General features: G+C 36.0%; 4 protein-coding genes across 6 annotated transcripts; 1 reads left to right on the forward strand and 3 right to left on the reverse strand.

Annotated features, from left to right (window-relative positions):
* Window positions 1–15,299: 15,299 nt before the first annotated feature.
* LOC127445116 (interferon-induced GTP-binding protein MxA-like) lies at window positions 15,300–27,431 on the forward strand. 2 transcript variants are annotated; one of them, XM_051704920.1, is made up of 12 exons: window positions 15,300–15,672; window positions 17,632–17,772; window positions 17,868–18,022; window positions 19,249–19,387; window positions 19,502–19,700; window positions 20,341–20,419; window positions 20,509–20,631; window positions 20,996–21,137; window positions 21,485–21,643; window positions 23,513–23,589; window positions 23,680–23,940; window positions 26,002–27,431. In XM_051704920.1, exons 1-12 carry the CDS (start codon window positions 15,483–15,485, stop codon window positions 26,224–26,226), a joined length of 1,890 nt encoding a protein of 629 aa, XP_051560880.1. In that variant the 5' UTR covers window positions 15,300–15,482; the 3' UTR covers window positions 26,227–27,431. The 2 variants fall into 2 exon arrangements, with proteins under 2 accessions (XP_051560880.1, XP_051560881.1); XM_051704921.1 differs by lacking the exon at window positions 15,300–15,672 and having other exon boundaries at window positions 19,221–19,387.
* A 142-nt stretch (window positions 27,432–27,573) lies between these two features.
* Window positions 27,574–30,383, reverse strand: LOC127445124 (PEST proteolytic signal-containing nuclear protein-like). Of its 2 annotated transcripts, none has more exons than XM_051704933.1 (5): window positions 30,264–30,383; window positions 29,069–29,280; window positions 28,852–28,926; window positions 28,599–28,654; window positions 27,574–28,114 (listed from the first exon to the last, which is right to left on the reverse strand). In XM_051704933.1, the coding sequence occupies exons 1-5, from the start codon at window positions 30,307–30,309 to the stop codon at window positions 28,006–28,008; spliced, it is 498 nt and encodes a 165-aa protein (XP_051560893.1). In that variant the 5' UTR covers window positions 30,310–30,383; the 3' UTR covers window positions 27,574–28,005. The 2 variants fall into 2 exon arrangements, with proteins under 2 accessions (XP_051560893.1, XP_051560894.1); XM_051704934.1 differs by having other exon boundaries at window positions 29,069–29,277; window positions 30,264–30,364.
* A 2,596-nt stretch (window positions 30,384–32,979) lies between these two features.
* On the reverse strand, window positions 32,980–38,098 carry LOC127445125 (myosin light chain 3, skeletal muscle isoform-like). Its single transcript, XM_051704936.1, has 6 exons — window positions 38,028–38,098; window positions 37,679–37,709; window positions 35,305–35,448; window positions 34,519–34,689; window positions 33,702–33,779; window positions 32,980–33,453 (listed from the first exon to the last, which is right to left on the reverse strand). Exons 1-6 carry the CDS (start codon window positions 38,028–38,030, stop codon window positions 33,425–33,427), a joined length of 456 nt encoding a protein of 151 aa, XP_051560896.1. The 5' UTR covers window positions 38,031–38,098; the 3' UTR covers window positions 32,980–33,424.
* Window positions 38,099–41,987: 3,889 nt separating this feature from the next.
* LOC127445120 (glutathione S-transferase LANCL1) lies at window positions 41,988–57,781 on the reverse strand. The gene is made up of 11 exons (XM_051704925.1): window positions 57,710–57,781; window positions 55,359–55,459; window positions 55,129–55,246; window positions 52,339–52,546; window positions 50,869–51,016; window positions 49,006–49,152; window positions 46,875–47,057; window positions 45,761–45,937; window positions 44,763–44,835; window positions 43,728–43,806; window positions 41,988–43,644 (listed from the first exon to the last, which is right to left on the reverse strand). The coding sequence occupies exons 2-10, from the start codon at window positions 55,443–55,445 to the stop codon at window positions 43,730–43,732; spliced, it is 1,218 nt and encodes a 405-aa protein (XP_051560885.1). The 5' UTR covers window positions 55,446–55,459; window positions 57,710–57,781; the 3' UTR covers window positions 41,988–43,644; window positions 43,728–43,729.
* Window positions 57,782–60,948: the final 3,167 nt, after the last annotated feature.

Genomic DNA, 60,948 nt, shown 5'->3' on the forward strand with positions numbered 1-60,948 from the left:
TGCTGATTCAGAAATTAAAGGATTTTCTGTGGCTTCCCACTTTTTCTTTTCATCATTGGTTCTAGATCTTTTTCCTGACTTCCCTTACTCACGTATAAGGTAATTGGGAGGTGGTCTCTCTGTTTTTTCACTGTCATCATCTACTGGTCTTTTTGCCTCTCTCTCAGCTTTTATTAATTTTATTCCATGATTTTTAAACAACTGCAATACTTCTTATTTTTCTTTTTTATCTTCCCTTTTTTGCTCTTGTTTTTGGCTTTGTGATTTTTGATCAATGCTTCCATTTCTCTACACATAGCCACATCAAATGCTCCCTCTGCTTGCCATTTTGTGTTTAAGCTCTTTGTACTTTTTTCCCATTTTTTAGACAGCTCCCTTATTGTGTCTTTACATATTGGATACATTGAGCACATCTGCTCTACTGGTGTTGATGTCACTGTTGCTTAACTTTTATTATCACAGTGTACATTATATTTAAATGTACCTCTCTAACCCCAGCTCGTATCTATCCTTAACTAGTCTTCACCAGGCTGCTCAGACGAGGATCACTAAAAGTATCCGACCCCTGACTTCCCCTGGGCTTTTGCTGAGTTGAGGACTTGTCTCAGTTCCTAAAGTATTTTATTGGTCTTTGTCAGATATTTCAGAATAGCATTTATTTGTTTTCTGTTTAACGGTTTTACAGGCACTTCCTCTGCTCCTAACCAATGTGAATTGTTCTGCATCCAGATAATGTCTCCTCCTGTTTCCCAAGGTCTCTCACTGTCTGTATCACATCAACTAATTTTACCTTGACACAGAAAGGCCTTACACAGAGAGAAACTACAAGCTAAGCTGTTTTCCATAGTTTCAGACTGCATCAGAGTAAATCAGAGTATCAAATCAATAACAGAATGATTAAATATGTAACACATCATTCATCTCCTCATACAAATCTTCATTGGAGGAATCAATTTCCTCCCAATTTGGTCTTTCTGTCCATCCAGGGTAACTGTCATTATATTGCATTAGACCACTCACATTGATCATTGTCATTTGTTTCGTTATAGCTCGGATCAAGAATGATTTCAATGATAACACACAACAGAATATTATTCCTCCCACAAGAATTGTTGTTTCAATCATTATACCAATTTTAGCCAACCATGCACCCCTATTTCTTAAACAATTCCATATAGATTGTTATAAACAAACAAGACAAGCAATCTTAATCTTTAGTCACCACCATGTTTTTTTTTTTTTTCGTTTTTTTTTTTCATTCTTCAGTACTACTGAAATGTACATGAGTTCAATAAAAGCATAAGTAAAAGTAATAAATCATCTTCCAATCTAAATTAATTATCATACAAACATTCCCAGGTTTGTTTCATACTAATTTAATAAGTCAGGAACTCCCTTGTCTGCAATGGCTCTCAAAACTTTACCCCAAAAACCCAATCTATAAATAATCTTCTAGACCTCCCTTTTGATGCTTCTGACCTAAGAGCATTCATCCACTTCCTTAAACCCATATCAAACCTTTTTGGGCAGGTTTCCAGGGCGGTGATGCCCTGCCTTAGTTTGCCCCCATTTTGTGCCATTGGAGAGTCTTACCCGTCATTGGGTCATCACCTCTTGCCACTGGTCTCGATACCGCTCAGTCCTATTGGCCAATCCTTAATAATCTGGTATCAGTAAACAGATATTTTCTTTTCAGAGAGTATCACCTGAGAACAGTCAAAGCCAGTGGAACCATCTACCACTGCTTAAATATGGAGACAGTTCAAAGCATGGTTAAATTCACAAAGCATTATTCACAATTCAACAATCTATTAAAATTGTCCAAATTAAAAGTAAAATAACAATGCTAAAATTGAACTCATTTACAGATCACTAATTTCCATTCTGGTTGTATTTCTGCTACTTTAGCAAACGTCACAAAAGATGGTGGGGTCATGGTGGTCATAGTGGGGACTAACATAAGAACAAAACAAAAGGTAGCCTCTGTCAAACTTTTAGGAAGCTTAATTTAAAAACATCAACTTAAGTCAACAATAGTCTCTAGATTCTTCTGAACCTACAGTAAGTGTGTCAGATCAACTTTGAACTGAATCTCGTCTTTAGTATAAACCCTTAACTTTAGATTGCCTTCTGAATATATAAATTCTTTAATCATAATAAGGAAAGCTGTTTGAACCTCTCCTTCATATCACTGTATCTAACATTATTGTCAAATCACATCATTTTCCATTTAAAATAAAATAAAAATCAAAATAAAATAAAACAACTTAGAGATGTGCCTTCAAACTCTGCTCTTGTGTTTCCGTTTCAAGCAGACACTTATCAAACTTAGACCGAGAGTGAGAGATCGGTGGGGGAGAAATTAGGAGGGGGAACATTCCACTCCCTCACGCTGTTTCTAATCTCATTACAGCTATTCCTTCTTTTCTCATTTTAGTATCTCACAATAATATATTTGTTATTCTTCAACAGTGAAAATAGTAATAACTCTCTTATGTTTACTTTCTCCCTTTCCTTACTCTCTCAGAAGGAACTTCCATTCTATCTCATAAAATAACATAAATCAAGTTTTTAAACTAACAGAAAAGTAAGTAAAATTTAAACAGAATAAAGTAGTAGAGAGGCACAATGGAAATTCAAACAAATCTCTTTTCTTGTGCTTTGAAATAATTACTCATTACACTACATCCTTTTAATTTCTTATGACTTTTTTTAAAATATACATATATTTCAGCATCATTTAACAATAAGATTTTTCAGTTATTATTCTCTTATACTTATCAGCATTTCTTAACAACTTATTCAGTTAAATAGCAGAACCAAAATTCACAATGCAGAAACTGCATGCCTCTAAAATGATACTTTCATGGATTAACTATGGCAAATTAAAATAGTAGTAATAGAAAAAGACACTCATTCCTTCTTTGTAGCACCCACTAACCTTTATTTATTTTTTTAAAGTGAAGGTACGCTTTGGAAAATTTGGGGGAGTAACCAATCCAATAGGTGACTCTAACTTTGCCATCAAATTTGTAATATTTACTCTTCAACTCAATAAATCAGTGGTTAGATTCTGGATTTAAATTTAGACCCAAAGAACAATTTAGACATGGGTTTTGAACCCATTGATGGCAGTCTGGTTAGTCATATAAGACTGAAAACAACTTATCCAGAGAAATTTTTATCCACATTAGAAATGGCAAATCAGCAATGATTACCAGCAGTAATGAGAGCAGGAGGACCAATCAGATAATAGCCCACATCATTTTCAGTCTTCTTTTTCTCCGGATTTTCACCTGCAATATTAGTAACTTCAATAAATCATCTGGCCCAGCCATCTGCAATGGTGAGAGACTAGTTCCAGAATGAGTTAGTGAAACAACATACACTTGATGACAAAAGAAAGGGTAAAACATTTAGTACCAAAAACACACACAGAATAGACTCATGAATATGAAATTATTAACATTAATAATTGAGGAAGTTATGATGTTCAATTTAATCTTAATGTTTCTCCATGGGTTTCACCTGCCTCCAATGACCAATTTTTATCAATAATGTTTTACAATCATATACATCAGAGATATTTCTTAATTCTTAAAATCAGAACTTCTAGCATGAATAACATTTTCCATTATATGCACTTTCAAAAGAAGAATCTATTTTATTAGATATTAGAGCATCTGAACAAAACTGTTTACAACGTTTGCTTGGTTCCTCCTTATTGGAGGTTGGAACTTATTTTCCATTTTATCTGGCATGATTGGTCACAGATCAAACCCAAGGAAAAAGCATCACAATGTTGGCAAGACTGCCACACATAAACATCAGAAAACCAGGTATTAAGAGCACAACTTCAGATGGTTGGAACTGCAGAGAACATGAAATGATCCAAATCATTTTAAAATTTATTTTCCTTTCATTTTAGTCTCAAAGGCAGCTTCTCAGTGTACCCATGACCAACCAATGCCTACACTGTGCATATAAAACAAGAAAATAAAAGAAAAAATATCTAATCTTAACTAAAAGAATCTGCTATCTATCTTTTCTAAATTCGGGGCGGCCCTGTCCGAGTGGAGACATCAAGAGAGAGGAGCTCTCCTATTCAAAGTCTGCAAACAATCATTTGCAGTACGGAGTATAACCCCTCCCGCTCAGTCTGCCTACAGAGCAGCGTCTCACTCAATCTCTCCATCAGACAGTCCCTAACAAAATAATAAACTCTACCTATCTTACTTTTGTTGGTTGATCAAGTTTACACCGACAAAGCTGCAACTCACATATAAATTTGCTCTCCAGACATACTCAAAAAAAAATAATAATAAAATAAAATATAATATATATATATATATATATATATATATATATATATATATATATATATATATATATATATATATTATCATGGGTTCCTACATTTAAATATTAAGACTTTACAGTGTTTAACCCTCTGGGGTCGACGGACTCACCGGCGCGTCCTGCTGGATTTTTTCCACATAACAGCGGAAACTACTTAAAATACTCCATCATTTTTGGGCATACAGATAAGTGTAAGACATCATTAGAGACTATAAAGGGTCTACTTTTAATTGTGTACACTCACAATAACAACAAAACTTTGTGCTTTTGTAAAATAAAGAAAATAAACAGGGTGTGCTTTCAGCCGTCTCTGTCTCAGCATCTTTCTGAAACACGTCACAAAAATGAAGTGAAACTCTGCGAATACTTATCACACAAACATTAAACATATGTCTAAAGAAAGCTTAAAATGTCTACTTTAGATAAAACAACTCAAATTTAAAACAAACATTCTCCTGCAATGTAATCTGTATGAAACAAAGCGATGTACAGTTTCTCCTGGCTCAACTCATTATCGCTAATGTGATCATACCCACCAGCAGAGCGCGCTATTCATACGGTAATGTGCTGAGGCGATCAACACAAATGGTAAACGCCCCAAACAATGCCTTAAAAAACATCAAGTTCATCATAAGATTCATTCACTTTCCTGCGCGTTTGGAAGATGGCACGCTACACAGGTGAGGAAGCTCTACAGATGGTCCTGGATAGTGATGAAGAGTTTACATTTTCCTCCGAAGAAGAGCGGGAATCCGACGATGAATGTTTACATTTTGAAGAGCGATTTGATCCAGCCAGGGATACAATTCTGAATGAGTAAGTCATTTAGTTTTACATACATTAGTTGACATGCTATTTTATATAAACATGTACATATTTTACTAGCTGGACTATTTCCAGACTTGCCAGCCAGGATTCAGAGTATGTCCTAACAGGCAAGTTTTAGTTACATTTAAATGTTGTTTCAGCTAAAGCAGGTATTTAAATTTTATGCTGTATAATATAAATATAATATGATTGTTTAGATTATATTTTAACTAGAGTTTATGCTGCCTCATTATCATCAATAAAGCTTGTGCAAATATCTGTTCGGGTGTAAAATGTGCTGTAAATATTTCTGAAGATCATGTGACACTGAAGACTGCAGTAATGATGCTGAAAATTCAGCTTTGATCTCAGGAATAAATTGCACATGACAATATATTCAAATAGAAAACAGTTATTTTAAATTGTAAAATATTTCATAATATCACTGTTTTTGCTGTATTTTGGATCAAATAAATGCAGCCTTGCTTAGCAGAAGAGACTTCTTTTAAAAACATTTAAAAATCTTACAGATCTATAAACTTTTAAACGGTAGTGTAGGTCTAAAGTTTTTAAGTAAAGTCTTTATGTAAAGAAAATGTATAGTCAGATAATACATTCAATCATTAAGTCTCCTCACATTCATTCTCTCTCAGGGGAGGGGTCTTTGTCTCAGGTGTGAATCACATCAGTATTCATGATCATCCACGCCTCCTCGCATATGGCCTTTCTAACACTAAAAGTGTCTTACAAAAGTTAAATGACTATATTGTTTTGTATGAATGAGTGATCAGGTTGGTTTCACATCATTTTTGTATCAAAAACTCTAGGCTACAAGATCCAGTTCTCAAAAGTCTTGTGAACAAATGTTTAGTATGTGATATATGGCCTTATTTCAGTGACTTACAATTTGTGTTTTTTCAAAAACCACGCATAAACGTTATTTTCTCAAAAATACAAACATGTACATACATGTTGTTCACATATTATTGTAGCCCAGTTTGTGCTGAATACAGTGTTATCAGACTTTAGCCATTAATATGTTTTTAAGCAACTGAAAAAAGCACAAATGTCAAGGCATGTCAAAACTTCTCCAGGGCCTAAAACACCCTCAGACCCCAGAGGGTTAATTTAATATTGTTCAAAATTGTATTCTCTCAAAAACTGGACCAGACAGAATGTAAAACAGACACATGAATGTGAAGTTTTCTCATTTAAGGTTTACTTTTCATACTCAAGTTTAAAAAAAAATAAATAAATAAAAATCACCTTTTTTCCTCTTTCCCATTTATTTAAGATTTTATTAATACATTTTTTACACAGTGGATTTCTAGATATTAGTATTTCCACTGGAGTGTTTGCCATAATTATACCTTATTGTAATGTGAGTACACTTATCTTCTTTTGTTTAAAATCCAATAATTTAGTTGACTTTAAAGTAATACACTGGACTCAAAACTTTAGTCCAGATATTGTGATACAAACTTTAACTCTAAACACAGATATACCACTTGCTCTTTCTCAGTTTAGTTAATCTTATATTACGCTGTCTTCATGGCATGAAAAGAACAGCCCATGGCTGAATCTTATCCAGCCAGCTAAGAGTTAACTTTTCGCTTTCACCCACACTTTTACAAACAGTTGCACTTCACACACACTTTCAGACACAGATACAAACATTTCCACAAACACAGAAACTTTCACACTCTTTACAAACATAAGGCCTTTGTAAACACAGAACTCTCAAAAATACAATAAAATCCTAAAACAAAACTATGACTTCGTTCAGCCCCTCCTTTCGTTCTCCTTCTCTCAGTCACATACTCTCAATCCTGTTCTCATTTACTCCCACTGTGGAAGAGAAAAACAGGTGCTTTTTCTTAACTTTATTTTAGTTTTTTTATTAATAATTGTGTTTCTTTATCTGGAGCATGCCAACTACAGTTTGGATGATGTCCAAATAGTCGGCAAAGCCCATATCTTGGAACGTTTGTAGTTCTTGGAATGTTTTATTTAACTAATTTTTATTTCACAAGTTTTCTCATTCATTTTGTAACTATCAAATACTAGGCCTAATATCTCTGTTTCTCTACAGCACATTTCTCATGAGAAAAACAATTACATGGACACATATCAGTGCATTCAACCATACATGCACAGCCTGATCTCACACACACACATACAGATGCATCTCAATAAATTAGAATGTCGTGGAAAAGTTAATTTATTTCAGTAATTCAACTCAAATTGTGAAACTCGTGTATTAAATAAATTCAATGCACACAGACTGAAGTAGTTTAAGTCTTTGGTTCTTTTAATTGTGATGATTTTGGCTCACATTTAACAAAAACCCACCAATTCACTATCTCAAAAAATTAGAATACATCATAAGACCAATAAAAAAAACATTTTTAGTGAATTGTTGGCCTTCTGGAAAGCATGTTCATTTACTGTATATGTACTCAATACTTCGTAGGGGCTCCTTTTGCTTTAATTACTGCCTCAATTTGGCGTGGAATGGAGGTGATCAGTTTGTGGCACTGCCGAGGTGGTATGGAAGCCCAGGTTTCTTTGACAGTGGCCTTCAGCTCATCTGCATTTTTTGGTCTCTTGTTTCTCATTTTCCTCTTGACAATACCCCATAGATTCTCTATGGGGTTCAGGTCTGGTGAGTTTGCTGGCCAGTCAAGCACACCAACACCATGGTCATTTAACCAACTTTTGGTGCTTTTGGCAGTGTGGGCAGGTGCCAAATCCTGCTGGAAAATGAAATCAGCATCTTTAAAAAGCTGGTCAGCAGAAGGAAGCTCCAAAATTTCTTGGTAAACGGGTGCAGTGACTTTGGTTTTCAAAAAGCACAATGGACCAACACCAGCAGATGACATTGCACCCCAAATCATCACAGACTGTGGAAACTTAACACTGGACTTCAAGCAACTTGGGCTATGAGCTTCTCCACCCTTCCTCCAGACTCTAGGACCTTGGTTTCCAAATGAAATACAAAACTTGCTCTCATCTGAAAAGAGGACTTTGGACCACTGGGCAACAGTCCAGTTCTTCTTCTCCTTAGCCCAGGTAAGACGCCTCTGACGTTGTCTGTGGTTCAGGAGTGGCTTAACAAGAGGAATACGACAACTGTAGCCAAATTCCTTGACATGTCTGTGTGTGGTGGCTCTTGATGCCTTGACCCCAGCCTCAGTCCATTCCTTGTGAAGTTCACCCAAATTCTTGAATCGATTTTGCTTGACAATCCTCATAAGGCTGCGGTTCTCTCGGTTGGTTGTGCATCTTTTTCTTCCACACTTTTTCCTTCCACTCAACTTTCTGTTAACATACTTGGATACAGCACTCTGTGAACAGCCAGCTTCTTTGGCAATGAATGTTTGTGGCTTACCCTCCTTGTGAAGGGTGTCAATTATTGTCTTCTGGACAACTGTCAGATCAGCAGTCTTCCCCATGATTGTGTAGCCTAGTGAACCAAACTGAGAGACCATTTTGAAGGCTCAGGAAAACTTTGCAGGTGTTTTGAGTTGATTATCTGATTGGTATGTCACCATATTCTAATTTTTTGAGATAGTGAATTGGTGGGTTTTTGTTAAATGTGAGCCAAAATCATCAAAATTAAAAGAACCAAAGACTTAAACTACTTCAGTCTGTGTGCACTGAATTTATTTAATACACGAGTTTCACAATTTGAGTTGAATTACTGAAATAAATGAACTTTTCCACGACATTCTAATTTATTGAGATGCACCTGTACAGCATAACACATGGCAGCCAGCATAAGCACATCACAAATAATATAGACACAGCAGAGTCAACACCACCAACACATATAGATTAATTCCACAGATAACACAGAACAGACAAGACGAACAACACAAAACAAACAGACCCCTCTTGGGTTTTCATGCGTGAACACGCCTCTTGTGTGTTTTCTCTGCACTTCTTTGGGGAATCAAATTTAATGGCTGGCCTCAGTCATTATTTTCTTGGAGCCAATTAAATTATGTAGAAAGAAACCATAATATAAATGTTAATTGAAAACAATGTGCCATTAGTTGTTAAATCTTATTTGTGTGACATATACCTTTTAAAGTAAATAAAATGTAATGAACTGATACAATTGTATATATCTAACAAAGGTTTTTTTAGTTATGCTGACATAAAAGGAACAAAACTTATAAAAGGGTAATGCACGCTATGCTACATTTATATTTAAATGCAACACAGTGTGTCTCACTGTAGCCTTGATTTTTGCTTTTTTTAAAGAAAAGTTGGGATGAGTCAAAATAATTTTTTTGTGGTAATGAACATTATGCCTCAAATGCTGTCGAATGAGCTTAACTATGTATTGAACCCAGAATATTCCTTTAGGAAAAATGTGTATTTACAGATAAATTATTACATTTAGATGAGTTTAGCATGTACAGGTGCATCTCAATAAATTAGAATGTCGTGGAAAAGTTCATTTATTTCAGTAATTCAACTCAAATTGTGAAACTCGTGTATTAAATAAATTCAATGCACACAGACTAAAGTAGTTTAAGTCTTTGGTTCTTTTAATTGTGATGATTTTGGCTCACATTTAACAAAAACCCACCAATTCACTATCTCAAAAAATTAGAATACATCATAAGACCAATAAAAAAAACATTTTTAGTGAATTGTTGGCCTTCTGGAAAGTATGTTCATTTACTGTATATGTACTCAATACTTGGTAGGGGCTCATTTTGCTTTAATTACTGCCTCAATTCGGCATGACATGGAGGTGATCAGTTTGTGGCACTGCTGAGGTGGTATGGAAGCCCAGGTTTCTTTGACAGTGGCCTTCAGCTCATCTGAATTTTTTGGTCTCATGTTTCTCATTTTCCTCTTGACAATATCCCATAGATTCTCTATGGGGTTCAGGTCTGGTGAGTTTGCTGGCCAGTCAAGCACACCAACACCATGGTCATTTAACCAACTTTTGGTGCTTTTGGCAGTGTGGGCAGGTGCCAAATCCTGCTGGAAAATGAAATCAGCATCTTTAAAAAGCTGGTCAGCAGAAGGAAGCATGAAGTGCTCCAAAATTTATTGGTAAACGGGTGCAGTGACTTTGGTTTTCAAAAAACATGAATGTTTGTGGCTTACCCTCCTTGTGAAGGGTGTCAATGATTGTCTTCTGGACAACTGTCAGGTCAGCAGTCTTCCCCATGATTGTGTAGCCTAGTGAACCAAACTGAGAGACCATTTTGAAGGCTCAGGAAACCTTTGCAGGTGTTTTGAGTTGATTAGCTGATTGGCATGTCACCATATTCTAATTTTTTGAGATAGTGAATTGGTGGGTTTTTGTTAAATGTGAGCCAAAATCATCACAATTAAAAGAACCAAAGACTTAAACTACTTCAGTCTGTGTGCATTGAATTTATTTAATACACGAGTTTCACAATTTGAGTTGAATTACTGAAATAAATGAACTTTTCCACGACATTCTAATTTATTGAGATGCACCTGTACAGGATGGTGATACATCTTCCAATTTATTATTTGTTGAAATATATGGAAACATTTGCCTACATAGTTGTTAATCATGTTTTCTAGAAGTATAAAAGATTAGGCTTCAACCTACAAAAATAGTAGTATACACATGTAAAGTTTAATGTATTTATTTAGCCTACTGTACATACATTAGTTTCAAGTTTTTGACAAGTATTTTTTTATTTGTATAGCGCTTTTCACAACAGACGTCGTTTCAAAGCAGCTGCACAGGAAATTATGTTATAATGGAAAATAAAGCTAATGTCTTATTCATCATTGTGCTGTATGATAAATTTGTGATTGTAGATTGTGCTTTAATAAGTAAATAATATCTGTTTTTATACCTCCAAGTGAGCAAGCCAAAGGCGACCATCACAAAGAACAAAAAACTCCGTAAGATGTTGGTTAACGGAGAAAAACAACCCTGGGAGAATTAAGGCTCACTTTGGGGGCCAGTACCCTTCTGGCAAAACAGCATGAAAATAATGGCAATATTAGTTGCCAAAAATATTGGCACCCTTGGTAAATATGCACAAAGAAGTCTGTGAAAAAAAAAATCTGCATTGTTTAGCCTTTTGATCTTTCAAAAATTTAAAATTCATAAAAATTTAACCTTTAATTGAATTAAAACAATTGAAGAACACCTGGAAAGTGATCTGAGAACATTCATCCATACAGAATCTACAGATCCTTCAAATTCAGAGGTCTATGTTGGTGGACTCTCCTCTTCAGTTCACCCCACAAATTTTCTATGGGGTTCAGGTCAGGGGACTGGGATGGCCATGGCAAAACCTTGATTTTGTGGTCAGTGAACCATTTTTGTGTTGATTTTGATGATTGTTTTGGATCATTGTCCAGCTGGAAGATCCAACCAGGGCCCATTGTAAGCTTTCTGGCAGAGGCAGTCAGGTTTTGATTTTTTATCTGTTGGCATTTGATAGAGTCCATGATGCCATGTATCTGAACAAGATGTCCAGGACCGCTGTCAGAAAAACAGCCCCACAACATTCAAGATGCAGCACCACATTTAACCGTGGGCATTGGGTACTACTTCATCTCTGTGTACACCAAACCCATCTCTGGTGTTTGCTGCCAAAAAGCTCTTGTTTTGTTTTTGTTTCATCTAACCTTAGAACCCGGTCGCATTTGAAGTTCCAGTAGTGTCTGGCAAACTGAAGATGCTTGAGTTTGTTGTTGGATAAGAGCAGAGGCTTTTTTCTTGAAACCCTCCCAAACAACTCTTTCTTTTTTTTTTTAGATTTCCTGACCCAAAGACCCAACTAATTTCTGCAGTTCTTCAGCTGTGATCCTTGGAGATTCTTTGGCTACTTGAACCATCCTCCGCGCTGTGTGTGGAGACAATATAGACACACATCCTTCTCCAGGCCAATTCTTAACATCTCCAGTTGACTGGAACTTGATAATTATTGCCCTGATGGAGGAAATGGGTATTTTTCAATGCTTTGGCTATTTTCTATAGCCACTTCCCATTTTGTGAAGCTCAACAACCTTTTGCCGCATATCAGAACTACAGGTGCATCTCAATAAATTAGAATGTCGTGGAAAAGTTCATTTATTTCAGTAATTCAACTCAAAATTGTGAAACTCGTGTATTAAATAAATTCAATGCACACAGACTGAAGTAGTTTAAGTCTTTGGTTCTTTTAATTGTGATGATTTTGGCTCACATTTAACAAAAACCCACCAATTCACTCTCTCAAAAAATTAGAATACATCATAAGACCAATAAAAAAAACATTTTTAGTGAATTGTTGGCCTTCTGGAAAGTATGTTCATTTACTGTATATGTGCTCAATGCTTGGTAGGGGCTCCTTTTGCTTTAATTACTGCCTCAATTCGGCGTGGCATGGAGGTGATCAGTTTGTGGCACTGCTGAGGTGGTATGGAAGCCCAGGTTTCTTTGACAGTGGCCTTCAGCTCATCTGCATTTTTTGGTCTCTTGTTTCTCATTTTCCTCTTGACAATACCCCATAGATTCTCTATGGGGTTCAGGTCTGGTGAGTTTGCTGGCCAGTCAAACACACCAACACCATGGTCATTTAACCAGCTTTTGGCAGTGTGGACAGGTGCCAAATCCTGCTGGAAAATGAAATCAGCATCTTTAAAAAGCTGGTCAGCAGAAGGAAGCATGAAGTGCTCCAAAATTTATTGGTAAACGGGTGCAGTGACTTTGGTTTTCAAAAAACACAATGGACCAACACCAGCAGATGACATTGCACCCCAAATCATCACAGACTGTGGAAACTTAACACTGGACTTCAAGCAACTTGGGCTATGAGCTTCTCCACCCTTCCTCCAGACTCTAGGACCTTGTTTCCAAATGAAATACAAAACTTGCTCTCATCTGAAAAGAGGACTTTGGAGCACTGGGCAACAGTCCAGTTCTTCTTCTCCTTAGCCCAGGTAAGACGCCTCTGACATTGTCTGTGGTTCAGGAGTGGCTTAACAAGAGGAATACGACAACTGTAGCCAAATTCCTTGACACGTCTGTGTGTGGTGGCTCTTGATGCCTTGACCCCAGCCTCAGTCCATTCCTTGTGAAGTTCACCCAAATTCTTGAATCGATTTTGCTTGACAATCCTCATAAGGCTGCGGTTCTCTCGGTTGGTTGTGCATCTTTTTCTTCCACACTTTTTCCTTCCACTCAACTTTCTGTTAACATGCTTGGATACAGCACTCTGTGAACAGCCAGCTTCTTTGGCAATGAATGTTTGTGGCTTACCCTCCTTGTGAAGGGTGTCAATGATTGTCTTCTGGACCACTGTCAGATCAGCAGTCTTCCCCATGATTGTGTGGCCTAGTGAACCAAACTGAGAGACCATTTTGAAGGCTCAGGAAACCTTTGCAGGTGTTTTGAGTTGATTAGCTGATTGGCATGTCACCATATTCTAATTTTTTGAGATAGTGAATTGGTGGGTTTTTGTTAAATGTGAGCCAAAGTCATCACAATTAAAAGAACCAAAGACTTAAACTACTTCAGTCTGTGTACACTGAATTTATTTAATACACGAGTTTCACAATTTGAGTTGAATTACTGAAATAAATTAACTTTTCCATGACATTCTAATTTATTGAGATGCACCTGTATATTCTTTAGTCTAACCCACTGTGATTGATGATTAAGGGAATTTGGCCTGTGTGTTACCTCATATTTATACTCCTGTGAAACAGGAAGTCATGGCTGAACAATTTCATGTTCCTAGTCACCCAGGTGTACTACAAAATGTAAAATATGAATGTGAATATATTTCTGATATATTTTACTCAAGAATTTCTAGGGGTGCCATTAATTGTGGCCAACGTGTTTTGGAGAAAAATATTTATTTAATAATGAGATATTTCCCCCTTTTCAATTGTTTTACTTCAATTAAAGGTTTGATTTTTGTGAATGTTTTGAATGAAAGATCAAAAGGATAAACAATGCAGCCATTTTCACAGCCTTCTTCGCTCATTGTTGTGTAGGTGAATCAGGATTGTGTTCTGAGGAGGTTCTAATGTCTCTAGCCTTTCTCTTGGTGTGTCGATTTAAACACAGGAGCGGATCAGGTTCAAAGCAGAAGGAGTTATTGCCCTGAAGAGTCCTACATGAAGGCAATTAGGGTATACAGAGTGTGGTTCTGACAATAAAAAAGAAATAAAGAAATAATCAGACTTGACTGCTATATCAAAATAACCACATTAATCTACACAATATTAAGGTTCACTGAAATAAATCAACTCTCAATAATGCAATACACAATGCAATGCAGCGCTGTCATACTTATGTAAACGTTGTACGTTGAAAACGAAAGTGATAAGTAGCGCACAGTACACTACTCAAATATAAACTTAACATAAAGTAATCATCAGCATCGCAGCATAATGGCAGGAATAAAAATATACAGAAAGGATGAGGATGAAAACAATGATATTAGTAAACATGCACCGAACACGCTAACTTAACATTAACGCTATAAGTTCCAACGATCTCAATAACAGCGGCCAGACACCATTTTAACTTATAAAACAAACGCTATGACTAACAAGGATTGTCTACAGTATAAACTGGTACTTACAATCACTCATAGACGCACACTATTATACACAGACTTAAGTTATTACTCCCGGTCCCGGGGTAATTCTCTCTCAATTCATTCCGCTGAGTCATGGTGGTGACTGACAGGTGTGCTAAGCCCCGCCTTTCCAACACTCATACTTACCAAGGATACCACTACTATATGTGTAGAACAAGTCATGGTTAAAATGAGTAAACTAAGTAAATGTTATGGGCCAATGTTTAAACAAAATTACGTTGTATGAACTGTAAGATTAGTGATTAAGTCTTGTATTAACTTTGGAAGCCTACATTGTATTGAACCCGGAGTATATATTTTACTTGTGGGGTCTGGGACATGCAAACAAATGAAAAACAAAAAAAAAACAAACCTATTCTATTCTCTTCTCTTTTCCCCGCCCTGTTATTTGACCACACTGTATAGGCTACTGTTCTAATGATTTGTTTAACAATGAAGCCGTGCCACCAGGAAGAAACGAAACCTTATAGTAATTTTCAGGAAATGAAACTTACAGCAACGTTAGGTTCACAAATGCACTAGGCTTCTGTTCTAGTAAACGCACGCTGCACTTAACAGCATCACTCTAAAAGCAAACCGGGAGGTGTTTTACAAATCGAAAAGTTTAAGATTCAAGATACGAATCGATAGAGTCAATACATCTGATACAGGCGGAGGAGATTATTTATTTTCGCTATTTAGAAATTTTGTCGTTTTATCGAGAGGATGAGTTACACATTCAGTCAGCAATATGAGGAAAAAATCCGCCCTTGCATCGATACAATCGACAAATTACGTTCTTTGGGAGTCGAAAAGGATTTGGCGCTACCTGCCATAGCCGTTATTGGGGACCAAAGCTCAGGAAAAAGTTCTGTTCTAGAGGCACTGTCAGGAATCGCGTTGCCCAGGGGTAGTGGTAAGTATTCTCCCTTGCCATCAATAAGCAGGCGGAGCAGCACATATTATATAAAAGGGTGCTTTGTTTTTTTTTCTTTAACTTTGAACACTTTTGGCTCTGTAGACTTCTGATTTATGTCTTCCGATTTCCCTATTTGTTTACATTTCCACAGTATAAAAAAAAAAAAAAAAAAAAAAAAAAAAGTGAAACTATACGCATTCATATTGTTAGTGATGAAATTTTGCCATAGCTGAGCACTATAAATGACTAATTATACTACATTTAAAAATGTGCTGTGCAAATGGTAATACCATGGTACATAAATACAGTATTGTACTAGAATACCATAGTCGTATGAAATATCAAGGAATTGTCCAAGGTATTTTAACCTTTTGGCACCTGAGTTTCTCTTGACAGACCCCCCAGCGTGAGTTCTTTAATGCGCGCTGTAAAAAATGAAAAAATAAATAAATAAATAAATAAAAAATCTTACATTACACTTCACAGCAGATGCACTGGAGTACAGATTATATATTATCGAGCATATAATGTGTTTTTTAGATGTTTATAACGATTGATTATAATAGATAAAATGCGATCGCGAATGCGCTTGCCAGCTATGTGTGCCATGTTGTTTACATGCAATGCAACATGGGACTTTGAGTTCATGTAAAGCATGGAAGCAGGTTCCAAAAACATAACACTTCCACTTTCCCAGTACCTGAAGTGGTTAGAATGAGTGATGGATGGAATGGGAGAAGGCTCGAGTGAACTGACTAGTTTGTATATTCTTTGATGTTAGAAAACATGGCCACAGCCAGAGGTGTAGACTATTCCAGGGGGGATGGGGGTAGGCAACTCAATAGAAAAAAACAAGCAAGTACAACACCCTGCACCCCAATGTTCAAGCCAAATCTATGCCCTTGGTTGAAGTGCTGCATCAAAACAGTGTGCTCCGACGGTAACGGCTTTAAACTTTTATTTAGTGATTGTTTGAATGTTTGTAACATATAAAAAAATTAATATATTGTGAAGTTGAAAAGACTATTTGAGCAGCTGGTTCATTATGACAACCGCTTCAGTCCCACTTTTGCTGGTAAACAGCAGCACGAATGCAGATCACAACGGTTTGATCGTACCATCCGAGTCCAATCAGCGTAATCACACCGGTTTGATTATACATGCGAAAGGGTTTTAAAGTCAAGTCATTTTTATGTGTATAGCACCTTTCATAACACACATCATTTCAAAGCAGCTTTATAGAAAATCATGCATTAACAGAAAATTAAACTGTAATATCTATAATGTCTTAGAGTCATCATTGTGTAGTTTGATAAAATACGATTGTGAACTGTGTTTCAAAATAATTAATTAAAAAATAATTGTATTTAGAGACTCAGTGAGCAAGCCGAAGGCGACTGTTGCAAGGAACACAAATCTCCATACGATGTTGATTAATGGAGAAAAATAACATTGAGAGAAACCAGGCTCACGGTGGGGGCCAGTTAACCTCTGGCTAACAGCATGAATATAATGCCAATACTACTTAATTATATATAGTGCAAGTCATGGTTTAAAATTATTAAACTAAGTAAGTGTTAAGGGCCAGTGTTTAAACAAAGATTTTGTATGAACTATAAGATTAATGACTAATGTCTTTGAAGTCCATCCTGGATTAACTGCAGAAGTTCACATAGATGCTTTGTCCTTTGTTAGTTGGCTGATGAACGGTTTTGTTGGCAATTAATTGATAGTCTATGTATTCCATTATAAGAGTGTAATCCATCATTAGACCAAGGTGATGCAGGCAGAGATCAGTCAGGTGCATCGCAGTTGAACAGTTAAAGAATGCTATAGTACCAAAAACACATGGTAATGCCTTATTGATAACTCACTTAAAATGAAACCATTGAATAGTAAATGAACAATTCTTCAGTTTTTTTTTTTTTTTTTTTTTTTTTACTACGTTTTTTACAGGAATTGTTACACGATGCCCTCTTGTGCTCAAGATGATCAGAACTAAGGAGGAAGATGGATGGCATGGGAAAATCAGTTACAACCAGGATTATGTGGAGGACATTGACGACCCAGCAGATGTTGAGAAAAAGATTCGTGAGGGTAGATAAAGTTTAGAATACATTTCATGTGATCTCTCAAATATGTGCAATCCTTTGACAGAAAATATTTACAAATAAGTCTAATTACACTTGTAGCCCAGGATGAGATGGCTGGAACAGGGGTTGGTATAAGTGAAGAACTTATCAGTTTGCAGATCACTTCTGCAAATGTCCCTGACCTCACGCTTATTGACCTCCCCGGTATCGCTCGAGTGGCAGTCAAGGGTCAACCTGAGAATATTGGAGAGCAGGTAATATATTCTCTAAACTTCCTTTAGAAAAAAGTACTATGACAGTACCAAGGTATAAGATGACAAAACCATGGAACTTTGATCCATGTATATACCATATGCATATACCATAGTTTTACATGGGACCCAAAAATGGTCATGACAGGAGATTAAAAATCAGATGCGCAAGCCAGGTTAGTAAGTGATTATATCACACTAGTCTTAAGTTAGCATCTATAATGCTTAAAGCTGAAGTTTGTAATTTCTGTGCCACTAGTGCCACCAAACGGAACTGCAAAAATAAACTTAGAATATAAGAATATGCCATCCATCTGCTGTTGCACAAACAAACAGATATTCCCGCTCCAAATTCACACCATTGGTTGAGTCAATGTTGTTGTGTCAGGCTGGACGGGTTGCAAAGGAATAGTTTCAATAAAAATGAAATTTCTCTCATCATTTACTCACCCTCATGCCATCCTGGATGTGTATGGCTTTCTTTCTTCTGCTGCATGCAAACAAAGATTTTTAGAAGAATATTTCAGCTCTGCAGGAATGCAAGTCAACCGGGTCCAAAACTTTAAAGCTCCAAAAGCATAAAAAGGCAGCATAAAAGTAATACATTTGACTCCACTGGTTAAATCCATGTCTTCAGAAGCGATATGATAGGTGTGAGTGAGAAAGAGATCAATTTTTAAGTTCTTTTTTTTAATTATTAATCGGCACTTTCAAACAGCCCTCCTAAGCGCTTTTCTCTCCTAGTTCTTCTTTTGTTTTTGGTGATTTACAGAAGAATTTATAGCAAAAATGGGCCTAAATATTGATCTGTTTCTCACCCAAACCTATCATATCACTTCTGAAGATATGGATAACTTTTATGCTGCCTTTATATGCTTTTTGGAGCATCAACATTTTGGCACCCATTCACTTGCATTGTATGGGCCTACAGAGCTGAACTATTTTTCTAAAAATCATAATTTGTGTTCTGCAGAAAAAAGAAAGTCATACACATCTGGGATGGCATGAGGGTGAGTAAATGATGAGAGAATGATGAATGATGAAATAATGAATGAGGTGAATTATTCCTTTAAGTCAGCGTTTTGAAATGTTTACTAAATTTACTATAAATGTTATTTTTCTTGTTTTTACAAACTGATGGATGAGACTAAATTATTTTCATTGATAATCGACATGAAGCATGGTTTGCTTAAGGACACAGGAACATCAGTCAAATGCATTCATTCCAGATTAAGAGACTGATCAGGAAGTTTGTTACCAAGCAAGAAACAATCAACCTTGTTGTGGTGCCATGCAATGTTGACATTGCGACCACAGAAGCATTAAAGATGGCTCAGGAAGAGGACCCTGAAGGCGAAAGGACTTTAGGTGCGCAGTACTCATGCACAGTATTCACTACATACATGCAAACTACGTAACCTTCAAAATGGATTAGTAAAATCATACGTTTTCTGATCTGATTGTATTGTATGTCTACTATAGGCATCCTAACAAAGCCGGATCTGGTGGATAAGGGCACTGAAGGGGCTGTGGTAGACATTGTGCACAATGAGGTCATTCCACTTTCTAAAGGCTACATGATTGTCAGGTGCAGGGGACAGAAAGAGATCACGGAGCAGGTTACTCTTAAGGAGGCCACAGAGACAGAGAAGATCTTCTTCAAAGACCATCCTCATTTTAGGTGGGTACATGGTTACATTTAAATATGATCACACAGGAAATTGACATGTTCCATATACATATATTGTTCCGGAACCCAGATATAAACCCCATTCTGCCAAATTACTGACAAGTGGCATCTGCTATCCAACATTTTTGCATCAGTTCAAAAGTGTTTCCCTTTCCTGTGGCGCTATGCTTATAGCACCCTGCGGAAACAGCCCCAGAGACATGGGTTCTACTCCCATGGAAACCAGGGAGTAATCATGTTTTCAAGATTCGGAACTTGCATTTTCCCTCTGTGATTAAATTATAAATCCACTGTCTGTAGGTTTATGGTTGGGTTTGGGTTAGGCCATATGGTTAATAAAATATGAATTCCTGTTGACTGTATTACATCATTTACATCTAAAAATGAACTCGCTTTTGGTGTCAGTCTGTGAACGTTTCACCTGGAAACTGGAGCTCACACTTTCCAATACGTTCAACAACACTTCCAGCTTTGGCTGTGTAAGCACAGATCGATTTCAGCAGCAGAACTTTCGACAATTTACCAAGCTGAAAGAGTGCTATAACATCAACGGGCTGCAATTTCATTCTACAGATATTACAGATAGTATTTTTAACTACTTGTTAAAAAGCTCTTACATTTTTCCACTCAGAACACTCTATGAAGAGGGCTTTGCTACTATTCCCAAGTTGGCTGAGAAACTAACAATTGAGTTGGTTCATCACATTCAGGTGAAACAATTTCTAGTGAAAGAGACTGGCAAAATTATTTGACTCATAATAAACACAACTAATTTTCCTATGGACAATATGTTATGTAGAAATCACTGCCTCGGCTAGAGGAGCAAATCGAGAAAAAGCTTGAAGAGACACAAAAGGAACTGCAGGCATATGGCACTGGACCACCATCAGACCCTGCAGAAAGATTTAGCTTTCTCATTGATGTGAGTACAGCCATGAAGTCTACACACATGCCAGTCATCCAACCTAAATGCACAGAAGATTCTAGACTAAACAATATCTAGTTAGGTGTTTTCTCCTTGCACACTCACTGAGAAACTGCTAGTTGCTTACCAGAACCAAACACAACTATAAAACTTGTGCTTAAGTTTGCATTTTAGTAAAGAGCTTAAACACCCAGATCACTAATATCTTCCACAATGGTAAATAATCATCCCTCATACCAAGCAGAAAAATAGCTTCATAAATATGCAGCCTCATAAAGAAAAGAAAAGAAGAAAGTAACACATTTAAATTGATTTAAAGAGAATAAATCTTTTCTCTTGTTGTCTCAATTGTTGAATTCAGAAAGTTACAGCTTTCACTCAGGATACTTTCAACCTGACCACTGGAGAGGTGCTTAAAACTGCTTCAGATCTATTGATTTTTCCAGAACTCCGCAAAGAATTTGCAAAATGGAAGTGCATCTTGGATCGTTCAGGAGATTCCTGTGAGTCAAGTATATATGAGAAATGGAGAGTTTCTTTTTTTTTTTATTAGACTTGTATAAGAGTACTGTTCCCAAAATTTAACTGAATGAACTGCAGATGTGTGTATATACAGTACATGTGCACACACTGTGCAGTAATGTGCTTGTTTCATACTGAGATCTTGCTTTAACAAAAGTCAACCAACCTGCTTGATACATTGTTTTTGACGATACTGTATATCTGATTATTCATGATGTAAAATAAAATCAGGTCTGGAGACAGAATAAAACTTCCACAACTCAAATGCTTTACTTCATGAGAATGAATTAGACTACTTATAATCACAGTATTCTAAAATTGTTCACAGTCAATAGGAAGCTTCAGAGAGAAGTAGATAATTATGAAGCCAAGTATCGGGGCAGAGAGCTTCCAGGCTTCATCAATTACAAGACCTTTGAGGGTCTTGTCAGGGAACAGATCAGGCAGTTAGAGGAACCTGCGTTAAAGACACTGAAGACCATCTCAGGTAAGGCTTTTTTATATTTCAAATTTCAAATGTTTCTCTGTGCATAGCCTGCCTTCAACAAAATGTTGTCGGTTCCCAAACCTAGTGAGCTGCCTCATTGCCTCCTGCCTACATAGGCAGCTGTATTCTATGTCAGTATCTTAACTGAAATGGAGCCTCAAGAGACCGATCTGGAACTCTCTAGATTGGCAGCAACTCCACACGTCGTTCAAATAGCGCTCCTCATGCGCAGCTACGGGAGTCTCGATTTGCAATTAATTTCAATACAGGTGATGCGAGAGGAATGACAGTTTTCTAATGAGCATAAATAATACTCATATAAGGCAAAATAGTCAGTTTTACCATCATTTAAACTATTTATAGTTACTTTTCAGTAATTAATGGATTATACGTTTATTTATAATCCGAATGTCTATGGTTTGTCTGCTATCTTAAGCCCGCTACACACTGTAGCATTTTTACAGTCCTTTAGGATTGTTGCTTGTCAGACTGTACAATATGAATGCATTGATATCGCCATGGCACACTGAGCGACATTATGTCAGACTGTACGATACACATTGTAGCCGACTGTGGTCCCAATCGTCCCGATCAGTGAGCATGACTCACTGCATTGTGGAATAGAAGGGACTTTCCTTCTGAAAGTCAGGACATCAGCATTTCCGTTGCTCCAATACCACTCCATCACAAACATAGGCTAACATATAAAAAGAAAGATGGATTTTATCAAATAGGCCTAATAATAAGACAGCCTGATCACAAATACAAAAAATTACAGATGATGAGAATGAACACAAGTGCAGGAGGTAGCCTACAGTAATCATTAGCTACCAGGAGCAAAAATTCACTGTGGGAATAAAAAGACTTGTGGCCTGAAAAATGACAAACTTTTCCATTCACATTGGGGAAAACAAAAAAGGTGGGTTATAGTACGTCTTTCTCCTCTTTTAGATTAGTAACCTAGGCCATGCAAAATTTCGAAAATTCATATGGGCTGATAATATATCACACTTGTAAATGCCCTATGGATAATGCACAAACACAACATAGATTTCTATAATTGTATCCTACTGTATCTGCTGATTTAGATTAAAACGTCCCATAAATACTTAACAATATAAATTGTTCAAACTTTTTAATAAAATTGGAGTGGTGTGAATCTTAACTAAAGAAGTTTACAGACGTTTAAAGTAAATTTATTAAAAGTAAAATAGTAATTAAAATAAAGTTGTAAAGAAAATGCATGATAAATGTAAAGAAAGAAAAAACGTGTTAAGAAAATGCAATCATTTATTTATTTTCATATTTATTAATTTATTAATGCTTTAATATAGCTGAAGTGTTACACTTTTCTCCAAGTATCTTCTGCTTATTTATTTATTAAAACTGTTCATATAAAATGAAAAGAAGATGTCACACTGAATGTTGTAAGATTGCCAGTTTTGCCCTATGACAACAGAAATCCCGTACAGTGTGCACTGGGCTTTAGATTTATTTTTCACCAATTGCCTTCACAGGGAAGGATACATATGAAGCTGCTTTAGATGTTAGACAAAATAAGGTATTTTAGGAGGCAGCATAATTACAGTAACTAGCTTTTGGAACAGACTGCTTGTTGGGAGTGCGCCTATGATGCCTATGAATGCTGCTTCTGGAGGTAGCTTGCTAGGTATTGGAAAAGATGCATAGAATTCTCAAGAAAAGAATTTGTACCATGGACAAGGAAATCCAGATGGATTGACCATGTTCTAAGTGTACTGTACTTAAGCTGCTTTGAATAAAAGGTGGCTAGTCAGTAATTAATTTGCCGAAACCAGATTCACAAGGTTATCAGGCCTGCAGGTAAAAGGTGTGTTTGTGTTCCCATAGATGTGGTAAGAAAGAAGTTTATCCAGTTGGCCCATTTTAGCTTCATTGGATTCCCCAATCTTCTTAAAATAGCAAAGGTAGGTTTTTTGTGTTTACAAGAATGTTTATGGCAATACATATATACAAAGTATGCATATTTAGCTTACACATTTTACACACTTTCTTAGACTAAGATTGAGGGCATCAAGCAAGATAAAGAATTACTGGCAGAGTCCATGCTGAGGACCCAATTTAAGATGGAGCTCATTGTTTATAGTCAAGATGGCACATACAGCCAGAGCCTACATGATGCAAAGGAAAGACTAGAAGAAGAAGAAGAAGAAATTGCACGTAATCCTAAAAAAAAAAGTTTTCTCACTGTGGCAGAAAGCACTGGCAATCATGCCACTCTGCGGGAGATGAGGCTGTTCCTTGAGTCCTACTACTCAGTAAGTGTGTTCATCAGAGTTCAATCATGACAACTCTCAAAATGATTTTATATGCTAAAGTGAGTAGAGCCGCATCCCAAATGATACACTATACACAATGCACTTAAAAAAAAAAAACTATGCACTCAGCCATGAAGTGTATATATTACATACTAAGTGTAGTATTGTCCCAAATAAAACAATGGTTTTTGTACTACATGGAAGCATTTGCCGTTTAACAGCTGACAGATGTGACGTTTCAAACACATATGCAATAAGTTGCTGCCAGCTTTAGCACATTAGCCAATCTCAGTTCAACACTGGTATCTCAAGCAATTACATACACAGCGTGGGGTGATGGAAAGGCATTCGACTTACTTTTGTAAGGTGCTGTCTTCACTGAAGTTTCACTAGTTGTTATATTCTCCATTATTTACTATTTATTTTTCAGACCAGCAATGCAGCCAGGTAACTTCACCCCTTCCGCTACATACAGCAAGGCGTGAGCACTGAGTGCATGAAGTGTCCAATATTGCACTATCCATTTTGACGGTTGAAGAAGTACATCATCCGGATATTCATAGTACACTTCTTTTTGTTGCAATTTTAGTGTTAAGATACTATTCGCACTACTTGCACTACAAAATTACGTGGAATAGTGCTAAAGGGTGGCACACACCCAGCTGCGGCCCATGCATTTTAAGTCTAGGCCTTCAGTGCGATTCATGCCATTAAGAAAACACAGTTTCACAATGTTTAAGATGCTGTATGCCCATCATACATCACGTGGCAGTCAACTAATAATACCAACTGACATTTTAAAAACACGTCCATGCACGAAAGCCAGAACCAAGGAGGTCTAATACCAAGAAAAAGCTCTCTAATAATATTTGCGATTTAAAATTTGCTTGCAATAAATTTTGTTTAGTCAGGGTACACGGTTACTTCTCAAAACTTGATCTGACACTGAATGCTCAAGCAGCCTAATTTACACTTAAAAAACTCCTGATGTTGCTATAACAATGCAAAAAGCACTTACCAATTTGCTTGAAGTGAAAATCAGTCCTCCTTTCCTATTTAATTAATCAATCGCACGATCATGCAGAATATCTCAGGTTTGTAAATCCATAAGGATCTCTTTCTCAACGCTGGCAATACCAGCAGTGATTCGTCAGCATCTCGCGCTCTTCGCTTTTAAATTACGTACATCACTTAAAACGTGATTGCGTCACTCAAGGCCAGCTAATCTGACAGTCTGACTTTAGATGCCTATTCACTGCAATGCTGAGGGATTCTGTAGAAATTCTGAAGGCCTGACGGGGTGGAGCTCAGACTCACGTGCTGCTTTGGCTAAGGAGCATGGCTTCGGGCATGCAATTTGTGAAACAGTTGTCACACTTTGCTTGTAAGCATCGAGGAATAAATTCTGACTGGATAAATTTTTTTGTTTTGTTTTTTTCTATTCATTTGTAGATTAATTAGGAGTTGAAAGCGATTGAAAATACATATGCAAAAAGGTCAATGAGAATGAAAGGATGAAAAAATATTTATTATTAGGCATGTTACGCCAACAGAGAAGGCTTTGCTGGCCCTAAGAAATCGCCACTGGACACACCCTATGACATATTGATAGGATTTGGTCTTTGTGGACTAGATCTGCTACACTGCTGCTGCAGATAAAGTACGAAGAATTCCTACTGCTAGAACATACACAGACATACTGTGTTAGAATGTGGACATGCTCCTGCTGCACAATTAGACAAACACAAGACATACTGCATCGAACATGTATGACATGCTGCTACTGCACAATTAGACATACATACAATCTTACATACAATGTAATAGATCTAGACAAATGCAGCCAGGGAGGAGGAGGGTTTCAGAGATAACACTCTTGCAGCACACTGCAGTGAAACCGGCATTGTGGCTTAATCCAGTGCATTGTAGCTTACTCTAGCCAGGAACCACATATATACAATATATATAAGTGGAATGGCAGCACTTATTTTTTTTCCACTTTTAGTGCTGAACAGAACTCAAATTGCATGATCTGATACGCAGCTTAATATATTTCACCAGATTGCAAGCAAGCGTCTAGCTGACCAGATCCCAATGGTGATCCGCTATCTGCTGCTCCAGGAGGCTGCTGTGGAACTGCAGAGAAACATGCTGCAATTGCTGCAAGAGAAAAATGCTATAGACGACCTGCTAAAAGAGGACTATGACATTGGCCAAAAGCGGGATAACTTACTGTGCCGTCAGAGACGTCTGATGCAAGCACGGAATGCATTGGTTGTCTTTTAGAATTCAGTTAATATTGTTATTTGCAACAGTTTTAAATGCAACACAATCATACAGTGGTAGTGAAGTAACATGAAGTTTATCATCTCCCTTCCATTAAGCATTGGCAGATTTTTTTATTTTTTATTTATGCATTTGACATTTTATCTTTTGGCTATTCAATATATTTTAGTGTTGTTGTTGTTTTCTTGTGTGTGTGTGTGTGTGTGTGTGCTGTTAAATCTGCACTCAGTAATTTTTGTTTTTGTTGTCTTGGGCTTACACTGACACCTAGGGGCCCTGGATGCAGCATCATTCAAAATCAATAGTTTTTATTCACACATGTCATTGTAGAAATTAACTATTCACAATCAGCCATCATTAATCTATTCCATGAGTGAAAGTGAACAACAACGGGCTGGTTACTGAGATTAAGCGAGTAGTATTCGGCTGGTCATATGATCTTAACATGGTAGCCTCTATGTAGAATAATACAGCTTTTATAAGGTTACTGATATGACTGGAGTCTTCATTTCATGTAAGTGGTCATGATTTGAAATGTTTCAAAATGACTAATTTCTTTTTGAGTAAAACTTTTTTAAAGATGAAAAAGTGAGTGCAGATAATCATTTACCAAAGAATATAATGTTACCCAGCCTTAATACAGATGTTTAAAATACTTTTGAGCTCTGAAGTTTAGAGCTGTGATAGTCCTCTTTATGCAATATACATGTAAATGCAATTGTCCAATATGTTTTTATAATGTCCAAGAGGTACTGAAAAAAAGCTTCTTTTACAATTGCAGGATTTTGTGCAGTAGTACCCCATCAGTGTCTGACATATTCATGCCTTCCGTTAACTTCTAATAGACCTAATACTGTGTCTGGAACAGGATTGGCCTATCTAGTCCAAAGACCCTGGTTATCTTTCTTTTGGTTGCCACTGTCCTCTCATCTACATAAGATTCTGATATGGTTGGTTAAAGTTTTTTATCATATGTTTCACAAACAAATATGAGATATGAAGCTGTTGATTGGTTATAATGGGAAATTAGAGTAAATATTGGAAAGGTGACATCATTGATATAAAGCATGAATAATGCAAAATATAACAGACCCTTAGCATTGACCATGTCACTATGGAAGCATGTTTAAATATTCTTTGGACCAAAAAGTATTATAGCAAAATTTAAAATGGGATCATTTTGATTAAAATATAATGAGTGAACAGTAACCAGGTAGAGTAATGACTATCTGAAATTGTTAATCACCTTTTTCTTTAAGGTTAATTCTGCTTCTAAAACCAGACAAATTACAAACCGATTACAACATAATCAGAAAATTAAAATAACAACTCCTCAGATCCACAAAGTGATACCACAATTCTCATTTATTAGTGACTTTATAAACTACATTGTCTTCTATCACTGTTATGAATGGTACGTAAGGAATCGTCAACATCTGGACAACCACATTCTTTCTCTGAAAAACAACTAAACTAAAGCCAAATGATAATAGGGGTCGGTGTGGCACATATGGTGGAATTTCAGCTAGGGCAAAGAACTCCTACAATATTGTACAGTGATATAGATTATGCTAAATTTTCTCTGTTTCGGTTTGCACCTTACACAGGAAGGCATTTTTAACCACATATAGGTTAAAAATAAAGAAGCTACAATAAAAAGATGCTTTGGAGCATAAACATTCATTACATATATACATTTGTACAATGTTCATCAAACAAGGAGACAAAAGGACAGATTTCTCATTGTCAAAAGGCAAGCTTTTGTAAGCAGGTCAGGTGCTACTGATCATTCTGGGCTTTAAGCTTCCTCTCCCAAAGTTTCTGATGGTCCGAGAATCCCTGCTTTCCTTTGTTGAAGGAATTGGGTCCAGCTGATGTGGGCGTCTCCCTGAAAATCAATAAAAATTGTGATGTTAATGTTAACAGTGCTGTAAAGTCTTATTTCTCATTCAGAGTGGATTGTGTCAGTTATGCATTGGAGCACATTATACGTTTTTTGATACTAATGAAATGGAAAGGGAGATGTTCAGTAGAATATCAGCCAAGCTACTCTTTTCCATACATATGTGGATGAAATTTAAAATAACAAGCTCTAAAAAGGAAAGCTTTGTTTGAGGAACAGACCAAGCTCTGAAATCTCATATTTTGCATATTTTCAAATATGCTGCATCACAATCAGTCATGTGACACCCCAACAACGTCAAACCTGTCTTGACTCGTCTATTGCAAGGTAACATCTCTTTTTGAATTTCGTTGAAAAAAAGATAATACAGGGTTGGAATGACATATAAGGGTGAGTATATGTTTTGGGTGGACTACACCTTTAAGATGCATGTACAATAAATATGAAATAATCTTAAATTAAACCCAACCTTCCAATATTCTTCATCCTCATCTTTGCTTCAGGCGGCATTTCCTCAGGCTCACTCTGAAATTTAAAATATTGTGAAAATTATAAACTTTTAACGTAATGCAATGCAATTTTGTCAGTCTGGTAAATACATATAAGAAACATCAATTTAGTGCTGACAAATCTGTTCACAGCATCAATTATTGCACGAGTACACAAACAGAGATTGCATCGGTATTTAGATATCAAGCTCCATATCGGAGAATAGCACACACATCATCATCCTCATTGAAGACAGACGCAAGTCCAGGTTTCTTGGTAGGTAAAGCAGGTGTGGGTTCTTTCGGTTTCTGAAATAGAAGAGGGAGGAATACAATACTTAAGTGTTTTACATTTAAATCTATCTATCTATCTACAAATACGCAAAATGTTTGCTAATAATATAGCTTGCATTTTCTTGAACAGTGACAGTGTACAATGTTGGATACGTACACTAGCTCCCAACTTGATTGAGATGGGGTTGGGCTTCTTCACTGCCTGGGCCTTCATACTAAACCCAGTATTAAGCAATTTAGAAGACTTGCTTTTAGACTCATCTTCTGGGCTGATCTCATGAGCAGGGCGCTTTCTCTGGCTGTCCCCTGATGCCGTGCTGGAAGAGACAGTCTTAGTTTTCACACTGCTTCCCTTCTCTTCCGGTCCTGCTGGAGGCGAAACAACTTACCAAGGTGAGCGACTGTTGCCTTGGAGACCAAAGGTGAGCTACAGTTACCTGAAAGATGAGGGATGCCAGGAGGACCTGCTCAGAGAGCCGCTGTTGAGCCTAAAATCTGAATTCAAACTGGTCTGCAAATAATAGCGTGCAAGCTTCTCCAACAATTTGACTTTGAGTAGTCTTAAAGGGATAGTTCACCCAAAAATGAAAATTGTCACCATTTACTCGGCATCGTGTTGTTCCAACCCTGTATGGCTTTCTTTTTTTTTTTTGGTGGAACACAAAATGAGATGCCTAACATTCTCCCAAACACCTCCTTTTGTGCCCAAAGTTATACTATGATGACAGAATTTTCATTTTGGGGCAAAACATCCCTTTAATTGACTGATACTAAAAAATATTACGTCTGTATTGTGGCAAATTAAAGGTATAATATGGCAATGCCAAAGTACTTTTATATTTACCATGATACTGAAATATTACCATAATCATGTACCATAGTGTTCACCATATTTATGTACCACAGTATTTGAATGGTACTTCAAAAAAAATAAATAAAATAAAAAAAATAAAAATAATAATACATGGTGTAACCACGGTAAAGTAATAATAATAATAATAATAATAAATAAATAAAATTATAAAAAAAATAGTAGTACCATAGTATTGTACCTGGTCGATATTTTATGTTAGTGCAAGGATCAAAGGCTTGTTTTGGATTAACTTGTATGCAGTTTTCCTTATTTAGTGTTATTTGTATACATAGTTAAATATGATATATCTATTTTTATCACCCTGCAGGGAGTTGTTTTCGAAAACCAACTCGTCATACTGCTAATGCGGCTAACTCGCAAAACTCCAACTCTACAACTTTGTTTTATCCATGCACTCAAAAACGTACGTGTTACAACTATTCTCGAAAACCTTCAGTTGTACAATAATTGTAAGACAAAACAGTTTTGACAGTTTCACCTCCTTCTCTAGAGGGGCCTTCGCTGCTGCACCTCACATTCGCCATTGTATGAATCTGTTTTTGAACAAGTACGGCTACCAGATAGGACAAACTACCTCTGTTTTCGCCGCAGCTTTTCCGCTTACGACATCATCCGATGGAAGCAGAGCAACAGTGCCATCTAGCGTACACAATGAGCAAACGATCCTTCAGAATACACGCATATTTCAAACATCAGGATTTTAGGTTAATTCATTACCTGTCAAACGCGTGGACACACCTACTCATGCTTTATTATCAGTCTACTATTTACCACATCTTTTAAAATTTTCACCAATTTAAGTGAGGTCGATACATTTAAAGTGTACACCCTAATTTTTAATATTACTTTGTTATTTGGCATACTGCATATGCGCTTTTCTGAATTGCAATTCATTTGGATGAAATTGGCTGTATATGTGTGTATATATATATATATATAAAGCCTGGAGTTTGGGCTGGCCATGATTGGGTCTTGATCCGGTTGTCCTCCATCCACATCTTGATTGACCTGGCTGTTTGGCATGGAGCATTGTCCTGTTGGAAAAAACAATCTTCAGAGTTGGGGAACATTGTCAGAGCAGAAGGACATTTTCTTCCAGGATAACCTTGTACATGGCTTGATTCATGCATCCTTCACAAAAACGAATCTGCCCGAATCCAGCCTTACCGAAGTACCCCCAGATCATCACCAATCCTCCACCTAGTCGTTTAATGGTTAGACAGAGACTTGGAGAGGCCTATAAGCCACAATGTCTCACACCCACTGTAAAATTTGGTGGAGGATCAGTGATCTCCAGACCTGATCCCCATTGAAAACCTCTGGAATGTGATCAAGAGAAAGATGGATTGCCACAAGCCATCAAACAAAGATGAGCTGCTTGAATTTTTGCACCAGGAGTGGCATAAAGTCATCCAACAATAATAAGAAAAACTGGTAGAGAGCATGCCAAGATGCATGAATGCTGTGATTGAAAATCAGGTTTTTCCACCAAATATTGATTTCTGAACTCTTCCTAAGTTAAAACATTAGTATTGTGTTGTTTAAAAACGAATATAAACTTGTTTTCTTTGCATTATTCGAGGTCTGAAAACACTGCATCTTTTTTTTTTTTTTTTTTTTGTCATTTGACCAGTTGTCATTTTCTGCAAATAAATGCTCTAAATGACAATATTTTTATTCGGTATATGGGAGAAATGTTGTCGGTACTTTATGAAATAAAACAAATATTTTCATTTTACTCAAACACATATAAATAGTAAATCCAGAGAAACTGATAATTTTACAGTGGTCTCTTAATTCTTTCCAGAGCTGTATATATATATATATATATATATATATATATATATATATATATATATATATATTAATTATTATTATTATTTTTAAATATACTGAAAGCTGCAAGTAAGACTCAGGCAGCTTTTATGGCTCAATTAGTCAGTTATAAGGGCCCCCTTGTGGCCCAAGAGGGAAGGGAGAGTGAAATGATCCTGGGGGGTGGGGGGTGACCAAGTAGAATTTTGCTTAGGGCCCCCATATACTCAGAAACGGCCCTGTTTAACGAGGTTACATATATATATATATATATATATATATATATATATATATATATATATATATATATTATTATTATTATTATTATTATTATTAATAATAATAATAATAATAATATTTTAAACAATTTGATTTTGTTACAGATTACACAAATTCAATTAATGGAATTTTGTTCTGAAACTTAAATGTCAAAATATTTTTTAATGGTATCCAGCTAATTTCCCCTACGATGATTATGAGGTCTTGCTATATATTTCCTTATACAAAACTGACCATCATGCAAAGTTTCAGTAGGCTTATAGCCTACTTATATTTATCTTCAATCGAACCTAAGCAAATTTCTTTTTTTAAGGATGCATATGAATCAGCATGCTAAGATTTTCTTCTTCTTCTTCTTCTTATTTACTTTTATTTTTGCCCCACATTGGGGTTTTGGGATCAAGAATGTACTAAACCAGAATCAAACTCACATCACTTATATGAGTGCCACATGTTAGAGCGTTGTTGCTCTAACTTTGACTACTATTTTAATATAGTTGCATAACATCTACCTGAACATTTTTTTAAATCAAGATTTTAATATATAGGGAAAGTGAATATTTTAGGTCTTATAAGTAAAAAAAAATACATATTTATTTTCAATTGTTAATTTTAATTGACCTTATGGTGTCGCAATCGAATCTTTAAAATGAAAAATATTCTATGTAGTCTCTTAATTAATATGGGGTCATAAAAGCTGCATATGTAATACTTCTAAAAGAATTAGTTAAATTCTGTTTAAAATTGTTTAACATGGAGTATATCATGTCACGTGTCACATGTCAACTTCTCAAGCGTATCTGATGTCACCTATCCTCAAACTTTTATGTTAATGAAATAGTTAACCAAAAAAATAGCAATTCTGTCATCATTTAACTTGTTCCCAACCAGTATAATTTTTTTTCTTCCATTTAAAAAAAGAGATGTTTAGTTAGACAATGTATGAATAAAAGATGCAAAGAAAGTGAATGGTGGCTGAGACTAACATTCTGCCTGACATCTCCTTTTGTGTTGCACAGAAGAAAGAAAGTCATGTGGGTTTGGAACAACATGGGGTGAGTTAATGATTTGTTGTTAACATACAAAGGAAAAATACTGTGTACTTTTGGAAAAAAAGTTTATTGTGAAATGACTGTGTGAAAATCGGGGCGGGGGAATATTGGCGACTTGGCCACAGCAGTGCCATGTGCCTTTAACACACAGCAGGTGGTGTTATTGTGACCCTGGATGGGTGGAGAAAGAGGAAACAAGCCCTCACTTTATGAGCGGCCGTTTCCTTCTTCCCCGGGCTCCATCCCACTGTGGACAGTCGCCCCGGGAGGAACAAGAAGGCAAGGAGGATCAGCTGCTTGAGAGGAGGATGTAACTTCCAAAACGAGGGAGGGAAAGGAAAAAAAGATGTGGACAAAAAGGAATTAACCAGAATGGTTTAGAAGTGACATCCCATAGTCCTTTTTTTTATTGGTCTTCAAATCAGATTGGATGTCCTGACACCATCTGCAGATATAGTTCAGCCTTCCTCACCACTCCCACATGGGTGGCCTCTTACACAGACATGACGTGCTTGACGAAATCTGTAAGATGAGAAGAAGTCATGCTTAAGGAAATCATCCAGACTGGCTCACCATACAAGGCTTGAGGTGGCTTTCTAAAAATAGTGATTCAATGATAGGTGAGCTTATTATATCATTCCAATTAGTACCATAAGGCCTAAAATTGAAAAAGAATGTTACTGCATGCTCTGTAATGTAATATGTCTTTATAGAAGTTACAAGGGGGTAAATGGGCAGGGGAATTCTTTGGGACTTGTCTAAACATGTACCCTCATAGTGGATGCTGCCATTCTCATCCTCCTGTCCCTGCATGAGAGAGTCAATCTCGCGCTCAGACATCTTCTCACCTGTTGATGCCATGAAAGGTATCGATTAGGAAAATCTTTCAGAGACAATTACAAGTGCCATGGTACATATTTTAGCTTCTTCAAATATCTCTGTTTTTGAAGGGATGTCCCAGGTTAAAAAAAAAAAAAAAAAATTCAATTGACAGCATTGGTTGCATAATGTTGATTATTACAAAAATCATTTAGACTCATCTCATGTTTATTTAAAAAAAAGCAAAAATCGCATTTACAATGGAAGTAAATGGGGCCAGTCCATAAAAGTTCAAATACACAGTGTTTCAAAAGTATTGCTGCAAGATGTAAACATTATTCGTGTAAACATGATTTGAATGTGATAAAATCAGGGATTTACTGGCGTTACAGATTTAAAAGATTACAGTGTATACCAAAGTTATGTCGTCATGACAACAAAGTTGTAATATTGGAAATAACTTCACATAGATAAGGTTAGTAAGTGGATTTATCACAATAAATTATGTTAACACATATAATGTTTACTTCATGTGGCTATACTTTTGAAACAGTGTGTATTTTAATGTATATGAACTGGCCCCATTCACTTCCATTATAAGTGCCTCACTGTAACTGTGATTTTTGCTTTTTTTTTTTTTCTATAAATGAGAGGTGAGTCGAAATTGTATTGAACCAGAACATCCCATTAAAACATAATTTCAGACAATGGTTTCCAAACTTATGGTTTCCAAACCATATTTCCAATAATTAATTAATCCTCGCTCACCCAGTGTTGACAGCACAATGCGCAGCTCAGCGCCCATAACTGTGCCATTTCCCTCTTTGTCGAAGACGCGCAGACCCTCAACGTAGTCATCAAGGGTACCCTTCTGGATGGCGTCAACAGTCTTCAGCATTGGCAGGAAAGCTTCAAAGTCAATTCTTTTGTTGGCCATATCTATGGTTGCACACATTGGAACACATGACCAATCAGTGTCAACCATTTAGGATTTGCACAGCGAATAGAACTACACCAATAAATTTGCAACAATACTCAGTCTATATCTATACCTTTATATATATTTACTTTTATATTTAGTCCATATCTATATCTGTATTATATGGTAACACTTCACAATAAGGCTGCATACTGGACACAGTATTTCTTGGTTGTTGGCAGATAGGACGTTCCAAGCTTCTTGGAGAATTCGCCACAGTTCTTCTATCTATTTAGGCTGTCTCAATTGCTTCTGTCTCTTTATGTAATCTCAGACTGACACGATGTTTAGTTGGGGGCTTTGTGGGGGCCATGACATCTGTTGCAGGGCTCCCTATTCTTCTATTCTAATCTTTTCTATTTGCAAAATTAATGTATGGGAGTCTAACATTTATATTTCCTACTGACACGCTAAAGCTGAAGATATAAATAACCATCTTAAGACAAATGCTTTTGTGAAACATCTTATGTGCCTAAGACTTTTGCACAGTACTGTATATGGTAACACTTTACAATAAAGTTGTATTCGTTAACATTAGTTAACTGCTGTACATTAGTACAGGGTAAAGGTCTTACCATCAGCGGATGGGTCGCCCAGGATCTTCTTCACATCCTTGTTGGTGGGGTTCTGACCCAGGGCACGCATGATGTCAGCAACCTGGTTGAAAGCAACCTTGTTGTCACCAACCCTGTCGAAGAGACCAAAGGCCTCTTTGAAGTCTGTAAAGGAGGGATAAAAGTGTCATCTTTCAGTTATTGTCTGAATGTAAATAGATATTCAGAAAGTTATTATCACAAAATAAACCACAACAGGGTGAATAGAACCCCATCTTATGTCACTCCAAAGGGTTTTATTGTGTGATAATGACTCTTTGACTGAACATTATCCTGATTATTACACAGCTATACCAAATAAATAAATAAATAAATAAATGTATATGAAATATTGATTTGAATAAAAAATAAATAAATTAATTTAAAAAAAAATGCAAAAAGAAAGACCACAGTGTGTTATGAATGATATGAAACTAGCACAGCTACGTAGAAAATCTTGCTTCGTTCCAAGGTTTCTTCATTTAGTTAGGGGTTTGTTAGGCACTATACTTTGTAAAGCTGCTTTGGAACAATATGTGTTGTAAAAGTGCTATACACACATGAATTGAATTCAATTTAATTGGTGGTCGTTATACGAAAATATTTGACCTTAGAATGCCTCGACTGACCAATCAGAATCAAGTATTCCAGAGAGCCGGTTGCTAATTTATAATAATTCAAAATATCAAAATAGAGACAAATTTATAAAATAGGACTAATTTAGAATGCATCAAGGAGACAATATTTCTATTTTAATACATCTTACAATATGGCAACATGCAAATAAATGAGTCGCTATTATTTTTTATAAAATCATAAAAGTTTGCCTTTTTACAGGAAATGTCAAGAAAAGTAATTATATTAATGCCCTCTTCACCCCCTGTATTATCCTGCCAACTGTACATGCAGTAAAGGAAGACAGAAGCTAAATTTAAAAAAGGCTTAGCAACTGCATTTTCACAGGCTGTGTGAAGTTGAAAGTGATCCACTGAGAGAAAAATAGCATCTTACGACTTCTGTGCACCAGCAGCTGTGACTCGCTGGTTCATGGATGTGGCATTTAATGCACTGTGCGACAGGTGATACCCTCTGAGAAAGTAGCCCTTGCCATACATGGATATGACGGTCTTTGGCTGACTTAAGTCGAACGCAAGAATGCTGACAGCAGTGTAACCTACACCCACGACCAACCACATGCTTTTTGCACCTATAACTGAGCAAGATTTGCCCTGGAGGCTTGGTTATGATGGATACTTTCTCTTCTGTATTTAAGATGTAGAAGTAAATCTTGGCTTCATTTTTGGACATATTTGACAGCTACATCCCAAAAGAGAACAGTGAATAATTCTCACTTTACATGTACTAAAACAACTGATTACACTGAATTTACAAGTTAAATGATACATTAATGTTGATGCATCCTGTTTCCCATGTTGCAAATATCACATCTGTTATATATTCTTTACTTTTGGTCATTCTTTGCTTAAGTTATGAGGATTTGATGGCATGAGTTTGTGAGGACCCAACAGTATACAGATTTCTCCCCTCTTTTGGTATTACACCAGCAAAACTCAACATTGGGAATAAGCATGATTTTAAACCCTAAAGGTCTGCCATGAAATACAATGCAGCATTATTATTGCCTGGAACAGCCCTTATGTGCATACTTGTATAGCCTATATAGCTGGGAAAATCAGTAAGCTCGAAGAAAGTTTGGTACCCTTAGCTCAAACTGCAAGTGTTAAGAAACACTTAATACATTTTGACAAGAGAAGTGCCGCCAAAACAGCGCCAACCCGCATCTCAGAATAGCATTCTGAGATGCTATTCTTCTCACCACAATTGCACAGAGCAATTATCTGAGTTAATTCTAGAGACTGTTTTGCCTGCAAATCCCAGGAGATCAGCAGTTACAGAAATACTCAAACCAGCCCATCAGGCACCAAATATCATGCCACGGTCCAAATCACTGAGATCACATTTTTTGTGAACATTAACTGAAGCTCCTGACCTGTATCTGCATGATTTTATGCACTGCACTGCTGCCACACGATTGGCTGATTAGATAATGGCTCTGTTTTGGTGGTACGAGGGGGACCTACACAATATTAGGCAGGTGGTTTTAATGTTGTGGCTGATTGGTGTATATATAATTTTCAACTATTTTAGTAACTCTTTCAGTTATACACATCTACTATTATATATATATATATAATAAATATTGTTATTATTATTAATTTCCAGCATACCCTACATTTGTAACAATGATAAGAGGACTATGGGCATAGTAAAAGTAATTATAAATCGTTATAATAAAAGCATGATAAAATCTGATGTACAGGTACTGAACACTCACCCTCAATCTGGTCAGCAGAGAATTCTCCAGCCTGCCAGAGACAACAATAGTATGAATTCCATTGACACACTTGCCAGCATCTCACAAAATACACTGGTGTGAATTAAGGCATTATATTAAAACATATTTGTAAAGCACATTCCTTCTATAAACACCAGCAAAATTACTGTTTGAACTAATTGGTCACACAAGCATACAAAGTGTACATCTTCATATTGTATGTGCCAACAGAATGAAAAAACTCGACCACAAAAATAGAAAATGTATCCTAGTTTATTTCAGTGTGCTTATTGCCAGGTTTTCAGCGAAAAGAACATGAAAAAAGTACGAGAGTAATCCAAGTACACACCATGATGCAGTTTTGAGGGTGGAGGAGCTGAGAGGCAGAAGTCAAGATGCCAGAGTCCCAGGAGAGTGGTCCTGAGCCATGGTCAAACTCCTTCTTATTTATGCTATGCTAATGATGTCACAGGGCGGATCGTGTGACGCTGTGGAACTTCTTTAACTTTCTTAGGTCAAGCTGGGAGGAAGGCTGCTGCTTTCTCCAGTGCACAAGGGGAGGTGGTATTTTTAGATTATGCCTCAGGCTGCTTCTAGGACTCATTGGTTTTGATCAGCAGTTTAATTTAATTTATTAATTTTTTTATGTATTTATGTATATTCATGATTTCTGCAAACAGCAAAGATAGAATGTCAGTTCTGATCACAGGTCTGTTATCAGATCTGTGCATGAGTAGAAGGCAACACAACATCTCAGGGAGGCTTGATTACACATGTCGATATTTTTAACTATCAAATGGTGGTCTTGGCCACTTATGGTTATATGGGAGGCCTGAAAAATCTCTCCTCAAAGCATGTTTTCACTGCAAATGTTCTAGATGATTAGGAGGGTGCAGTGAATTTGTATTTGGGGTGTTTTTTCTTAAAAAATAAAAATTATACCCATTTTAGTCTATATTAGATTGTAAAATGTTACTGGAGAAAATGGCACTGAACCAGAATCTGATAAAGCAGAATTAGCTTCTAAAGATAACAACTGATATTTTCACTTTTAACAGAGTAGTATGGGCTTAATTGGTATTCCAGCTGTATGCTAGAGATACCCATTACCCTAAGGTAAAAAGTTACTAAAGTTAATTTAGGACTCTGTTTATTGATACTTACTGTATTTAGGTAAGTAAAATAGCTTGTTAACAGTGATCATGTTGTGTGAAACTGTTACGTTATTTCAACTGGCACCATCAAAATCACTTTTTTTTCCCCCTCATAGTAAAAAATAAATAAATAGCATTTTTGTTGTTGTTGTTGTTTTTTGTTTTTTTGTGAACAATGGAAGCAATTGTAGTATTTTGTTGGAGCTATCCATGGTGCTAATAGCTGCAACACTCAAAGTGGAACCAACAGAAAAACAACCCTACAGTATGTTCAGAATGGAATACCAGTGTGGTGCTTACTACATACTGCCCAGTATACTATGTATATTGCCAACATACTAAACACTGCAGAAATAGTACTTGTAGTAGCCTATGCTATTTTGACATAAGCCCCTGGCACAAAGAAGATTATAAGTCCCTAAGGATATGTAAAGCCATAGAGTTATGGCATACTTTATTAATAGATAATGTAATGTGTTAAACGCACCTAGAATATAAATACAGATTTTGATAAGCTTTTGGTACAAAGTACTATTCCTCATTTTTTTTTTTTTTTTTTTTTAAAGGCTATGTTCAAACACATGCAATCAGCAACATGACAATGGGATAACACATGGGCCCGTAAGTATTTGGACACTTAAGCCACACTTAAAGATATGTACCTTATAAATGTTGATTATTAGATATTATTAGATAACAGAAAAGTGGATTGATTTTTAAAGAAAGACAGCACAAGCACACTTTTCAACAAAATATTTCAAGTTTGTTTCAACTAGTTTTAAATGAAATGATGTATTGTTTTGATGTACAAAATTGTGTGGTGGTCGATAGTTAGTGGGACATGCCCACGGTTAATATGATGTACTATAATTACTACATCACTTGCATTTCAGCGACAGTAGGTCGAAAGTTCTGCTGCTGAAATTGGTCTGTGCCTCCCGAAATTCACATTCAAATCACTGCTCCCCAGTGGCCGAAGCTGGAAGTGTTGTGAACATATGGCCATGTGTGAGCTCCAGTTTCTAGGTGAAATGTCCACAGAGTGGCGCCAATAGCGAGTTGCATTTTTAGTTGCAAATAATGTAATACATGAATACATATTTTCAATATATATTACATATTTTATTAACTCTAATCCCCCCTAATCCAACCCCCAACCCTAAACCTAACCATCAGTGTAGTAAAAATTAGATTTTAGAGTGAAAATGCAACTTCAGAATCACGTTCACTGTTGTTTGTGATCGCAATTACATCCTGGTTCCCATGGGACCAGAACCCATGTCTCTGAGGCCCAGTCTCTGCTCATGCAACTTGCTATCAGTAGCATCAGAGAAAAGCAAACACATTTGAGTTGATGCAAAAATGTCTGATCAGGTATGCCGCTTTCAGTAACTCGGCAGAATAGGGAAGATTTCAGTGTATACGAACCTTCGGAAGCAACGTGACTGTATTTTATTTTTTTTACAGAAGCTGAAATAAAATACTGTATGATGAGAAAAAAATTTGAGCAGTCTTTTCAATTTGCTCAATCTATACATATAAAAACAAGCGATTACATTTTTAATATTATGTTCTCCAAGCTGTTTCTGTACTCTTTTAAGCTAAGGAATATGCACCATATCATGATATAACAATGTTCATTGTAGTTCCCTGCTGTGTGAATGGTGTTTTTTTTTTTTTTTTTCCAGGCTGTCCTTCAGTTGATTACATATGTTACTACAGAGCAACAGTACAGCAATTGCAAAGACATTCCATTGTTTCCCCGAGACATTCACTCTTCCTTTTGAATGCTGTAGAAGTCATGTAGCCAAAGCTGCTCCCCTGGGCAGATGAGCTCTAAATTTAGGTGTTCCTTTTGGGGGTCTCGAGTTTCTCTGAAGTTTCTGTGAGAGGGATAGTAGCACCTCAAAGGTCATTGACATATCTTAGCCATGTCCAACCAGCTAGCAATGTCTAGAGCGTAAAGATGCTTAGCAGCTGCTCAAGTTACTTGCTTCTGTTCTGATATAGGTTCAGTTTGGTAAATGTTTGGAACTGCTGGTGCAGTTACATGCCACAAAGCAAGACTGACATCAGATCAGCTGAAAGGGACACTAAGGAGTACAATGTTTAAAAAAGCTATCCTATGGGCCAAGCATTGTCCATCAGCCCTTGAGAAAGTGAGCCTTATTTGGATTTGAAAGAGAGTTTCAAGTGAGAACAAAAGAATCCTCAACTCAGACTTTTCTAAGGCCCTTCTAATATATATTTTAGCAAATCACCATGACAAAATGACTATTTTTTTCATATGTAATAAACAGTAGGGTCTAAAATCTATGACCACTATTGAAAATGCTTCTATTTTGCATTCTTTTCAAACTTACATGTTTTTCTATTTTTTTTTTTTTTAAGGGGTTACACAGGAACACCAGTTTCACATCCTCTGACCTTGTGACTTGGATTAAAGTGAAAATATTGACAGTAATGTAACTTAGAAATATTCTGTTCTTTGATTGTGCTGAAGATTTTACACCAGTAATATAAAATGTAAATGTCAAATCAAACTACATGTATGCATGCAGTTTTCATACTCTAGCCAGGTCTCACAATACATGTATTTAACTTTATAAACTGAACTTGAGCCTTAGTATTTTTGACAAACAAAAAAACATTGTGTTTGACTAATTACCTTATTGAAAAGCCTCATTTGGCACATAATATTTATGACAGCATTATGCTGACTGATTACATTTCCTACTATAAACCTAACATATCAGTATCTTTATAAATTTGCACTGACATGCAGATGTTTCCAAAAACTCTATACCTGTGGATAATTGAAAAATTGAATGTTTTATCTTATGGTGTTGCCAAGGGATTGGCCACAACTTGCAACCCTTTCTTGTGTTTATATTTGGTTTGGATGAATGCACTAGCAAGGTGCAATCTATACAATATTATCCAGATACTGTAATAATCTAAATAGCCGGTAAAATTTACTGGTTTGGTATTAAAAGCAGGCATTAGTTCTCAAAGGCATGGCAGAATTCTATAGCTCCATCTAGTGGAGAAAAAAGTTACAGACACTTATAATTTGCAACCCCATTGTTAATGCTTACGCATGTACTTTTGGACAAGACAAAAGTGAATGTGAACAGATCACTGACAGCAAAACATATTTTTCCTATTTTTTTATTGGTGTGTAGATGAAAATGAACAAATTATGATTTTTTTTTTTTTTTGCAAATGAAAATGGAAACAAATTCTACCATCTAACATACAGTATGTTTGTTTTGCAGTAAGGTACAACAGGGCTAAAGGCTCCCTGGGGGTAAAAGGCTCCTTTAAGTTTTCTCCCAAAACACTGAAAAGCAACAACAACTTTCCTAAACACCAGTTTGTCATTATAAACTACAACATTTTCCTGTTTCATGAGATCATTGCGTGTAATGTCTAAAGTATGATTTTAAGGCAATTTGATCTAATATTTAATAATATTTTAAATGTTGTAAATGTATGTAGCTAATGCATAACCTGGAAATTATCACATTCATTTTGAAACAAAATACTTATTTGTCATTTTCAATTTTAAGGTGATTATATATATACAAATTAAATAGATATCCAAGAAGTGAAAGGATAGTATTTGGGGTAAAAAGCCCTCCCGTAGCAGGGGCTAAAGCCCCTATTAAACACATTGTTTTTCTTAAGTGGGGCGAATAGATTTGTTATGAACATTGTTCAAAGTGGGCTCACACTGACTGATCCAATCACAATGGAGATTCATTAGTTCATAGAATACTTGAGATGAACTGTCAAATGTGTTTGAAATTAACAAGAAAATATGCACCCTTTTCTGAGGTGGTTATTTTGAATAAGTATAATCTTAATAATAATAAAAAAAAACATTTTGCTTTCTTAAAATTATTAGCACAATTTGACAAATTGTACAATACATCAATATACCCCCCTTGGAGGCCTTTTATTCCAAGTGAGGGAGCCTTTTACCCCAGGTGTGAGGTAAAAGGCTCCCACACCACCTTTAAAAAAAAAAAAAAAAAAAAAAAACTATTCATAACCTTCTGTAATTTCTTTTCACGTAACTTATGCTGCTTCATCAATATTGAATAAAAATAAATGTATTTCTTGAACCTTGATACACTTTGTGACCAGAAAAAAAAAAAAGAAATTTTCCTTAAGGTGTGCCTTTAGCGCCGTTATATGCTACATACTCTGATATCACTACCAGTATTATCAAGAGATTAAAAAGGAAAAACCATGTTTTGTATATATATGTTTTGTACTAATGCATATACCAAGGACATAAATCTTACTGAAAGCATTTGAACACTGCCAAAAGTGTCTTTTGTAAGTGTAACGCTAAAGCAGTTGACTCTGTGTATGTAAGCATTTTTACTTAAATTTACAGGGATGGAAAACTGAACACTGCTGTGTTGCAATCATGTATTTGTTAGAATGTATTCTGACATCAAATTAATGAGTCAGTGAAAACTGCCCTAGTAACATTTAGAAATATTTCACAAAGAAAATCAGTGTAATCTGGTAAGCATATGACTTTATTGTCATATGCATTTATCCTTTATAGTCTTGAAAATACAGTCCCATTCACCTTTAACTAGATTAGAGTAAACAGCATCTCTCTGGTGTCATGTTTCCCACATGTAAAGCAACTCTCATACGACTTTGAGAGAATTTGGCAGACTTGAGATATGCAGACATACATGCAGAGTGACAGTACTATCCCACTGTCAGAGGATGCGTTGTTACAGCTCTACGAAGCTCAAGCGAAGAACCTCAGCCGTCTGGAACAGTCTGGAATGATGCATTTAAAAGTAATAGTTTATTTGGACAATTAATGTATTAATTTCCAAATATTCATAAAGAGGCATAGTTACCTTTACACTTCAAATGCAGGGAACTTCGCTCTAGCTGGTTGCAGCAAATCAGCCAGGAAATAAATAGTGCCTGCCATGCCTTCATTAGAAAATATGATAAACCAGGGGGTAATAAATTAGTACTGCAACTTGTAATTCAAACCACAATTAATTTCCCCCATGCAATAAATATAACTTTTGTGGTGTGTTGTTGGGCTAGGTAATATATATTGAATAATTACAAAATATTTGCGCTGATTTTGTTGACAATGTAAAATTATTATTATTTTTTTAAGTTTTCTAAAGACCATGTCATCAGATTGATTTCACAATCAATCTTTTTTGCAACTTGCAATTATGAGAGCTTTTAGACCCGTGTAAGAAATTTACTTTTATATTATGGGGCAATATTTGCCCCTGGATATAATTTTCAGAGCCATTTTTTTTCTTACCATTTAAAACAAATTCTCTTCTCATCCATTTATGTAAAATACTTCAATTTTATAATTCAAAACTATAAATTCTGAAGAATGAGAATTTATTACATCTTACCCTAAAAATGTGATTAACAAACTCATCTTTAATGCGAAAACACGTTAAGAATTATCTCAGATGCTTCAAAAAAAAAAAAAAAAAAAAAAAGATACAGAATAATACTTCCCTGATTTGTTTTTTTTTGCCCCATATTTTGAATTACTGGGGCATTTTGTGACTTATTCGAAGAAGTGGTTAGAAAATTAAATCTATGACTCATTTGCCAAATTTGTATATCAACAAAAGGCAAAAAAACAAAACAAACAAAACAAACTGTATATATATATATATATATATATATATATATATATATATATATATATATATATATATATATATATATATATATTATTTTTTTTTTTTTTTGTATGTTTTAGGCCATACAAATTTAATTTGACTTTGGTTTAGATTTTTACAAACAAATAAAAAACAATTCCTACCTCTTTCTTTCTTCTTTCTAAAAAAAAAAAAAGACCTATCTGGACTATATACAAAAATATCAATGTAAAACTCTTACTCTACCTTCAAACAGAGAGAACGGAGTATCTGGAGTCCGGCAGCCATGTTTTCCATAATTCATGCACCAGTCTGCAAACTACAGATGAGAAGACATCAAATCCCATCATGCCTTGGTACACATAGCAGAAAATGACAACATCTAGCCTGACAGCAGAATTATTTATAGCAGCTTTCATCAGTTCCACGAAATATGCATAAATGAACCCGACGACAAAGTGTCATTTCATTGAAGTGCTTTGAGAAATACTGGACAGACTTCATGTAAGATTAAAAGCGTTGCTTCATAAAACTTTACATAGAGCCAGGAACTTTGTGTCACAGAAATACATTTCAAAATACAAATTACTTATTAATAGTAAACCACATCTGACAACACCCTATCATAGTGACAGCCATGAAGCAATCATTAGTGTAAGCTCAAATGTGGCTAATGCTTCTGAAGCGATCCAATTGGTTTTGGGTGAAAACAGACCAAAATGTAACTCCTTTTTCACTGTACATCTTGCCATTGCAGTCTCTAGGCACCAAAAGCGATTGTGTTGCTTTAGAAGACATTAATTTAACAGCTGGTTTCATATGGATGACGTTTATGCTGACTGTCTGTGATTTTTGGAGCTTCAAAAGAGAAATCTCCATTCACTTGCATTTTAAGGACCTACTGAGCTAAGATATTTTTCTATTTTTCTTCAAATGTTTTCTGGTGAAGAAAGAAAGTCATACACACCTGGGATATCATGAGGGTGAGTAAATAATGAGAGAATTTTCATTTTTGGGTGAACTATCACTTTAAGAGTTTGTAATCAGTTCCAGTTTAGTTGGTACTCTCTTATCTAGTCCAAGTCTTTTTGGATTGGAGCTTTAAGTGGTGAAAGTTTGAGTATATTTATCAAACTTTTCTTACAAAAGCTTAAGGAAAAGCTCAAGGGAAAAATTATTTTTCATTATATGACCCCTTTAAGGTAACAAAAGTATAATCTAAGTTTCAGATGAGCCAGACTCACCACACAGGCTCTGTAGAGGTGTTTGGGATCTTGCGTGATTTTGTAAAGGGCCAGGAAACCATACCCGTTTCCAGCAGCTCCATGGCAAAGCCCATAGCCCTTTTTCAGAAGACCCCTCTGCCAGATCACTTCCCCACACTGCAGCGCATCCTCCAAATACTGCTTTACACCAAACACCTGGAGAGGAAAACAGCTGATGCAGTCCTTCTATGCTAGTCCCAAACAATCTTACTGTAATTTACTTCCATACATACATCTTACAGTAGTCACAAAATGCAACCACCCAAAAATTATTCAGAAGTAGCTATTTGAATATGAACTACAGTATATTATGTAACCTAATAACTTCACTTTGTAAGCCTTCTACATGTGCATTGTATATTGAGGTTAATGTGTATACAATGTATACAGTATGTGCTGACTGAGAGTTTATTAATTTTGCGTGTACACTACATTGTCTATGCCGTTGTTTTCTTGTGCCTTTTTCATGTCTTATAACTTTATGGGACCCACTTTATATTAGGTGTCTTCAACTACTATGCACTTAAGCATTTGATACAATGGACTTATTATGTACATACTTGTTATTGCATTATACTTGCATTTGAATTACCTGCATTTATTTACATCTGTAGTATTACACTGTTCCCCTTACCCTTAAACCTAACACTACCCCAACCCTTACCCTAAACCTACCTGTACCTCAACCGCAGTAGCAGCAAATGTGAATCTTGTGACAATTTTGCAGAACAACATGTAGTTACACAATAAGTACATTGTATTGTATGGATTTTTAATGTTAGTACATATTAAAGACACCTAATATAAAGTGGGGCCCTTTTTTGTGTTAATATAGATTGTGTAAGCTAATGTGAACAATATTCTAAAGGTGTTATAAAAACAGTCTGCTGTTGTGTGTCACTGCAATACTGAGAGCTAAAGACCAATGTTTGTCCTGGCCTTGAATACATAAATATACAATTAATTCATTCTTCAGTTTGAAGTGTAAATCCATTTCTAATTCAGTACTTTTTTGTGTGTGTGTGAAAAGATTGATACGTAAAACTGCACAGGTGACTGAAATGTTTAAAACCACTGGCATGGAGATTTATACCTTGAAAGCCTGTATCAACATGTAGATAATTCCTGGAGAGCCGTGACACCAGTGCACCAGAAGATCTCGAGAATCCCCCACATATGGAGGGTAATTCCCTGATGGAAACTTCAGCTGGCACATGTACTTCACGCTGGGTTTGACCAGAGTAGAAATCCTGTCCTCTCCAGCAACAAAACCAGGCTAAAGTGAGACAGACAGAATAACCAATAGATTTTTTCAATGACTTTGAACCAACTGGAAAATTATAAAAAATAAACTAAAAAAAATGTAAAAATTGACTTTTTTTTTTTTTTTTTTGGCTTTAGCCTTTTCTTTTTCTGCTATTTTTAAAAGATATAGCTGGATTGACTGAACTGTCAGGAATTGTATAAATGCCGAAATAAATAAATACATGAAATTTAGACCGATTTGTTAAAAAAACAATATATTTTGATACATTTGTGAACCATTTCAGCCAATTACCTAAAAAAACCTCCTCAACAGAATGTTTAGGTGATTAAATATTTTAGAGAAGAGAGTAACAAGAGTTTTTTATTTTTTATTTATTTCCATGACATATCCAGGTCTGGAAAAGTCCCCTGTAGGGCTGTCAGTATCTATTATTTTGGTAATCGAGTAATCTAACAAATATTCTAACGATTAATTTAGTAATCAGAAAAATGACATCATAACTCAGATGCATAAAGTTGTCGAGGTGAAGTCATGTTTGGCTAAAATGCATTCATTAGCCTAAATTTTGATGCACTCTACGATTGAATAACAACAACAAAACAATTGTGCAAACAATATCTAGAGCCAACAGACACCCAAAGCAGATCTATAATATTTTTTTTTTATATAATTCAAGCTGACAGAGACTGGCTACTTCAGCAGTGCCCACCTTTTTTTTTTCTTTTCAAATGCAAGATGTACTTTTTCTTTAACTCGTTCAACACGATCTCGACATTTCAGTTTACAACTCAAATATGAGATGGCCATGGAAATAAAATATTTAATCTCCTCAGAAACAATGTCTGCTTACCAATCTTGTTTATTGAGAATGAGTTCCATTCATGGTTAAACATTTTATGGAGATTAAAAAGCCTTTTTATTTGTTTGTTTTGTTTTTTTTAACTATTATTTACTGTACATGTAACACGAAATACAATATTAACAGTAATCACGTCATTGAGAGATGCATGTTTCCACTAATTTCTCCTACAGGTAAGCCAAAGGTTTATGTCGTGTCTGTGGAGTGCAAGACACGCAGCTGTGTGGCTTTAACGGCTCATGTTGAGCTTTGACTGACAGCATACAGAGCTGCGGCTTTAAACACTAAATAACGTTCTCTGGCTTCCCACTTTGACTTTTATCTGTGATAATGGCCATAAACTATAAAATATTTAGCGGAAGTGGGGCACTGCAAACTATTACAAACTTAATCATCATAAAATCTAATTTACATGAGAAGGAAGATCGCATTTACATTTAAATGGTAATTAATGTACACAGAACGGAACACAAATTATAATCTGCAGAAAATAACCTTATTAGATCGTATGGATTCAGTCAGATTTACTGAGCAGAAAGTTTTTGTGCATCCGTCAATTCGTGTGTAACTTTTTGCAGGTCCGACGGACGTTTTTGTCATTACATTATTTTATATTGCTTCATAAAAGCCTATATTGCAAACGATTGTGTAGATAAATAGGTTTAGAGTGCATTTCAATGTGTTTTTGCTGAGTTCAGCATGTCCCACGCGGAAACAAAGAACGAAGAAAGAAAGTCATACACATCTGGGATGGCATGAGGGTGAGTAAATGATGACATTTTTATTTTTGGGTGAACTATTCTTTTTAAAAAAATTCTTAATTAAACTGACATATTTGACAAAAACAGATGAGCCTTGTTTTAAATAGTTTAAATAGATTAAATAGTAATGTTTTAAAAACATATGCCTTCATAAAGGTAAAAAATTCCTTTGAAAATGAAATCCAGGTGCAAACATTGCCCATTCATGTACTGTAAACTTTAATTTCTGACACTGTCTCATACACTTATTGGAATTCCAAGGAGAAAAAAAAAAACTTTCTGAATGGCAGTCATAGAGAGACAGAAACTTTTCATAAAGTACAGTGAGTGTGTTCACCTGCATGAGGTAGTAGTAGATCCCAGACAGTCCATGGGCGGCACCGACATACTCCTCCTGATACCACTCATACATAAGGGGGGTTTGTTCCTGAATCCTGTTTTTCTGAGACAGACTCTGTCCAGACACCAGCACAGCATCACAGATCTGAAATAAACACGCAGATTTGTTAAAGGGTTGAAAATTATGATGTAAAGTGAAAAAGGAGTTACATTTTGGTCTGTTCTCACCCAAAACCAATTGGATCGCTTCAGAGGACATGTATTAATCCACCGGAGTCGTGAGGATTACGTTTATGCTGCCGTTATGTGCTTTTTGGAGCTTCATAGTTTTGGTCACCAATCACTTGCATTGAATGGACCTACAGAGCTGAGATATTCTTCTAAAAATCTTTGTTTGTGTTCAGCAGAAGAAAGAAAGTCACACACATCTAGGATGGCATGAGGGTAAGTAAATGACGAGAGCATTTTCAGTTTGGGTGTACTATCCCTTTAAAGGATTAGTCCACCCAAAAATGAAAATTCTCTCATGATTTACTTACCTTTAAGCCATCCCAGATGTGTATGACTTTCCTTCTTCAGCAGAACCAAAATGAAGATTTTAATAAGCCCATTTCAGCTCTGTTTGTCCATACAATGCAAGTAAATGTGTGCCATCAGGCTGCTGGGTGTTTGACAGTCCAAAAGGCATATTTTGGTAGCATAAAAGTAATTTGCATGACTCCAGTCATCAATTAATATCTTCTGAAGCAAATTGATAGGTTTGTGTAAGAAACAAATTGATAATTAAATCGTTTTTAACTTGAAATCGTTGCTTCCGGCCAGTGCTGGATTGCTGTTTGAAATGACCTAACTATCCCACGAAGTTCATTCATCTGTTGTAAACAAAGCGCGGGTTTCCGACTTCTTGCGTAAACATGCCATTGCTCTGACGTCACGCAACGGTAACGTGATGCGTCGACTGCAGGCAGGAAGCGATTTTTAAAAGTTAATAAAGTTTTAATTATCGATTTAATTTTTAAGAAAACATAGCGATTCGGTTCAGAAGACATTAATTGATCGACTGGAGTTGTGTGGATTACTTTCATGCTGCCTAAATATGCCTTCTGGACCGTCAAACAGCCAGCAGCCTGATGGCACACGTTTACTTGCATTGTATGGACAAACAGAGCTGAAATGGGCTTCTTTTCTATTTATAAAAATCTTCAGTTCGGTTCTGCTGAAGAAGGAAAATCATACACATCTTGGATGGCTTAAAGGTAAGTAAATCATGAGAAAATTTTCATTTTAGGGTGAACTAACCCTTTAAGTCAAATGAAAAATCCAATGAATAAAAGACAACATGAATTGGCTTTTGCAAGTGTGCAATACTTTCTCCTATCCCAAATTAAAATGCAGCCAGAGAGAACTATAAGTAAGCCATTCGTATTCGAAGAAGCTTGCTGATTGGATGACATTTGGCCATTTAGACATTGAAAAAGATATTATGTTTTGATCAAAAACTATGAAAACCAAAAATGTAAATAATAACTCTAATTGCACTTATTATTTTATAATAAAACAAACAAACAAAAAACCTTTCCTTGTTTATCTTGGTCTTCTGCACTAGCTTCTATACTACTCCAGCTACTCTGAGAACTTGGCAGCGTGATATAGCAGATTTTGTTGACTTTTGTATGACAAATTGCTTGCTATGTTCCTCATTTTTAAGTTAAGTAAATGTAAACTGGGTCGGTTTTGATTTCATGTTGTCTTTTAAGTTCAATCCATACATAAGTCCAATTTGTATTACCCTGAATCCTTAGTTCAATAATTAAGTTATGCTCTTTTGTTCAAGTTTGATGCCAAATCAATGGTGACTGACCTGTTGAATGTATTGAATGGGGATAACCTCCTGCTGAAATTGCCGATTGATGAAGATGAGCGAATAAAGATACCCCACTCTGCCATACAGCAGCTCATCAGGAAGTCTGCCACTCCCCTGCACTACACACTGGTGGAACTGCAGCAGCCTGGAAACATGAGCAAATAGGTGATAATAAGATAAGATAATCCCTGTCAGTACTGAGAAAGAGAAACAGGATGGAGAAAGAAATGCTGCCACTTAGACCAAGAAATCTTTCACAATTCACCCTCATCTTGGAATCTTAGTACGAGATTTTTAATGAATGGCAATTCTTTGGCAAATCCATTAAAATACTGACAATCCAACAATACTATACAATATTTTGACAGTTATCCCTTCAATATATCTCTTTTAGACAAAAGTGAATGATATTCAACTCATTCATTTGGTTTTAAATGGTCAATATTCACAATGTTGATCAAGCTTGCATGGGTCATGGACAAATTAGTATAACCGAGATGATTAAAAAGGAGAAATATGCTTCTTAGAAATTGTATTTTTGTGTTCATGTTGCTTTCATATAATTTTGCAAAATGTTCAAATGAGGTGTAACAAGGCAATAAAAGATTTTTCCTACACCTTGAATATATGTGTACACATATTGATCATTACTTTCAAACACTATTTAATTTAAGGTAAAAAGTATTTTGAACAATATCATGAATGTTTCAGAAAAAGGTCAAAATATCTGATATTATTAGTAGAAATACTCATAAGACACTATGCCAAACTACTCTTTCCAAGAATTTCAGCCTTTGGAATGGAACTCTTTTTGTTGTTACAATCTCAGGACAGTTAAATCACCTAGATATTTCTGACTAGGGATGGGCATTTCGAGTAATTTTGTAGTTGAGTACTCCAACACATAAGGACATGAGTAATCGATTACTTGAAACTTTGAATTTAAGTTTAAACTTCAACCTTTGAAGTTTTTCTTATTTAAAAATAAGCACTATACATAAACAACAACATCTAGATAAAAAAAAAAAAAAGCACTCTTACATAAAAACATGCATTCCAAGATGAGATCACTTTAAATAATGACAGAATTTTCATTTTGGGTGAACTATTCCTTTAACAACGTCATGCATCAACAGCGCCAAACAATACATTGAACTGTAACGGCAAGATTTGGGTGAGAGAAGCTGTTTCAGTACTGCCCACAGCAGGCAAAGGCACATAGAAAAATCTAAGGACAATATTCAAGTAGTGTTTTTACTAGTCGAATATTTAAAGCTGAATGAGTACTCGATTAATCGATAACTCGTGAACATCCCTACTTTAAACCCAGCAAAAATATTCAAATGAGTTTTAATTCAAAAATAGAAAGCATTTTTATCATAGAAGAGGTGTATTCAAGTCATTGTCTATATGAATTGCATTTTAAATGTATTTTTGAATGTACATGGAGGTAGAACAACACCAGACCTGTTCACACACTCCTCAGCCTCATGAGGTTTCTGGAGGCGATGATATACCACTGCAGCTATAGCCAGCGGCCCAGCATCTCCACAAAGGAAGGTCACCCAGCGCTGGGTTAAACTCCTCAGACTGAGACTGACATAATCCAGAGCCCTCTGCAGGTAAGAGGGATCTCCAAACACACTGTGGAGATGCAGATATAGAAGGGCAATTCCTGCAATTGGATGAGAACGGGATAAGGGGGATATAGATATTACAAGACAATATAAATAATAATATAAATGATCTGATCTATTATAAGATCATATTTTTTATCATTCAAAGCATATACTCTTTCTAGGCCAGGTTACAAAAGTACAGTGTTTCCCCGGCCTATATGCATTCAGGAGTGGCACAGAATATTAGTGGTTCATTAATATTCTTGACGTAATGTAACGCTTGCTAGGTCTGTTCGGAGCAGTGTTGGGTGTAATGCATTACTAAGTAAATAATTACTGTAATTAAATTACTTTTTCATTGATAAAAGTAAAGGGATTACTCTTAATTTTTCAGTAATTTAATTACAGTTACTTCTGATGTAATTGTGTTAAATACTGTATATACTATAGAACAATTCTATATAAAACAATAGTGAATTTAAAATCAAAATTTAACGTCTAATGTTAAAATGTATGTTTTCAAATTTAATGCAACCCCCTTAAATTCTTTGGCCAGTTCATGAATAATTTATTTGATTTTATATTATTTATTTGAAAGAATTAAAAGAACAATTTCATGTCTATCCTTGTATTTTTCATCTGGTTGAGGTTGATAAGGGTTTTAGAAAGTAATTAGTAATAAGTAATGCAATTACTTTTGACAGAGTAATTAGTACAGTAATCTGTTCACTGTATATACTGTAGAAGATGTAATTAGTAGTTAGTAATTAATTACTTTTTTAGAGTAACTTACCCAACTGGTTCGGAGAGGGTCACGGACAGCAGGGAAAGAACAATGCCATGGTTCTCCCTCCATTGAAAAATGTTCTAAGCAAATTTAATGATAATCTTGAGTTCTGCACTTTACACACGCTAAATATGCTTCTCATCTGCAACGTAGTATTTTCACTGAGTGATTAAAGTCTGGTTTTTGCGCAAGTTTGGCATGAGCCATCTCTGGAGCGCACACATCCGGCACATGGACCTCCCTCAATAATGCGGCGCAGACCACAAAACTAATGTGACCCATTTGAATTCTAGTGAGAATTTTCTAGTTTAAAGCGCTATGGAGGAATTCTATGCTAAAAGCAATGAGGAGGAGGAAAAGTCTGTGCTATGCGCCAAAATGTTTTTTTTTAATTACACCTCATCCTCAACTGTGATAACATTAACTGTGATATTTTGACAAAAATTGTATAGTTTTATATTATATGGCATCGCACTGTAAATTTAAGGGCAAGTACATAAAAGGACATTAACGTCTGGACTTTAGAGACTTATGGGCAAATTATGGACAAAGTTTCCCTCCTGTGTAATACAGGTTCTGTTCGAACTATTTTTTTTTTTTTTTTGTAATGTTTTTTTTTGGGATTTTTCCCCTTTTTCTCCCAATTTGGAATGCCCAATTCCCAATGTGCTCTAAGTCCTCGTGGTCGCATAGTGATTCGCCTCAGTCCGGGTGGCGGAGGACGAATCCCAGTTGCCTCCGCGTCTGAGACAGTCAACCCGCGCATCTTATCACGTGGCTTGTTGAGCGCGTTGCCACGCCATCCACCGCGGCAACCACGCTCAATTCACCATGCGCCCCACCGAGAACAAACCACATTACAGCGACCACGAGGAGATTACCCCATGTGACTCTACCCTCCCTAGCAACCGGGCCAATTTGGTTGCTTAGGAGACCTGGCTGGAGTCACTCAGCACGCCCTGGGATTCGAACTAGCGAACTCCAGGGGTGGTAGCCAGCGTATTTTTCCACTGAGCTACCCAGGCCCCCTTATTCGAACTATTTTTTGATATTAGGAAATAAACAGGATAATAAATATAATATGCTCATATACTTTTAAAAAGGGGAAGAGAAAACTTCCTGTATCTTTTGTTGTTGACATCAAAAATAATGGCCATTGATACATGCCCTTATACTTGAAAACCAAGAACAAAACTATGCAAGATCAAAGAAAATTCGACAGGTTACGTTTTTTTCACTGTGTTAGGTCGTAACTTGATGTCCAATGTAAAATCCCAGTCCTGAAGCAAAACCAGTTGAGATCCACTGCTGTAGTGATTCAGTAGTGTTGATGGTTGGTATATGTGTTTGTTGTGTTAAATAGGTTTATATTATCTATTTTGCATGTATGTTTAATAAAAATAGTGCAAGTAATTTTCTGAGGCATTTCATTATTTGACAGGTATTACTACAGCTATCTGGGCTTCCAGAGCCCTTCAAGTGTCAAAAGCTCCCAGTAAATAAACACACATAAGGCAAGTTAAGTTCATTTTAAGCTATTCCTTCACAGACACGTAAATACTGGTCCGGCGTTGCGGGCTCGTGGCACATTATCATTGCGCACATTAGCACGACTGCTGAAAAAAATCCTCGGGCAAACACTGAAGTACTAAAAAATTATTCATCAAACCTTAAAACTCTCAAAAACTATCAATAGCTATCGGCTATCATGTTGGTTATCTGCCATAATTTCTCTGTTGATGCATCCCTGATTTAAACAAATGCATATAGTCTGATATCAGAGCTTGTTTGTTTTGACAATTAGAAAAGCATTAATAATGATGTTTCATAAACATATGAGTTCAATCACACCTGCCCAGCCAGTGTAGCATGTACAGTCCCTGGGATCGGCATTCTTCAGTCCATTCTCCATGATGGCCAGCAGCTCACCGATCTTTCTGCTTACATGACTGGCAAATTGATGGGTCATCTGCATAGAGTAGAGAATGAGATTCAAAAATATGAGAACACAGATGTAAAAGAGTGTAAGCAAATGCATTTTGGTATATTGTTAAGTGGGGGTGGCAGACACTACTACTCACATTGCCCTGCATGTCAAACATGTCTTGTGTACATCCAGGCCCTGTATAATCGGCATAGGGATTCTTTAAGGCTCGTTGTTCAGACATTTTTCAGAAGTGATCTAAAAATAAAACACAGAAAAGGAGGTTAATATAACAAAATTGAGGACAGATGGCTGACGATGCACTACATATCGGCTGTGTCACAAAACTTAAGATGCCTACTTTAATGGGCATAATAGGTGTGTTCAGACACTTTAAGGCATTAAAGGTGCATTCAAAAGTTTAAATCGAACATTTTTGGCATCATAGGCGCATTCAAACTTATTAATTGAACATTTCTGTGCATGAAAGACACGTTCGAATGAACAATTCACGGCATCATTGATGCATTTGAATCAAACATTTTTGGGTATCGTAGGTGCATTCGAATGAACATGTAGGTCTTCACAGGCATGTTTGAAAGTGTAAATCGATTTTTTTTTTGGCATCATATGCACATTCGCCCATATGAACATTATTGGCAATCATAGACAGGTGCATTCAAATCAACCAATTCATGACATCATATATAGACATGTTTGTACCAAATTAAGGGCATCATAGACGGGTTCGAGTCAAACATTTTTGTGTATCATAGGGAAGAACGTGGCCACGGGTGGGCTGGACCCAGGCCCTCCCATAATATTAGATATTATTCTCTGACTACAGATATTTATTTTTATAATGTAATAAAATAAAAAGTACATTCGGATTTTTGAAAGTCTTTTAGCAAAACTGAGAAAACAAAATAATTAAACATATGGCAATGTGACCTAATTGGCTGCATCGCTGTCAATCAAGTCCTCTAGAAATGACATAAGCACTGTAGTCGGCTGCCAGTAAGTGACAGTGTGAGCAAATATGTTACTCTCGTATGTGTGGGAAAATATGTGGGGAGTTTTTAATCGTTACGGTTTTAAAATTGCTCGCAGAACATATCCTGTGAAAGAAACACTGTTTTCATCTGGATATAGATTACAATTGTTCTTTTTGTAATTCTGAAAAAGAAACTATTGTCCATTTATTTTTTGATTGTCCCTCTTGAACTTCCTTTCTGACATGAGATGTTGCAATTTGAGTTTGAAAATGTAGTAAGTCCTCAATATCTCAAATGTTTTACTTAATTCAAATAAATATGACATTTAAAAATATTCTTGATCTGATTTTATTATTAGGAAAACATTATATTCATAATAGTGTAAGAGTAAGTGGAGTGATTTAAAACCCAATTTTACTCATTTCCAAACTGACCTTGACATTTATTTTGAGTCATCATAAAATTTCCAAAAAATAAAAGAGAGTCATAAAAACTGTCATTGTTAAATTAATTTAATATATGTTTGTGATGCCCTTTCTATTTCTTTAATTTTTATTTCTTTGTTTTAGTTTAGTTTGTATTTGGACTGTTTGTGTTAAAAGTCAGAATTGTTTTGTATATTTGAAATGTTTAATAACAAAAAAAAAAAAAAAAAAAAAAAAAATTTTTTTTTTTTTAAAAAGTGAGCGCGAGCACGGCAAACAGGCAAGGCAAACGATAGTTTATTTAAAAGACGAAATTGGTATTTGCCCGCCCATTTTTTGGGCCCACCCAAAATCATTTTCTGGCTACGCCACTTATCATAGGTGCATTCGAACGTTCAAATAAAACATTATAGGGAATAATATGCGTATTCAAACGTTTAAATCGAACATTGCTGGTATTATAGGCGCATTCGAAAATATGAATCGAACATTTTTAAGCATGGAAGGCGCGCATTCGTATAGAACAAAATATGCGTTTGAATCAAAATGATTTTAGGGTATCATACTGTAGCTGCGTGCGAATAAGCATTTTCGGTCATCATAAGGCACACTCAAAAGTTCGAATCGAACCATTTTGGGCATCATAGGTGCGTTCGAACGTTCTTCTTCTACATAGATATCTTATGCCTCAAAATTCTGTCTAGATAGACAGCTTACAAAGTTTTGAAACACAATCACAAAATCAAGGCCTTTAGCATGTACGCAGGAAGGCCTAGTCTCGTTGCATGTCAGTAAAGTGGAAATGATCAATGTCTACCCACTGCTTAATTATACATTATATATAATTACATTACTTCATTTGTGATCACTGCTTTGACATAAAAAAAACTGTAGTCCAGAAATATACGTTCCCCTTACAGCACTCTCATGTGCATGAGTAAAGCCCCTCATGTCAACTCATGCCCAACATTTATACTACAAAATACAAATTCATGAGTTATTAAGGTGCCGTTAAGTGTTCTCTATCGATGCATTCTTGCTGATAAGTTTAAAAGAATAAAAGTTTGTTTTATAAGAGCTGAACATACCGCTATGACTGCAGCACTGTTAAATCCTTCTTGTCTGCTCATGGGACGCGCTGCTTGTGAATGACGTCATACCGCCATCTAGTGTAGAGGAGGCGTACTAAACCGTTTAGTTTAAGATTACGTTTCAGAAATAAAACAAACATAGATTTATCATTGCAATAAGTTCTCAGGCCAAAGTCCTTTCTAAAATATGCTTTTAAAAAGTTTATATTAATTTATGTTCACAAACTCCTCAACATTTGGTTACTGTGCTCCTCATGAGAAGAAATTAAAAATGTCAAATGCTGTAAAATAAAAAAATAATAAATCAGACAACAGTATGACTTAAAGGCAACCTAAAATGAAAACGTGTTAACAAAATGTATATTATAATTTTCAAAGATGTAGGCCTACTTGATTTTTGTGCTACCCAACTGCCTAAAACAGAAATAATCAATTTTAGGCAGTTGAATAGGGAAAAAAACAAAACAAAAAAACAAGTACATCTTTGACAATAATAAAAGCATTTTCAACATTCAACCTTGCATCTAACACTTATTAGCAGAGATGCAAAGATAAAGTTCAGATGCTTAAGAGCAGCATGACATTTAACAACATGAATTAGTCTCTAATAGTTAATTCCGTAAAGAGATGATGTGGGGAATCTTTTCAATTAAATACTTCTTCATTATCTGATTAGTTAAGGCTTTCTTGAGTGTCCCAGCAGAACTAAAATAATCCATGAGAGACAGAGAGAGTGATAGTGATGGATATGGAGACACTGAAGAGCATGATTATGTTGCTGCCCTGGCGATGGAGCTCTGATATGACTTATTAAAAACAAATAAAAAAATAAAATAAAAAAAAATCAGGATAGTAATCAGTAACATTCTGGTACATATGCATATTTCATGGTAACAAATTGTGAAAGCAGGAAAAATACAGATCATGTATAGGCTTCAGATCAGTTCTTTACTGTTATTTGATAATAATGTATGTCTTTATATGCTTACACCAGAAACCTGTTGTTTTGATGGTTCTTTCTCCTAGCACAAATTAAACTAGCTAACACTATAAAGCCAATGAGACCAGAGGGCTCCAATACCTGTTAACCAATAAATTTCCATGGTATAGTCATTTTGTGATACTGGATTAAAATTTAAAAAAATCAGGGAATGGATTTATATATAAATTCAAATACACTATTTGGAGTTTTATAAACAAGGTTTGGGAGGAGCAAGGTAATTTAATCTGACCAATCACATCGCTAGAGAAAGTGTATATAAACAGCTGCTTACCTCTACATGGCGTCGAGTCTTCCGGCATTCGGCCCCGCTCATTGCCCGCGAATAGACCCATGCAGTGACTCGGATGCAACTTGGCTTCAAAGCATTCACCTTTACCAGAACAGCTCTTCCACCCAAACAATCTCGTTATTCAACAGAAGCTGCCAAAGCAGCTCATTTGTTTTTTTGCAGTATTGATCGCCACCACGTTAAGTGTTATATTTTTACTCCGTCTTTCTTTCTATGCTCCATTCACCGAAGCAGTTTATATCGTGAAGTTGCTTCCGCAAACTGGCTGCTTCGGCACTGTATACATGTCAAACAGCTCTCTAGGACTGCTCATATGTTCTCTTATATATAACAAGATGAAATAACGAATAAAGAGATGAAAAAACAAACAAACATTTGCACTGTACATAACAGATTTGTATTTACACTGTACATAACAGATTGTATTAGATTTGCACTACCCATGTGTATTTGTGTATATATGTGTGTGTCTGTACGTATGTGTATAATTATTTTTTATTTTTTATTATTATCTATGTCTTGCTGCTGTTTTTGTATTGTTTTTGTATGGTTGTACACTGGAAGCTCCTGTCACCAAGACAAATTCCTTGTATGTGTAAGCATACTTGGCAATAAAGCTCATTCTGATTCTGATTCTTAACTTTCCACCCGGAGCGGTCCATCGTGTAACCCTGTCTCCGTGAACGGGCGCTGCTCTGGCTCATGCCACTTAAGTTCTATCCCAGCTTCATTTGAAGGAGAGGGAAACAAAAGATTAACTATTTAATTCAATCATCATTCCAATGCTCCCCAGCGTTTCAATCTGGTTCTTCTGCACAGCTGATTCCTGTCAGCCTCATTACCTCGCCACGCAGATCGTTTAGGGCATGATCCATTCAGCGATTCTGTTCATCATCTTCTAACAAGAATATCACGATTGTTCTCCCTTCAAAGTGTCCTTCGGAGTGCAATTTATTCCATTCAGAACACAGGGGCAATCATGCAACAGCGAACACCTTCCAATTGACCGATAGTCTAATTACAACTTCTTTTCAAACCAACACAGACATTTTAACTCATGTTCACTGCCGCGCAGCACTCGCTCTGACGTTCCACAGTACACTGCAGTTATACACAGCCTCTGTCTGAGAAGACACGAGTCGAATTCGGCTCTGCCAGAGGCGGATCACGCGCCGTGTCCCAACTCATTCATAATCATTCCGCAAACTCGTCTCATCTCTCCGCATTCGAGCTCGCCTTGCCGTGCAGCCCCAATAACACGAAGCAAGCGCTGCTACAAACTTCCACCTATCTCTACACTATAACATGACTTTCCCCCCTCCTGTCAGGACAAATGCTTCACGCAGGTCAAATCAATCTATTATTATATTTTACAGACTGTCTTCTCTACTTTTGCTTGAATCATTGAATTACAAACTTTTATTTACAAGATTGACCATACAACTTAATTGCTGCATGATTTTAAAAGCGTTCAACAATCCCTCATAATTTTACGCTCCACCCAAGTTTAAAGTAACAGATTAAATCTACGCTGAACTATTCAGCTTGGCCACTTGCTTTATACTCTAATATTTCAGTTTTATGTAGAATTTATTACAAGCCATTAATATTAACAAGTCGTTTTATCCACCACACTGTCCGCAAACAGTGCTCTTATAGTATCTATTCAATCCAACTCTCAGGCACAAACTCCTACGATTTCATACGTCCTCGTCAAAACAAGACGAGTCACCCCATGCCAGTAATACAGAGCTATGAAATGACTCGCATTACATTGGAAAACAATCTACAAACTCCAAACCATATGTTTAAGTTAATAAACATCAGACTATGGTATTCATCTGGGCAGTTTCAGGTGCCTTCTAATTTCATGACAAACCAACTTTAAATGACACTGTTCATATGCACATGCATGCATGTTTCCTGACATTGTTTCTCTTATGT

The sequence above is a fragment of the Myxocyprinus asiaticus genome, chromosome 8 (genome assembly GCF_019703515.2).
Source record: "Myxocyprinus asiaticus isolate MX2 ecotype Aquarium Trade chromosome 8, UBuf_Myxa_2, whole genome shotgun sequence".
Lineage (NCBI taxonomy): Eukaryota > Metazoa > Chordata > Actinopteri > Cypriniformes > Catostomidae > Myxocyprinus > Myxocyprinus asiaticus.

What these genes read in the sequence shown, in the direction of transcription:
- LOC127445116 (XM_051704920.1), top strand. Translation starts at nt 15,483, where the DNA reads ATGAGTTACACATTCAGTCAGCAATATGAGGAAAAAATCCGCCCTTGC. An exon ending in CGCGTTGCCCAGGGGTAGTG is followed by an intron (nt 15,673 to 17,631) that starts GTAAGTATTCTC and finishes CGTTTTTTACAG; the next exon opens with GAATTGTTACACGATGCCCT. An exon ending in GATTTAGCTTTCTCATTGAT is followed by an intron (nt 20,632 to 20,995) that starts GTGAGTACAGCC and finishes TGTTGAATTCAG; the next exon opens with AAAGTTACAGCTTTCACTCA.
- LOC127445124 (XM_051704933.1), bottom strand. Translation starts at nt 30,309, where the DNA reads ATGGCGAATGTGAGGTGCAGCAGCGAAGGCCCCTCTAGAGAAGGAG. An exon ending in AGGCCCCTCTAGAGAAGGAG is followed by an intron (nt 29,281 to 30,263) that starts GTGAAACTGTCA and finishes TTTCGCCTCCAG; the next exon opens with CAGGACCGGAAGAGAAGGGA. An exon ending in CAATCAAGTTGGGAGCTAGT is followed by an intron (nt 28,927 to 29,068) that starts GTACGTATCCAA and finishes CTTCTATTTCAG; the next exon opens with AAACCGAAAGAACCCACACC.
- LOC127445125 (XM_051704936.1), bottom strand. An exon ending in GGGCGACCCATCCGCTGATG is followed by an intron (nt 34,690 to 35,304) that starts GTAAGACCTTTA and finishes GTGCAACCATAG; the next exon opens with ATATGGCCAACAAAAGAATT. An exon ending in CATTGTGCTGTCAACACTGG is followed by an intron (nt 33,780 to 34,518) that starts GTGAGCGAGGAT and finishes TGGCATCAACAG; the next exon opens with GTGAGAAGATGTCTGAGCGC.
- LOC127445120 (XM_051704925.1), bottom strand. Translation starts at nt 55,445, where the DNA reads ATGTCTGAACAACGAGCCTTAAAGAATCCCTATGCCGATTATACAGGG. An exon ending in GCTGAGGAGTGTGTGAACAG is followed by an intron (nt 51,017 to 52,338) that starts GTCTGGTGTTGT and finishes TCATGTTTCCAG; the next exon opens with GCTGCTGCAGTTCCACCAGT. An exon ending in CCATTCAATACATTCAACAG is followed by an intron (nt 49,153 to 50,868) that starts GTCAGTCACCAT and finishes TGTTTATTTCAG; the next exon opens with ATCTGTGATGCTGTGCTGGT.